This window comes from Elgaria multicarinata, chromosome 1 (genome assembly GCF_023053635.1).
Source record: "Elgaria multicarinata webbii isolate HBS135686 ecotype San Diego chromosome 1, rElgMul1.1.pri, whole genome shotgun sequence".
NCBI lineage: Eukaryota > Metazoa > Chordata > Lepidosauria > Squamata > Anguidae > Elgaria > Elgaria multicarinata.
The window spans coordinates 15,658,604-15,730,692 of record NC_086171.1 but is presented as its reverse complement, the minus strand read 5'-3'; the positions used below and the strand labels follow the sequence as shown (position 1 = coordinate 15,730,692).

At 42.7% G+C, this 72,089-nt stretch overlaps 3 protein-coding genes across 3 annotated transcripts in view; 2 read left to right on the top strand and 1 right to left on the bottom strand.

Annotated features, from left to right (window-relative positions):
- AGR3 (anterior gradient 3, protein disulphide isomerase family member) overlaps window positions 1-7,625 on the top strand; it is a 10,518-nt gene extending 2,893 nt beyond the window's left edge. The window contains exons 4-7 of the mRNA XM_063118770.1: window positions 2,744-2,820; window positions 2,932-2,995; window positions 4,254-4,337; window positions 7,576-7,625. Of these exons, the coding sequence (XP_062974840.1) occupies window positions 2,744-2,820; window positions 2,932-2,995; window positions 4,254-4,337; window positions 7,576-7,625 (275 nt within the window). The remainder of the gene's footprint in view (window positions 1-2,743; window positions 2,821-2,931; window positions 2,996-4,253; window positions 4,338-7,575) is intronic.
- A 32,018-nt stretch (window positions 7,626-39,643) lies between these two features.
- Window positions 39,644-48,846, top strand: AGR2 (anterior gradient 2, protein disulphide isomerase family member). The gene is made up of 7 exons (XM_063118657.1): window positions 39,644-39,794; window positions 40,597-40,660; window positions 40,825-40,877; window positions 42,930-43,003; window positions 44,002-44,065; window positions 46,755-46,838; window positions 48,797-48,846. Exons 1-7 carry the CDS (start codon window positions 39,644-39,646, stop codon window positions 48,844-48,846), a joined length of 540 nt encoding a protein of 179 aa, XP_062974727.1.
- Window positions 48,847-52,619: 3,773 nt separating this feature from the next.
- Window positions 52,620-71,793, bottom strand: TSPAN13 (tetraspanin 13). Its single transcript, XM_063123633.1, has 6 exons — window positions 71,553-71,793; window positions 64,221-64,388; window positions 60,234-60,314; window positions 57,678-57,791; window positions 56,501-56,611; window positions 52,620-53,864 (listed from the first exon to the last, which is right to left on the bottom strand). Exons 1-6 carry the CDS (start codon window positions 71,613-71,615, stop codon window positions 53,790-53,792), a joined length of 612 nt encoding a protein of 203 aa, XP_062979703.1. The 5' UTR covers window positions 71,616-71,793; the 3' UTR covers window positions 52,620-53,789.
- Between the last annotated feature and the right edge of the window lie 296 nt (window positions 71,794-72,089).

The window sequence follows — 72,089 nt, the reverse complement described above, 5'->3', positions numbered from 1 at the left end:
GTGGTATGAAAGCGGTTTATGATATGTGTCAGTGGGCCCCAACAGTTGTCAGTGCACTTCAATACCACTATCAAGCAGTAGTGTGGCTCCTGCCTTTTATATACTGCTTTCATAGTGCAATATCCTGCTTGGTGTGTAGGTTGCTTTGACTCAGGGCTGTCCAGATCCTAGCCTCAGAACCAGGACTGGAGTCAAAGATAAGCATGGTTGAGCACCTGCTAAGGGACACAGCCCAGCAGGGGCCTATTCATAAGAGCCTTGTGGAGTTGCTCCTCCCCTTCACCACTGCAACCTGCTTGCTTGTCTGCCTCTCTCCATGGCCCAGGCAATGGTGGTGGTGAAAGGAGGAGAAGCAGATGCCACTGCCTGCCTGCTCACTGGCTTTCTGCCTATCAATCAAGCATGTGGTAGCAATGATGAGAAAGAAGATGAGGAGCAATAGCAGCTAGTGACAACGGGTATGAGATGGAGGGAGGGGGTCATTGAGGATGTCTTGCCCAAGTTCCCTCAAATACCTAGAGCCAACATTGCTCAGAACCTTTCTAGAGTTACAACTTCACTTTGGAATATGACAGGTATTATTTAGTGCTGTGCCAAATCCTTCCCCATGGTTTCAGGATTTTTTTCTCTCCGTAAGAAAGAGGCATTGTTTTATTTCTGCCTCTTCTTTCTATTTTGTTTGTTTTTACTTTACAAATGCCTCCAGCTTGAGACTCCTTACAGACAGGCTTCTCCAGCCTGGCAGCACTTCATGAATTCCCATGAGACCATGTGACCTTGCACTCTCCTATATGCATTCAGGAAGAACTCCCAGGTTGCAGAAGCTTCTTTGCAAAGAGTCTTGGGTTACTGCAAACAAGAACAAATGAGGTTTTTGACACTTTAGAAAAACTCTTAACTTGCTTGCTCTGTGTTGTTGCAAGGAAGAACAGAGTTTTTGTAAAGCTTTAAAAGCTCCATTTGCTCTTGCATTGCAAAGAAGCTTCTGCAGCCCAGGAGCGCTTCCTCAATGCCTATAGGAGAAGATCTCATGGGGGTTCAGAAACAGCTGCTGGGTTGGAGAAGCTTTTCTATAAAGAGTCCTGGGCTGCTCAAAGTGCAAGGGCTGTTTTTAAAGTAAAAAAGAAAAATAGAAGACTCCTCAACCACTGCCCACACTAAAATAAGGTAAGCAGAAATCCTGTCCTCCTCCCCAAGGAGAAAGTTATTTGAAATTCTCATCTCTCCAGCCTCTTTCTCCAGAGTTTTCATTTTAACCCTCATCAAAATGCAGAAACTGGAAGAGGCACAGCACTAGTATTATTATTAAAGGGGAAAGGGTCCTTGAACATGAGGGTATTTCAGATAATTAGTAACCACATGGTAGCTGCTTAAAAGAATAATGTATGTCACTCCTAATCAGGTGAAGGCTCATCACCAGTAGCCTCCAGCCACTTAATGTCAATCCTCTGCCATTCACTTTTAAATGTCTCTAGCATAGGTGGTGGCCATTTGAATCTATCTGGAATAATCTAGCAGGAATTAAGGGAAAGGGCTTCAGAGAAGGGATGACGTCCACTTAAACCCAAGCCTTTAAAAATAAATCACTGCTTTTAGGCTGCAATCCTATTCATCCTTAGATGGCAGTAAGCCCCATTGAATATTATGGGATTTACTTCTAAATGTATAGGCCAGCGATCTTAGCATCGCAAAATAAATTTCTCATCCATATTTCCTTTGTTCTCCAAAATCTAGTGTGGCCCAAGGCAGAGTTTATCAAGAAGCATTAATTTGCAACAAGGCCACTGACTGAACACATTTCATATTGTTCTGCTTGTCTAGCCTTGTAACTAGAGACAGAGATGAGCGTGGCTGCCTAGCATTGATCTCTGAAGAATTTACTAGGAATAATAATACCCCTTTGTCAGGCTGTGCCTCGAAACTCATCAAAAGGTCATCAGGAAGAGGGCTTGCATTTAGAGCTGAAGACGTCTGTCTTGACTTGGGATGGATCCTAAACAGCTCAGCCAGTAAAGGATATGTGTATGGAGTGGACTTGTTTGGGTCTTCAGGCTGGATAGTGACAAAGCATCAAACAGCATGCTGTGCATTGCATATGCCCTGGACTGGATATCGTCATCTAACAAGCAGAACTGTGTCCTGAATTTCCATTCGTGTGTTAGAGATGGAACATGCAGTGTCAAATAAATAAAAACATATCAAAACTAGGAGGGTGGAATGGCATGGACAAAAAGGGCCATTAGCTAGACAGTGATTGGATTGGATCCAGACTCAGGCATGCTTGAAGAAGACCCACTGAAGTCAATGGACCTACATTAATCATTTTAAGTCTCATTGAATTCAATGGATCTGTTCTGAGTATGACTCAGGCCTTAGCTAGACCTAAGGTTTATCCTGGGATCATCCTGGGGTCATCCCTGTTCATGTAAATGACACACAGGGGATCCCTGGAGCAGGCAGGGATAACCCTAGGACAACCCCGGGATAAACCTTAGGTCTAGCTAAGGCCTAAGACTAGCTCTAACCCACTGAAATTTACTATTGGTATAGGTCAGGGATACCGCTGTTGTTTATTGCTTTTGTCGCGTTAGTATAAGCTAAAGTCTACTATGTACCTGTCTGACTATTGTTATGTTTGGGGAAAGGAAAATAAATATTAAGAAAGAAAAAGCGAGCAAGCAAAAGACTCACTTGACTTGCTTCTTCTGCATTTGAAATGACAATATTCTTCCACTGTCTCCAGCACTGAAGAAGGTTTTTGCTGAAAATCAAGAAATACAAGAAATGTGTCAGAACAACTTCATCATGCTCAACCTTATGGTACACACACATTTAATACATGCATTGGGGAGTGGGGTTCACAGTCCTAATACAAAAGTAGCTGATTTAGTGATAATTATTCATACATGATTTGATTTTTTTTCCTGCCAGCATGAAACAGCGGACAAGAACTTGTCACCTGATGGACAGTATGTGCCTCGAATCATGTTTGTAGGTATGTCTCAGATATAACTGTGTCTATGAAGTAGAACCTCATCTCAATGATAATTATTACTAGCAGAGGCCAGTCAAGTATTCCATTGGTGGGAGCTGCTGGCTAGTTCTATAGGGCAGACTTCCCCAATGTGGGGTCTTCCAGCTGTGTTGTTCTATAACTACCATCATACCCAGGTAGCATGGCCAACACAACTGGAGGGCACCACGTTAGAGAAGGCTATTGTAGGATGATCAAGGGGTGGTGAAGCAAATGTCTATATTTCAGAAAAGTGCATACAAAAACACTATCTCATGGAGAAATCGGTTGTTAAAAAAATGCATCTATGTGTACCAAAATGCATGTATTTTGAGAAATTTGCATGAAAATACTATGAATTTTTGATGCTCATTTTTTAAAAATGCAAACTGATACGAAAATGAAACAAAACAAGCATAATGTTGAAAAATGAGACACTTGACTGATTTTTTCCTACAAGGAATCACTTCCCAGCCCCTGTTGACTATTACAGAAAAGATATGCTTCAAGGATATGGAATTAACATATTATTTTGTTAATTCAGTTAGATTTATCAGCTGGCACATTAAAATACATGAAGCAGAAATCTGCAAAGACGCCTGGAAGTAGTAATGTAAACTTAAAATAAACGTATGCCTAATAATATTACAGCAGTATTTCTGTACAAATGCACTGGTTCTATAAAACCACTCTGGGTTTTATAGCGGAGATACTGGATTTTCACCACCCTCTAATTTGTATATTCCCAGCAGCACTCCAAAGTGAGATTTATCTCATCAGCTATGGGAATCTCAGTCTGTCAAGGGTTACAGAATCTGCTAACCGCTATTACAATCTTGTCTGGATGCAGAGTCATCTGACTCCTACGTACATCCAAGCGTAGGATGATTGGTGTTTCCAAACCTAATGCCAAGCCATGGTGTAGCACTCTAGGAGTGATGGGACCTTACATACACAGTCCCTCCTCTGCCTGCTTCCTTCCTTCAAGTGCTCTACTTTATTAGTAACTTCCTGGTTTTCAGATAGCCACGGCTTGCCATCATATTCATACCAGAATACTATCGTTTGCCCTTGCCTTGCAAACTAGAACAGCAAATGAGGATGAAGCCCTAGACTGAGCCACATGACTTCATTCAGCCGCAGAATAGCTTGCCTTGAAATTCAAATTCCATAAATTGCATACTAGAAAGAAACACGAGTAAGATGCTGCCACGTTTTAATATTTTGCTTCCTTTTCCAGATCCTTCCCTCACCGTGAGAGCTGACATCACTGGAAGATACTCTAACCGGCTCTACACTTACGAGCCTCAAGACCTCCCAGTGTGTAAGTTGTTTCCCATAAGGGCCTGCATTTGTGCTGCCCATATTAGGGCAGCTCATGCAAACACTTCCACAAATATAGACAATGCATGAAGGGTGATGTGGGTCTCCATTCATAGAGTTCAAGCCAGTTGTGTGGGTGCAATGCCAATATGTGAACGAGTCATACTGGACTCAATAGATGACCCCTTCCTGCCAATGCGAGTGCTCAGGCATGCACACAGGCAACACATGGTGACATTGCAAGGATTGTGAGGTTCACATATACCTCTCATATCTCCTCATCCCTCTCTCTCTCTCTCTCTCTCTCTCTCTCTCTCTCTCTCTCTCTCTCTCTCTCTCTCTCTCTCTGTGCATGCTCTCAGGAGCATGATTCATTTCCATGGTGCAGAAAAGAAGGCTTTGATTGGGGTCATGAGTAGACATGCATATATTCATGACAGTGGTCCCTTGTGCTGCCTGTGTGCTCTCATGGAGCTGAGGGAGAACAAACAGGGCTTTGTTGTACCTAGCAGGATTTGTTTGCTTGTGTATATTGTGCCTGCACTTGACTGGATTGAGCTCAAAGGGGGATTTTTTTGGTTCTTTTGTTTCACTCGACAAGTGCAAGGGAAATCCCAGATGTTGCTTCTAAAGGTCAGTAAAGCTGCGTTGGAAAAGAAAAGTAAGTCTGGGTGGAAGATATGGTTTCATTCAGTCACTCATACAAATCATCCCATCAGCACTGAGCAGTAAGTGATTAAAAAACTGCACGACAAAGTGCCTTGCAAGTGTTAATGGCTGTGTCTTAGCTCCTTATTGAAGCATCTGGGGATGCAACCCCTATGTACATTGACCGGGGAGTAAGTTTAATTGGACTAAATGGGACCTAGTGCACAAGTACAGGATTGTTATGTAAATGATTTTTAACTACTTGAATCTGGAGTTACAAAAGAGCAATACATTAACCGGCAATTCAGTATCCAACATTTCAAACAAAAATAACGTTTTTTACCTTCTCTTTCTTTAAATAACCAATTGGAACAGTAAGTGGGTTCATTAAATATCCTGATTTAATGTTTTAAATATTATTACTGTTTAAGAATTATTTGATACTTGTATTGTTGTTATTATTATTATTATTATTATTATTATTATTATTGTATTCCAGTGGAATTTTAGAATGTTTTTAGGATGTTTTAAGGATGTTTTAATCATGTATACTATGTTTTTAATCAGTTTTTATGTGTTTTATATTCGCTGTTGTTCTCCGCCTCAATCCAAGTGGAGAGGTGGGTAAGAAATATTATTATTATTATTATTATTATTATTATTTATAGTTATTTTGTTGTTTTTTGGTTTTATGATTGTAAATTGCCCCGAAGGCATTTGCCAGTAGGACAGTATACAAATTGAATTATTATTGTTATTAGGTTATATCCAGTGCTTGTCAGAGTAGACCCATTGAAATGAATGGGACATCAGTAAGGCAGGATCCACACTACTGCTTTCAAACTGTTTATAACGGTTTTGACAACTGTTAAGGCCTGTGACACACTCCGTACAGTTTCCAAACCATTTTCAAAGTGTTATATCCTGCTTCGTGTATATCGTCTTAGACTAACGTTGGATACAACCCCGTGTTTCAAGATGGCAACAAAAATGAGAGAAAGTGAGAGAGATTAATTCCTTTATTTGCATCAGCCACAACCCTTGGCATTTGAATTGAAATGTCTAAAAAATAAAAGCAAGATTATACTTGACTAAAGTTACCCAAACTGCATTCTAAAAATTTACATTAAATGCAAATGCCAAGATTAATACACAGTCCTTTACACATAAAATAAAAATAAATAAATAAAACAAATAATCTTCTGTTCAGTCGTAGGAACTGTGAGAAATTAAGACTCTGATAAAATGGCAGATCTTATTTTGATAGCACCTGCTAAAAATTTTGCAGGTTTTGCTGTCACCTGCTTATTTTGGTCTGCAAGTCGAAAAGACATGGAAGCGATAACTGACCTCCCTGGAATAGATAACAGTACTGGAGTGATCACCTATTTCCTCAAGTTTCTGTAAAAAGTACTAAATGAGTGACTCTTTCGATACACTGCCATCTCCATATGGGCATATGCGGTTTTCCAATGGGATTCTTTTAATCAACCCTCGGGTACAGTTGATGGCAGTATCTTCAGTCTTGCATAAGTGAAAGCTCATCTGTATTTTAAAACAGTTAAGTTTTGCAAATAAGATGCCAATGTGTCAAAAAGACTATATGAAAAGTAGTCATACCGTGGACAGAATTTTCTTATAGTGGACAAATTGTTCTGTTGTAGGCACTGTCTAATTAGATCTTTTACTTCACTAAACCCCAGAGTTAATAACTGTTGTGGTGATAAACCAGAGGAGTACAGCTTTAAAGTGGTGGTCTTCATCCAAACACTCTCATGGGGATCCTGCAAAACCAAAGGGAGTAAACCAATGGGACATAAGTTCATCCTAAGCCAATAATTAAATGTCCTGCGCCAGGCCTGTAAACTAATAGAGGATTAGCCTTCAAACGCAAGGAGGCATTTGGAACACAGCATGAGACAGAAAAAAAGTGTTAAAAGGTTAGACTGAACAACTTCCACAGGTCTAGAATATGCATCCACCCAAATCTGAGCCCCATATAGTAACTGTGTGCTAAAGGTTTAGCTTTAAAAACTTCAACTGCTGAGGGTGTATGGTTGCCACCTTTTGTGTAAAAGAAGCGTGACAAAATTTTAGCGCTCTGAGATGCTTTTTGCACCTTCTCATTGGATCCAGAGAGTATCTGCTCAGCCATTTCTGTACGCAGAGGGTTCAAAAGATTCTGTAAAGGGATTGCAAACTCTTTAGGAGGAAGAAAATAATTATCCAGGTTGCTCTACTTAAGATTTAAAGACTCCACATCACCATCCTTATCAGGACACCTAGGTCTTTTCATTCTTCTCATTCCTACTGTTCTTCGGCTGCTATCTAAACTCTACCTGTTTTAAGGAGCAAGTCAATTTCTACATATTCTGTTTTCTGCTTTCTGTTGTTTTTAGTCTTATTGCATTCTTTCCTCCCTAATTGTCTTATGTTGGTTTACCCATCTTTAAAGTGTTTTTCAAATATTTAACAAATAAAATTAATACACAGAGAAGAAAGGCAGTTAGATTACATTTCTTTTTCTCCACATTTTTCTAGAATTATGATACTAACTCACTGACATTCATTTTCCTATCTTCTTCTTTCAGTAATAGAAAATATGAAGAAAGCATTACGTCTCATTCAGACTGAACTATAAATGATATCTGCAACATCATCACCCCCAAGAGAACAATGTGAATCAAGAGGAGTTGTCTGCTATGGGTGTTTAACCCACCCAGTCCTCTTCTCCCTCCCCTCTCTCTGGAATGTCGTACCCTACCTGCCACTATCTCTGTCAAAGGCCCATCATGCCTCTTTTGAAAGAGGCAGTAGTGACTGCAATATCAAACCTTAGCTAGTGAGAAGGAAGGCCAAATTTACCTCAGGTGCTCTCCATCCTTGTAACTTCATATCCCTCCCCAGAAGAACTTACTGTTTGAGAATCTAAGACTTAAGCTAAGGCCATGGCATCATCATGGTTTCTATCTAGAGGCAAACTTAGCTTTTATCTAGAGGAACCATTTCAGCACACCCTAGCCCCAGTCTCAGTCCATTGAGGATGAATAAGGGCCACCACAGTCTGTATAGCTGCTAGTTGGTTCCAGCACAGGTGTGTCTAAGGAAAAAAGGTATCTCTCCTTTCCAGATGTTTCTCACAGTCACGGTTACATATATGGAAATCTGCCACATGCTCTTTACCAAATTCACAGGCTATGTGGATTGTGTTTCAACATACTCATTTCATTCCATGGAGGCCCAAAGAGAACAGGAGGGCTACTCTGTAGGAACATTAGGATGCATATGTTTATTAATTTACACTGCAGTCACAGTAGTTAGTTTCCAGTCTTACAATGCTGTGTAGAAAAGAACTTCTGTCTAGCACTATCTTATGAATTTAACATAAATCTTTATTTGCTGGAATGCAAAAGCAAATTAATTCAGTGGAATTGACTCACTAGCAAGTTGCTTGTGATTGCAGCCTTAATTATTTTGCAAATGTCTGGCTGTATTATCTATACAAACTACCCCAATTTTTTGCATGGTATGTGAAACTAGTAAACAAAAATATTAATAAAAACTGCAGCCAAATCCTTCAGAACTATGTTGGTTTTGTTGGCTTGTTCAATAATTTTCACTCACCATTTCCAACTTTTGTCAAAAGCATTTTCAATCACGTGTAGGACTACAAAACTGTAAATGGCAGGCATAATGTTTAAAAATTTCTTATCTTGGACAGTACCAAGATTTCTTTCTTCAGTAAAGCTTTTGAAATTTATAATAACTATGGATTGGATACAGATTAAATTAGTTGAACTATGGTTCCATTTAAATCAATGGGACAATACATCATTATTTTTATGGATCTTCCTACCGCTTAACATATTTAAAAATATCTCTAAGCGGTTCACAAAATATGTGATAATATACATTAAAATATATTTAAATGCATAAAAATGGTTTAAACATTAATAAAAACATTAAAATGAACTGAAATCAATTAAAACAACACCATGATTACACATAAACAAATTGGACATACATTCCTCAGGGAAGCCCTGGGTAAAGTTAGTCATGACTTAAGCCCCATTTATTTCAATGGGAACCAACAGTGTGAATCTATGCATGTCTACTCAGAAGTAAATCCTACAGAATTCAGTGGCACTTACTTCCAAGTAAGTGTGTATCATATTGCAGCTTAAGTGCAACTTAGGGTGCAATCCTATGCATGTTTAAACAAAGGAAAGTCCTACAACTCCCAGGGAGTTGTAGGCCTTTTCCCTGTCTCAACACATATAGGATTGTGCCCTAACTAAATCTGATCCCAATCTATCTATTTTCATGTAGCCATGAGACTTTTTTTTTAACTTACAGAAAGATGTTCAGTGGAATGTGACCAGTTAGGATAATGTTATATGCTTAGGGTGACCATATGAAAAGGAGGACAGGGCTCCTGTATCTTTAACAGTTGCATAGAAAAGGGAATTTCAGCAGGTGTCGTTTGTATATATATGGAGAACCTGGTGAAATTCCCTCTTCATCACAGCAGTTAAAGCTGCAGGAGCTATACTAGAGTGACCAGATTTAAAAGAGGGCAGGCCACCTGCAGCTTTAACTGTTGTGATGAAGAGGAAATTTCACCAGGTTCCCCATATATACAAATGACACCTGCTGAAATTCCCTTTTCTATACAACTGTTAAAGATACAGGAGCCCTGTCCTCCTTTTCTTATGGTCACCCTATATATGTGATTATACACTCTTCTATTTTACAATTTCTTATCCAGGAACGGCACAGATGATGTGCAGTTCCCCATCAGCACCACAGAGCGGCACTGTACCTACGCTAAGAATTCCCAAGCAGAGATCACGTTGAAAGAGGCACCTTCCACAACTCTGCTTTCTAGACCCATTAAACACACCTACTTATTAAGCCACTTTCCTCTCCTAAATCCTTCTATTTATTTAAAAGGCGTAGAGGCATGGGCCTACAAATTCATAGCAGTACAAATAATTAAGAAGCAACCCAGTTGTGCTCAGAATTAGTACATTCCCCAACCACACACTGCCAAGATGCTTCACATCCTGGTATCTTTTTAAAAACCTGTGAAATGGGTTATTACTTAGGCATTTTTCATTACAGGCACCATCAGTTACAATGCCAGTAACACCCTAAGTCAAAACTACTGTTATTCCTTATAATAATTAACAGCATTACCACTCCAGGGCAGGATCTACACTACTGTTTTAAAATGGTTTTTAACCATAGTGACAACTGTTGGTGTGTAGGACATACTCCATATACAGTTTTTAAACCGTTTTCAAAGTGTCATATTCTGCTTGGTGTAGATCTGGCCTAGTTATCCTACCACACATTGTAAACTCTTCCTTAACCCTCAATCTGATGGGATTATCTACCTGATAAAAAGGCAGTTAGCAGAGAAGAACAAAAGGCAGAACAGAATGAGCATTTACCAGTCCCACCTGCACACAAAGGCTGAGAAAAAGAAATCACACTCTTCTTTTAGTGAACAAAAGGTAAAATGGTTGACTCACAGGTTCTTGCATAAAAATGCAGATACAACTTTTACTTTCAGACAAAATTTGTTCAGTCAAGTTCTTTGTGGACTATAAAACACTGGGATGAGAGAGAGCAAATACCTGTGCTCCCACCAATGGAGCAGATCAGAGAGAGAGAAAGAAGGGGAGGAAAAGGAAACAACACAGTAGGCTATAGAGATCCTAAGGCTCGCTATGCCCCAAATTCCCATGTGTTAACTAACTGCCCCCTTCCAGCAACTTGCAGATGAGGTTGCAACATTCACCACCTTCAGATCCTAGTGATTTGGGGCCTTGCTAGATGACGGGTGAGCCCGGTGCAAGCCCTGGGCCCACCCCTGTGCATCCAGATGACGCACAGGGGATCCCGGGCTCAGGCAGGGGTAACCCTCCCTTGGCCCAGGGTAACTGGCACTGCTTGTGGCCCGGTATTTCCTGCAGCCTCAGGCTGAGCCTGAGAGAACAGGCATGTAGACCGGTCCGCCGCTTTTCCCGGCTACTGCAATTACTCACGAGTAGCCGGGAAAAGTGGCAGATGGGGCACAGCGCTGGGCCCATCAGGGCAGGGGGAGCGATTGGGGGAAAGCAGATATCACGGGGGGACGGAGATCGCAGGGGGGAAGCAGGAATTGCAGGGGAGGACCGGAGATCGCAGGGGGAAGCGGGGATCGCGAGGGGGGGATCGCGGCCAGGGTGGGAAAATCGGGGTGGGGGGAGTGGGGAACCCTTTTTTAAAAAAACCACTTACCATTGCCAGTGGTGCGCTCCTGTGCACCCGGCCCTTTAAGTCTAAAACAAAATGGTGGACGCGATGGGGCTTTCCTGTAGCTCGTCGCATCTGACATGTGGATAGGAGCGACAGCCTGCACTACTTGTAGCGTGGACTGGCCCCTCCACACACCCAGATTTTCAGGTAGGTCTAGCAAGGCCCATAGAGTGATGAAAAATAGTGATGAAAAATTAATATTCCCAACACAATCACCAAAAGTGGTTGCATCCATCTAAAGCAGGGATGTGGGTTTTTCTTTTTCTTTTCAGGAATGAACTGACCCACTCCTGCGTTCTGAAGCAGACTATTGATGCTAAACAAACATTTTGATTTCCCCCCTTCTTTATATTAGAGATTTTACTTGAGAATTTTGTTGCATGCATACATAGATAAGAAATGCGTATATATGAATATACAACTTTCTAGCAATTATACATAAGTTTCAACAAAAGGAGACCAGATATCAAAGTAAATTTCAAGGTAATTCTATTAGAGCTGTGCACAATCACGGGCCGAATGCAGAATAGTACCGGGTCGGCCTGAGGTGCCCCAAGGCTGAGGCAGACCAGCACTGAAGCCTTGGGGGTGCCTCAGTGCTGGGACCTTTCCCCCCCACCTGCCCACCCATCTGGGAAAGCCGGTGCAAGGCCAGGCATGAGTCCAGGTGAGTCCATTGGACTCACCAGACTCACTTCCCTTCCCTTCCCCATCCTCCCACTGCAGCCACAGAGATTTACGTGAAACTTATCCTCCTCCTAAGAGTCAAGGCCTGTGATTTAAAGTTATTGTGGGGGTCTCTGTTTTTAATATATCTATGTCCGCAAACTATGGTGCCAGTAAAGGGGAATTGGCTCTTTATGGCCACTGTAGTTGCGGCCATAGATATGCTACAAATAGAGAGCCCAGCAATAACTTTAAATCGAGGCCTGGGTTTCAGAAGGAGGACATGTTCCCAGGTAAGTCCTGGTGGCGGGAGATCTAGGTTGGGGTGGGGTGAAGGGGTGGGCAAGAAGGAGCAGCAAGTCCATTGGACTCTGGTCAGCCTTGGCAACGGCTTTCCTGGGTGCCAGCCACACGGCCAGCATCCAGAAATCTGCAAGGCCAACCAACTTTGAGGAGGCAAATCTCACTTTGGCTTCAGTGCCAAGGCAAGGCAGGCACCTCCTGAAGCACCCTGAGTCGAATCAGGACCATTTGGGGGGCTCCGAAACACCTTTGAAGCGAGTCGGGGGGAAAGGGCAAATATCTATGATGTGCTGAGTTTTCATTCTGCAATACAGGTGAGGCCTTGTTTCAAAATGAAAAGAGTTGGTAGCCTTTACCTGGTGCCCTTCAGATACCCATATTAACTGTGGGTGATGGAGTTTGTAGTCTGACACCTCTGGAAGGCACTCGGTTGAGGAAGGCTGCTTTTACACCATTCCAAACCCATCCATGCGCAGCACATTCCTTCCTGCACTTATCAGCAGGTAATCTGAACAGGAAGCAAACAAACCCTAGCTTTGTAACTGCACACAACGGGAATCCAGAAACAAGAAAACTGACGGAACAGGTCCTTGGCCTGCATCCGTCTCCTACCAGGAGGGCGGTGGCTGCCCTGAGCAGATGGCAGGTGCATGAATGCATGGGGCTGAACATTTCCCACTGAACAAATATTTGCTGGGTGAGCCGTAACAAAGGGGGGGAAATATTTGCCATGGAGACCAAAGGCTTTGGAACACCTCAGTGTTTAAGTGACAGAAACAACGTGAAGCTGGATGAATGAGCTTAGATCCTGATATACATTTCATTGTTTCAATAGTTACACCTCCTTGTAAGCCTCTAAAAGGAGCCCGCAAGAGGAAATTTCCAAATGCTGATGTGTCTTAACTTGGGGACCGGTCAAATCAAGACACATTGCACTCCTTTATGTGGGTTTAGCAGCTTGCTATGAGCCTTCAAAAAGAAGTCCTGAATGCCGACTCTAAGAAAATTCCAGTAACCCAATGCTAGCTATTACATCCCCTTGGAGAAAGTCCTGTTGATTTCATTGGATTAATCTCCATGGAAGCATTGTTAGGAATTCAACCTGAGACAATAGTTCTAGGAGAAACTCCAACTAATTCTGATATGAGGATGGCTATTTTCCAGGGAGTTTCAATTGATATAGTTACTGAAAATCCGTATTTTCTTTCACTGAAAGAAATGTGAAACACTCTTTGAAAGATAAATCATATGCAAAATTCTGAACTGCATAATTCGGCATTCGTATTTATTATATTTATACGAATGCCTTATCTGCTAAAAAGCCATCGAAGCGGTGTCCAACAAATTGAAGCATAAAGCCTTCAAACAATAAAAATAAGAATGCTAACAATATCAAAACATTAAAACTAAGGATGTCTAATGCTTCTTGGGTCTTGAAGGATTTCCCGGAAGCCCCCAGCTTGGCTTGCATTCACAAGCCGGGCTGCGGACTCCCTGCCAAAGCTTGTTAACCATGCAGTGTGGCTTATTATCCACCCTGAACAACCCAACAACCAACCATGAGTTCTCAAGGTGGCTTGTTTAAGAAAATGTAATAAACCACCCTGCAGAAAACATGCTGCAGTTAGACAGCAGGATAACCCAGGTTCAACCACAACCCACACTCAACCACAGAGTGTGTGTGAGCATGTTGTGTGAACCCAGTCATTGTTTATCAGAGGGGGGTGGGCAATATTCTGGTGTTCAGGGGCCAATTCTGCCCTCCCTGCTACAGCCCTGTTTCCCTCTGCTGCTACCCTGCCACATTTTTGTTTTTAAAGAAAAATTGGCTACTTTTTGCTGCTGCACCACTGAATTTCAGTGGCAGAGCACAGCTTGTTTCATAGAAAATAAGGGGAAATTGACTCTGTCTTGCTGCCACTCCACCGAATTTCAGCGACAGCAAAAAAGGGATGGTGGGAGCCTCAAAACAGGGGCAATGTGTTGGGCCCTCCTGGGCCAGGACCGGATCTACACTACTGCTTTAAAGCACTTTATAACAGTTATAAAGCGCTTTAACTGCTTAAAGTGCTATAAAACTGTTATAAAGTGCTTTAAAGCAATAGTGTAGAGCCGGCCCAGGATACGCTGCTTTGAAAATGGCTTGAAAACTATCTATACAGGCCATGGCTAGACCAGCCTATATCCCAGGATTGTCCCGGGATCATCCTTGTGCATCCTAATGACACACAGGGGATTCCGGGAGCAGGCAGGGACGACCCCTCCATTTGCCTGGGATAATCCTTAGGTCTAGCTAAGGCCACAGTGTGTCCTGGGCCCCAACAGCTGTCACTACAGTTATAAACCATTTGAAAACAGTAGTGTAGATCCTGCCCTGGTTTATCACTTTTATTATTATATTATTATTATTATTTATTTATATAGCACCATCAATGTGCATGGTGCTGTACAGAGTAAAACAGTAAATAGCAAGACCCTGCCGCATAGGCTTACATTCTAATAAAATCATAGTAAAGCAATAAGGAGGGGAAGAGAATGCAAACAGGCACTGGGTAGGGTAAACAGGCACAGGGTAGGGTAAAACTAACAGTATAGAGTCCAAACAACATCAGGTTTTAAAAGCTTTAGGAAAAAGAAAAGTTTTTTAGCTGAGCTTTAAAAGCTGCGATTGAACTTGTGGATCTCAGATGTTCTGGAAGAGCGTTCCAGCTGTGAACTGCATGCTGAATTGCAGTTGGTAAAGATGCGGGACGGAGGGGAGCTGTGATAATGGTTAAATTTTACATGCTTAGACCAGCCCTCAACTTTCAGGTTTATATTACAAATTGATGGTGGTTAAGAATGTACAATACCCCACCCTCTGACCAATTGGCTCATTCATCAAACCAGTTTTACTGGAGTTTTAACTTGCATTGTCAGACCATTCTTTCTGTTAATGTGTTTTAAGTCTCTTCTCCTTTGGTGCTGATAGGGAAAGAGACAGGCTAGACCTAAATGCCAACAATAAATGCTCTCTCGATTTCTCTATACATTAAGTTCATGGTGAAGAAGCAGAGGGAGATCCTAACAATTCCATTTGCTGTGTCAACTCACTGCTCCACAATTCAGCCAGTCTTACTCCAGGGGCTCAGGCTGAGTAATTGGTGATTGAACCTTTCATGGAAACCTGCATGTGAGAAGCAAAGAAAAGCCGTGGCCACTGGGAGCCTCTCATCTCACTCAACGGGACCTGGATGGGGCATGAGCACACAAGCTTGGTGTTATTAGTTTCTACCAGTTGAAGTTTCCAGACTATCTTTAAAGGCAGCCCCACATAATCTAATCTGGATGTAATTAAATCAGGTTGTAGCACATAATCCTGCAGTGTGAAATGGCATGCTCAGTAGAACTAGAGATTATACAGAGTAGGTGGTTTAAGAAATCCCAGCCACTTGCTTTCTCACATAGCATCCCAAAGAAGATCATTGCGTGTATTTAACAGAAATTCCAAATCCACCAATGTAAGATCCACCCAGAACACAAGGAAGTTCAATTTGTTCCCTCGCCTGTTAGAACTGAGTTAACATACAATTCTGAAGTAAATGACAATACACAAGTGTAAAAATGATAAATGTGTCCAGACAATTTTTTTTAAAGTTAATATTGCTATATATACGGTGGATGAAGGTACATTTGAAACACACATACTCAACTGGTCAGATTGCCTTGAGTGAGTTTCTAAACCACTTAAGAGTTTATATAAAATAGATGGGATAAAATATTAAAAATAAATAAAAGTTCACACTTTTATTATAGTTCATTTTTTACCAATGCAATAATGATGATGATGGGTTGGATCCCAACTTAGTCATGCTTAAAGTTTACCCTTTGAAATCAACAGTGCAAGTAAGTCAAGACTAACTTAAATCCAATTAATTTGAGTGGGTATATTGTAAGCATTAGGGGTGTGCATGGACCCCCCGCTCCGCTTCACTTGCAGATCCGCCATTTTTTGGATCGGGCCGCTCCGCCCTGCCCCCGCTCCGCCCACTTCCGCTCCACTCCGCTCGGAGCTCCGGATCCGGATCCGGAGCTCTGTTTTTGCCCCCCATAGGGTTGCATTGAAAGCTAAAAAAGTATACAACTTTTTTTCTGTTCAAGTTAGAAACCTCACGTTTGGCACCATGACACCTCATGGGGGTATACACACGCACGCCAAGTTTCAAAGCAATCCCATCATCCCCTGATTTTTGGGGAATTTATGAAAATCCAACACCCCTTTCCATAGCTCCGTCAATTTTGCACGTTAAAAAAAAACCTCTAACTCACCACCATGACAGCTTATCCAGGGATACATATGCACGCCGAGACTCAAGGCAGTCCCATCATCCCCTGATTTTTGGCGCGGCTCTAACCTCTAACGCACCACCCATAACCCTAATTCACACCCCTTTCGATAGCTCCGTCAATTTGCATGTTAGAAACCTCAAACTTGGCACCATGATAGCTTATCCACGTGTCCACATGGACGCCAAGTTTCAAGCAAATCCCATCATCCCCTGATTTTTGGGGATTTTTTGAAAATCGGGCACCTCATTCACACCCCTTGGGATAGCTCCGTCAATTTGCATGTTAGAAACCTCAAACTCGGCACCATGAAAGCTTATCCATGTGTCCACATGGCCGCCCAGACTCAAGGCAATCCCATCATCCCCTGATTTTTGGCGCGGCTTAGCTCACCCCAAATTGTCCCATTCTACAACTATGTCAATTTGCATGTTAGAAACCTCAAACTCAGCACCATGATAGCTTATCCACGTGTCCACATGGACGCCAAGTTTCAAGGCAATCCCATCATCCCCTGATTTTTGGGGAATTTATGAAAATCGGGCACCCCATTCACACCCCTTGGGATAGCTCCGTCAATTTGCATGTTAGAAACCTCAAACTCGGCACCATGATAGCTTATCCATGTGTCCACATGGACGCCCAGACTCAAGGCAATCCCATCATCCCCTGATTTTTGGGGATTTTTTGAAAATCGGGCACCTCATTCACACCCCTTGGGATAGCTCCGTCAATTTGCATGTTAGAAACCTCAAACTCGGCACCATGAAAGCTTATCCATGTGTCCACATGGCCGCCTAGACTCAAGGCAATCCCATCATCCCCTGATTTTTGGCGCGGCTTAGCTCACCCCAAATTGTCCCATTCTACAACTACGTCAATTTGCATGTTAGAAACCTCAAACTCAGCACCATGATAGCTTATCCACGTGTCCACATGGACGCCAAGTTTCAAGGCAATCCCATCATCCCCTGATTTTTGGGGAATTTATGAAAATCGGGCACCCCATTCACACCCCTTGGGATAGCTCCGTCAATTTGCATGTTAGAAACCTCAAACTCGGCACCATGATAGCTTATCCATGTGTCCACATGGACGCCCAGACTCAAGGCAATCCCATCATCCCCTGATTTTTGGCGCGGCTTAAACTTTTTAACTCACCCCAAATCAAGTCCCATTCTACAACTACGTCAATTTGCACGTCAGAAACCTATCCTTTGGTCCCATGACAGCTTACCCATGTGTCCCCATGGACACCAAGTTTCAAGGCAATCCCATCATCCCCTGATGTTAGGGGAACTTTTGAAAATCGGGCACTCTAGTATGTCAGGGATTTAAAGTTGCAATGCAGACAGCTCAATGGGGCCAGTTCCAAGGAAATCCCAACATGCCACGAGATAACCCTAAATCTTCTGGCACATTTGAAAAAGGGATTATTGAACTTGATAAAGTCTAAGTGAGCGCAGGAAGGACTTCTCCCCTGAGTCAAAGCAAGACACATACACCATCCCTGCAAGGCGGGAAGGGGAGAAGGGAGGGAAGGCAGGCAGGCAGGCAGGCAGCATGCATTGTAGTGCCGCAAGGATGGCTTGAGCACTAACGCATAGCAAACCAACCCGTAAGCGGGCACAAGGAGCAAGTGAGGCAAAGATGGCTGGTTCTTTCTTTCTAAGCCAGCAGTTACGCCTTGAGGGGCACAGAGGAGGACGATTGGGAGCAAACCAGGCACCAGGCGGGCAGAGAGGCAGGCAGAGTAGGCGAGGAGTCAGTCCTGGCAGATGCCCCACCACAGCAGCACCCCGGGGGAGGCGGGCAGACAGGCAGGCAGGCATGGGTTGGCGGGCCCAGAAAAGCTGGTACCTTGCACAAGTAAGCCATAGATCTGCGGGGGAGTCAGTCCCAGTAGATCCAGCTACCTCACAAGGACGGCTCCCAGGCAGGCGGGCAGGTGCCTCCACTGTAGTGGCTGTGCTCAACTTGGCGGGTGCACTACAAGACGAGTTGAAGTGAGAGCTCACTTCTCAGGAAACGTAGTGGCTGTGCTACGGGAGATCGGTCGACTGCTGGAGCTTAGCTTTTTCTCTGAGGGGAAGTCCATGAGTTGAAGTGACAGCTTGCTTCTCAAAGACAGGGTTACAGCGGAAGAGGGGTGGGACGAGACCGGGGAGAGAAGCTGGACCAGCTTCTGCGACTAATCCTCACCCACATCCTGGAGGACCACAGCATCCCACACAAAGTGGCTGTGGTGAAGTCAATGGCTGTCATGAGTTGAAGTGAGTGCTCACTTCTCAGAAAAATTAAATTGTCCGTACACACTAAGTGGCTATGCTATGGGCGATCGGTCGACTGCTGGAGCTTGGCTCGCGCACATAGGGGAGAGGAGCTCGACCAGCTGCTGCTACACATCCTGGCAAACCAGAGCATCCACAGGAGTGGCTGTGGTGAAGTCAATGACTCTCATGAGTTGAAGTGAGAGCTCACTTCTCAGAAAACTTTGCTCCATATGAGACTGGGGAGAGAAGCTCGACCAGCTGCTGCGACTAATCCTCCTCACCCACATCCTGGAGGACCAGAGCATCCACCGGAGTGGATGTGCTCAACTCGGCGCACTACAAAACGAGAAGTGGCTGTGGTGAAGTCAATGGCTGTCATGAGTCGAAGTGAAAGCTCACTTCTCAGGAGGAAACTTAAACTGTCCCTATGCAGTCAGTGGTTGGGGAGAGAGGCACGGCCAGCTGTGCCTCCACCGTAGGGGCTGTGCTCAAGTGTCTGAACTTGAAGTTGAAGTGAGAGCTCACTTCTCAGATACCTTTAATTGCTCCATATGAGACTGGGGAGAGAAGCTCGACCAGCTGCTGCGACTAATCCTCCTCACCCACATCCTGGAGGAACACAGCATCCAACACGAAGTGGCTGTGGTGAAGTCAATGGCTGTCATGAGTCGAAGTGAGAGCTCACTTCTCAGGAAACTTAAACTGTCCCTATGCACTAAGTGGCTGTGCTATGGGAGTTCGGTGGACTGCTGGAGTACCAGCCGCAATTGGGGAAGTCCATGAGTTGAAGTGACAGCTTGCTTCTCAAAAAATCACCAGACTGGATCACGAATAGTGCATCTGATCCCTGAGCTCTCCAAAGGGCGACCCGTGGACTGCTGGATTTAACCTCCCTCAATTGGGGAGTGACGGGCAGGCGGGCATGGGCAGGCAGGCAGGCAGGCAGGCGGGCAAAAAGGAGCTACTAGTTATTGAAGCAGTTACTTTGAGTATGGAAGATTTGTGTGCATGCTTGGAGGATTAATGTTGCTGCTGAGCCCTCCAAAGGGCAACCCTTGGACTGCTGGCCTTTACCTCCCTCAGTTGGGGAAGTGAATGATGAGTTTAAGTGAAAGCTTGCTTCTCAAAGAGGGGTTACAGCAGAAGGGGAAGAGGAAGAGGGGTTGGATGAGACTGAGGAGAGAGAGAGAAGAGAGCATCCACTGTAGTGGCTTTGCTAGTGGCTGTGCTATGGGCGATCGGTGGACTGCTGGAGTACCTCCCGCACATAGGGGAAGTCCATGAGTTGAAGTGAAAAGTTGCCTCTCAAAATCAGCAGACTGGTCGAGTAGTCCACTTGATCCCTGAGCTTTCCAAAGGGCGACCCGTGGACTGCTGGAGTTTAACCTCCCTCACCCTCAATTGGGGAAGTGAATGAGTTTCAGTGAAAGGTTGCTTCTCAAAATCAGCACACTGATCGAGTCACCCAGAGGACCACAGCCTCTACGTAGTGGCTGTGCTGAAGTCAATGACTTCCATGTGTTAAAGTGAAAGGTTGCTTCTCAAAGGCGAGGACTTGCCTGTTTCATTTTCGCAGCGAGACAGGCAGCTGCAGTAACACTCACAACCACACACACAATGACAGCTTTTGCACAGAGGCTCATGAGTTCAAGTGACAGCTTACTTCTCAAAACCATACTTCTGGATCAGGGAGTACGTCTTCCACTCCCAGGGCACTCCAAAGGGCGACCCGTGGACTGCTGGAGAGAGGCAGCCTGGCTAGTGGTGGTGGTGCCAGGCATTGCCTTGCCCCCTGCTTGCACCTCACCTAAACACGTGCAGTCAATCATGGAGTCTTTTGGAACTGGGTGGAAAACTATCCGGATAAGTTGACTAAGCTGTACCGGACGCCACAGAAATGAAATGAACTCAAGTGCGGTGCTTTGCCCTCACAGTCAGTCACACACACGCACGGTGACAAACTCTGCCTAGTGCCTACAGAGACGAATGTAATGATTCAGAGTTGATGTTGTGAACTGTAACACAGCCACTAAATAATAATAATAATAATAATAATAAGAAGAAGAAGAAGAAGAAGAAGAAGAAGAAAAATATAATAAAAATAATAATAAAAAGAAAAAAACCAGCCTGCCTGAACTGTAGTGTGCCTGCCAACCAAAGGAGGGGTGGAATTAAAGGGAGGGGAGCCTGCCTGTCACTCCCACGAGGGCTTGAGGGTGGGGTATCCCAGCAGGGGGAGATTGCCCTTCAGAAAGACCAGCTGCTCCACCAAGTCCGGCTCCAAGCGAGAGCGGTGAGGGGTCACTATGTCGCCTGCCATAGAGAACACCCTCTCGCTTGGAACACTGGTGGGTGGGCAGCTGAGTCGATCCATGGCCACCCGCGACAGGTCCGGCCAAATCTGAAAGTGGGATGACCAGTAGGCCAGGGGATCCATGGAGCAGTCCTCCATGGGCTCTGACAGGTAACGCTGCACGGTGTTTGCAGCGTCATCCTGGCCGGTGGCTGGGGAGGGTCTCTGCCCAACCACGGCGTGCAGAGCCTCTTCCCAATACCCCTCGCCTGTGCTGCTGCTGGGAGGGATGCAGGTGAGGCTGCTGCTGGTGCTGCTGCTGCTGCTGCGGGGAGGGGTGGCCTGCTCCTCTGCCTCACTCTGCCCCACCCTCTTGGCCCATGCCGCCCACACTTCGCCCACCAGCGTTTCCACCCAGTGCTGCCTGCTATTTGGCCCACAAAGCCCATCCTTCACACGAGGGTCGCACATGGCTGCCAACATGTGGACCCTGTCGGTTTGGATGGGCTCCAGCCTCCCGTCAGGCCGTCCCTCAGCCTAGTCACCGCTTCGCGGACCTCGGGCTCGAAGCGCCTGCCGGTGACGGGATCCCTGTACTCCAGAAAGTCGCCCATCTGTTTCTGGAGATGCCTGCATACAGGGATCACCTGGCTGAGGAGGGCAGAGCTTTTGCTCAGGGTCTCGGTGGCGTTCAGGAACGGCTTGAGGACCGCCACCAGCTGGGACATGGCGTCCCACTGCTGCTTGCCCATGTGGTGGACGCCCATGTCCCTGACCCTGAACAAGTCGTGGATGGCACGCTGTTGCTCCACCATCCGCTCCAGCATCAGGTAGGTGGAGTTCCAGCGTGTCACCACATCCTGCACTAGCCTGTGCTGCGGGAGATTCAACTCCTCCTGCTTCTCCCGCAGCAAGCGACTGCCCTTGACGCTGTGGTGGAAATGGCCTGCCACCTTTCTGCAGCTCTCCAGGAGGTTACGGATCCCGGACAGGGGACCGAGGTTGGGCTTGCTGCTGCCCATCCCAAGGCCATCCCTCACCACCAGGTTCAAGACGTGCGCGATGCAGCGGACGCCCTCGAATCCGCCGTCGCGCACCGCCTTCACCATGTTGGCTCCCCCGTCCGTGACCATGTAACCGTGGGTGACCTTCTGCCCAGCTAGCCACCCATCCACCATGCGGTTCATGGCCTCCGTAATCTCCACTGCCATGTGGGACTGGTCCATCACTTGCGTGTGGAGGAGGGCCCAGCAGTAGCCCTCCTTGCCAGTCCCTGTAGTGCTGGAACCTTCCTGCCCCACGGCTGCCCACCAGTGTGCCGTTAGGGACAGGTAAGCGTGCACTCCGCCCTCGCTGGACCAAATGTCCGAGGTGAAGTGCACCATCCGTGCCTCTGCCTGGCACAGACGACCCAGCACTAACTCCCTGCAGGAACGGTACAGGGAAGGCACCACCCGCCTGCTCAGGGTGGTGCGACACGGCAGCTTATAGTATGGCACCACAAGCGCCATCAGCCTCTTGAAGCCTGCGTTGTCGACGAGGCTGAATGGCTGGTCGTCCAACGCCACCATCTCACCGATTGACGTGGTGATCTGGGAGGGCGTTGGAAAACGCCATCTTGTGGTTCCATACTTCCCCCACCCCATTTCTGGCAGGGTTGCCTGCCTAACCCTTGTGGGGATGGGAGATGGAGAGCTGAGACTGGAAGTGCCAGCAGCAGCAGCAGCAGCAGCAGCAGCCTTCGGCTTTCCCCTGGAACCAGTCGCCTTGCCCGCCTCTTTCCCCAGCAAGATCGCCTGGTGCTGCCTATGAAGATGCATCTTCATGCTGCTGGTTCCATAATGCCCTGTCGATGAACCCCTGCTTAGGCTGAGTTTGCAGTGGCGACAGACAGCAAAGCGGGGATCCGCTCCCAACTCAAAGTGGTCCCACACGATGCTTGTCTTTCGTTTCCGTGGTGACACCACCAATTGCCCGCCTGAGCTCTCTGGTGTTGCCACAGAAACAGGGGTGTGGGATGAGACTGGGGAGAGAGCCTCGGCCTGCTGCTGCTGCTCCTCCTCCTCAGCCCCCACATCCTGGAGGCCCACCGCCTCCGCCTCCTCCCCCTCGTCTAGGTCCATCAGCGGGCTCGTGGGCTGAAAGGATAATGAAGGTGTTGGGGATACTCCTCCTCCTCTAATGCCACCTGCCTCTTGTAAAGGGGCACTTTTCCCATTCCCACCCTCAAAAAGAGAACGCCGGGCACAAGTTGCAGAAGAGAGTGGCTCTGCCTGCTGCTTGTCCTGCTTCTGTTTTGGAGCAGTCAGCCAAGGAGTTGCCCGTTTGATTTTCACAGGAGGAGAGGCAGCCTGCTTACTGCTGCCAGCCTGAGCCTTGCTGCTTTCAGCACGCCTGCTCCCTCTTTTCATGATGACTAATAAAATATTAATACTACTAATAATATGTATAAGGTACTACTAAGAATATGTATAAGAAGAATATATGTTTAAATGTAGGGAAATGGGACAAGAAGTGTGTATGCTGTATAAAAAGAATAAAATATTATACTACTAAGAATATACTAATATATATACTACTAAGAATATCTAATAATATGTTTAAGAATATTACTAATAAATGTAGGGAAATGGGACAAGAAGTGTGTGTATGCTTTCAAAAGAAAGCTTTCACAAAAGCAGAACAGTCAGGGGGGGGCAACCAACCCAACCCACCAAACACACACTCCAAAATTTAAAAATAAAGTTTATATTAAATCAAAGTAAGGGAAAAACACAGGGCAAACTAAGCTATAAGTCAGAAAGAAGCAAACAAACACACACACACGCGCCAAACTAAATCTATCCTAATCTATCTCCAAAGTCCAAAGCAGGAGCACTAACTAACTAAGTGTTCCCTCCACGAACGCCAACCCACAAAGAGACACAAAACAGAAAGTTCTCAGGGTGGGTCTGCCTTAGTCCCCCCTCCAACGCTGGGATTGGAGGATGATGCTTTCTGAGGAGATCAATTCTCATCAGGATTGGGAGTTGAATGTGCCTGTCATCACTTCCAAAAAAAACCAAAAAACCCCAAACCCCGATTTTTTAAAAAATATTGCACAAGAACCACAGGACGCAGAAAGTTGAGAGTAGTCTCAAAATGACCCCCATCCACGACTCTCTGTGCACAAGAATTTTCAGAACGATAGCTTAAACCCCCCCCCCAGTTATCCCCGATTCTTTCCCTCAATGCAATCCTATGGGCGAAAAGCCGAAAACGCCGTTTGAGCCGCGCGGTTGACCCGATTTTCAAAAAAATATAGCATGCGACCCGCACAACGCAGAGAGGTGAGAGTGGTCTCAAAATGACCCCCATCCACGACTCTCTGAGCACAAGAATTTCCAGAATGATAGCTTCAAAAAGAACGTAGTTATCCGCGATTATTTGCCGCAATGCAATCCTATTGCGAAATGTTTTCAAGATGGCGACCGGAGCGCTCCGCCTGAACTAGGAGCTCCGAAAAATGGCCGCTTCTCTTCGCCTTGCTTCTAGGGGTCCGCGGTCCGCTCCTACTCCGCCTCTGGGTAAGGCGGAGCAGGCCAATCCGCTACTGCTTCTACGCTCCTAATTGGAGCGGATCACACCCCTAGTAAGCATGACTAAGGCCTTAGCTAGACTTACCTCATAGTCCGCGACGGAGGAGGGAAGATCTCACGTAGTGATTAACGCGAGATCCCTCCTTCATTTACACATGAGGCGTGACCACCTCAGGAAGAGAGGTGTCACACCCGCCATTTTTTATTTTTAAGGAAGACGGAGCGGACAAATGCTCGTGCGCTAAAGGTAAGTTTTTTAAAAAATTAACTTAATTTCCCAGCTCCTCCCACCCTACCCCCAATGGGCGCAGCTCCCTGCTCCGTGGCAATGGGCCACACATTCCACGGTCTCAGGCTCAGCCTGGGACCATGGAAAAAGTGGGCCCAAAGGGGAGGGCGAGATCCCGGGACAAGGGACAATCCCGGGGTTCACCCAGGGATTTCGCCCAGTCTAGCTAAGGCCTAAGTCTGAATACAGTGTAGTTATTATTAATGTTATCTGACTGCCCTTGTTCACCTGCTAATACTATACACAGAGATTGTAAAGATATGGCAGTCATTTCAGTACAGCCAAAATGCCAGGCCAGGTTACAGAATCAAAGAGGTTTTTGCCAATCAGTTTTGTAAGTAAGCAACAAGCAGGAACTGAGTGTAATGACGTTCCTGGAAATTTGTACCAGGATCTTGTTCACAGGCACACTCCATCGCTTAGACAAGTTTCTCATGTGTTTTTTTCCCTTTCTTTTCTTTTTTAAAGTTAATAATTTATTCAATCTTGTGAATGTGGAAAAGGAAGCCAAAGTTAGTCTCAAAGATCAGAACATCTGATCAAAGTAGATTATACCACTGGTTACCTTGCCTTCAAAAGTGGTTGTTGGTACATTCCTTCCTCCAATGACTTATATGCCCATTCCCTAGTTTGAACCTTTCTAGGTTGTTAGGGGAGAACACATGAAACTGCCCTAGACCAAGTTAGAACATTGGTCCATCTAACTCAGCATTCTCTACATTGATTGGCAGTGGCTCTTAGAAGTCTTTAAACCAAACTACATGCTACGTTAATGGTGTGTAGCTGAGGGCTAGCTTTTTATTTACTCTAGTGCAAGCGCACGCAGCCCCAAATTTGGAATGCACACCTAGAGGAGAGGCGTAAACCTCACCCTCCCCACCACATACACTGTGTTTTCCTGAAATCCCCTACTGGGATTAGTTCTTAAAGCTCTGTCAGACAAGCGTTTTATTGCACGCTCTCTACTGGGCACTCACGGATTTTCTAGCTTACTTCGCACCACAAAAAAAAACACCCCAGTAAGTCCAACTTACTTTTAAGGATGGAAGTTGCCACTGTCTCCTGCTGTGTGCAGGAGAAGCAGCAGGATCAAACAGCCCACTGAATCAGCCATGTGCACGTTGTTTACTTCCTCTTTCAAAAGAGGAAGTAATGAAGGACAAACGCGACGGCGGAGAAGCGACAATAAGCAAATGCGATTTTTCCCCATGTGATGATGCTCTTATTCGAATTCTGTGATTGAGACCTGTTGCTCTCACTTGAATATATTATAGTGACATACAAATACACATCACCACTCCTGGTAGAACATCACTCCTAAACATGCCCACTTCCTTACAGGAATTCTGGTGCACCATCATAGACATGACCTTTTCACAACAGTTAATGTTCCCAGTTTTTTTAATTTTTTGTCAGTTTTCTGGCATAGCCGTTCTTAGGATAAAACCAGAATTTGTGTCTAAGTATGGTTTTGACTTTCATTGAAAAGTCCTATATACATTTTTAATATAAATAATAATAATTTATTTTACTTATATACCACCCTTCCTCCGAAGGAAGCCCAGGGCAGTAAAGAGCACAATAAAAATACATAATTAAACATAATTAAAACCTCCACACATAACTGAAACAGCAAGATAACAAAACACGCACAGTCTCAAACCCTAAAGTCCAAGGGGCAGATGGCATCTCAAAAGACACGTTTCAATTGTAACCTAAAACTCCACCATGTGGGGGGCAATTGCAATTCCCCAGAAAGGAAATTACATCGCCGGGAATTCCATAACTAATTCCATGATCATAGAAAAGGCCTCGGGATGCAAGGAAACGAGCAGGAACACCCATCCTCCCACACTTGGCACAAACCCACTAGGGCTTTGGATTTCTTGGAGCTCCAACATCAGAACTTCATAAGCACGACAGACACACACACACACAGAGAGGTAAATTGCTTCTTTTGCTCTGTTTGCTGCAACAGACTAGCATAGACCCCACCACCGGAAAGCCTACATTAATCAAATTGTTCTTGAAAACATTACTAAGGCTTTGCATAGCCTAACTCATGAAAAATATGAAAGCGATTGCCCTTCAATAATACCAGTATTCAGGTTAGGCCAGTTCAACCATGTATAAAAGTATCCTCTTACTCCCCCATTACCATTTCTCTGCTGCCACATAAAATCCAAGCAGTAGAGAATTGCTGCTTTTCAGTAGCTATTAAACAAATCCTCTCCTAATTGACAAGTTCTGCAAAAACACACATATCAAAAACCCTGAACAAATAAAAACAACAGCTCACACCGGAACGTGAATTCCGTGAGATGATTTGAAATGGGAAGACCTGAGGTTAATTCCATTTATACACATGTGTCAATGAGATTCTTTATGGTTCATTGAACTTGATGACGTTTCTTTAATACTTCCAAGGATTAATGTACAAGAAGTAGTTATATGGGAAAGAAAGAGAATTTGATAGTGACAGGCCAATGAAAATGCAACAGAAGATCACTTCTATCTCATCCCCTTATTTTAAATATCTTCGAGTGGACCCATTGAAATCAATGGGATTTAAATTAGTCATTGGTAATTTAAAGTGCCATTGATTTTAATAGATCTACACTAAGTATGACCTGTTCCTCTCCCCTCCCAATTTTTTAATTTTTAAAGAGGCACTGGGGCTGTTCCTCTCCCCCTCCCCTCCCCCTCCCCCTTTTTTATTATTTCCCACAGGGAACAGGGCTCTCCTGAGTTCCTGAGGGCCACCCCCCTGTCCAGCCCATGGCTACCAATCAGGGGGCACCATGGGCTGTGACAAGCCTCCACTGCCAAAAAAGTCGAGGTACGTGCCCAACTTTTTTTCAGCGGAGTTTCAGGGTTTGCCCCCAGATGGCTTCGCAATGGCAGCTGCATCATGTAGATATCATGCCACAACTGTGAAGCCACCCTGGGGCAAACCCATCATGTAGACGTGCCCCCATTCTAAACTGCCCACTTTCAAAGACCACCAATCTTTGGTGGAGAAAATACACCCTAGCATCAAAATATAAGTTAAGGCAAGTTCAGAAGTCATCAAGTGGACAGAACCATTTAGGAAGCCTGGAATGATGACTCGGCCTTAACATTTAACGGGGCACTATCACTGTTTGTTTTCAGGGTTGGGTCATCCAGCTGCAGCAGAGGAAGGCTAGTGCATCGTCACTGCTAAGCACAACAGGATTTGCTATAGAAATTATGTCCACATCATCCAGTGAAGTTTCTGGTGTGGCTGAAGCAGGTTTGACACATTCTTGTGTGTTTCTAGAAACTTGTGGCAGTGACATCTATCAACCTCCACTGCTTTAGCACAAGCCAGTACTTGCACTTTGATGGCTGATGCTGCACTGAATGAAAGGAAAATAAAAGTCAGGGCAGTCCTTAGATAAACTCTTATTCTAAATTAAGGGAGTAGTAAAAGATGATACATGGAACCAATATATCTCCATTGCTTCAACACTATACCACAAAACGCCTTTTGACATTCACTGAATGCATGGAGAAAGGGAAATAGGATTACACCCACTGTCCCTGTGCCTGATTGCTATGCATTCAATCAAAGATCTGAATAGAGCCTATGGGCTCATCTACACCAAGGAGGATATTCCACAATGAAAGCAGTATATAAAAGGCAGGAGGCACACTATTGCTTTATAGCAGTATTGAAGTGCACTGCAAGATCTACACTACTGCTTTATAGTGGTATTGAAGTGCACTGACAACTGTTGGGGGCCATGACACATCTGCACCAAGCAGGATATAAATGAGCATAAATGAATTCCTTTATTTGCATCAGCCACAGGCCTTAGCATTTGAAATGAGATGTGCAAAAGAATAAAAGCAAGATTTTACTTGACTAAAATTACCCAAGTTGCATTCTAAAAAATTACATTAAATACAAATTCCAGAATTAATACAAGTCTTTACACATAAAATAGGAATAAGTAAATAAAACAAATAAACTTCTGTTCAGTCAAAGGAGCTGTGAGAAATTAAGACTCTGATAAGATGGTAGATCTTGTTTTGATAGCACCTGCTAAAAATCTTGCAGTTTTTGCTGTCACCTGTTTATTTTGGTCTGCAAGAAGGAAAGACACAGAAGCAATAACTGACCGCCCTGGAATAGATGACGGTAATGGAGTGATCACCTCTTTCCTCAAGTCTCTATAAAAAGTACAAAATAATAATACATGAGCTACTGTTTCGATACTGCCATCTCTACATGGGCAGATATGGTTTTCCAATGGGATTCTTTTAAATCGGCCTTCAAGTACAGCTCAAGCAGGATATAGCACTATGAAAGCGGTATATGGCATCTGTCAATGGGCCCCAGCAGTTGTCAGTGCACTTCAATACCACTATAAAGCAATAGTGTGGCTCCTGCCTTTTATATGCCACTTTCATACCACTTTCAGAGTGGAATATCCTGCTTGGTGTAGATGAGCCCTATGTGTGTTAAAAAGTTGTACGGTTATAAATTGTCTCCATTCAATTGGAACTCAAAAGCTTGGATTCTTCAATCCCATTTACAGATGTACGTCTGTAAGCTTTAGCATCCAATTGAATGTACAGAGGTTGGGGGAAGGACCAACTGGTGTGATCCGAATCCCCACCCCACCATGCATGCACTGAACATAGATATCTCATATGAATAGGGTGATAACGCATCATATAATGTAGGCCAGCAAATGTTAACACAATTCACCTGGCAGAGAAATGTAGAACGTTTCTTTCTTTTTTTTACAACATTGTACAAAAGAAAGGGAGAAAACCTCCCAAGTGCACTGACGTATGTTTATTCCTCCCTGAGTCATTTTGAAAGTGAGGGGTGCAATCCTATGCATCTTTAGGCACAAAACACTCCTACAAACATAGGGCTTTTTTTGGTAGGAGTTTTCCTGTCTAAATATACATAGGACTGTGCCATAAATCCTTCTTCAGGGCAATATAGCAATACATCAGCCTTCTCCAATTTGGTGCCCTCCAGATGTTTTGGACTACAGCTCCCATCAGCCCCAAGCATAGTTATATGACGGATGGTAGGAATTGTAACCCAAAACATCTGGAGGGCATCAGTTTCAGGAAGTCTGCCATAGTGTGTGTGTGTGTGTGTGTGTGTGTGATAGATGTGTATATAAATACATTACATACATACATACGCTTCAGTCTTTGGTTCTTTTTGCAACCCGGTTGATTGTGCTTAAAGGTGATATATATTATAGTTTTTATATTGTGTGGTGTCCCTGAAGAAACATAGGCCTCATCTACACCAAGCAGGATATTGCACTATGAAAGTGGTATAAAAAAGGCAGGAGCCACATCAAGCAGGATATAGTGGTAAGGAAGCTGGATATGGTATATGTCAATGTGCCCCAACAGTTGTCAGCACATTTCAATGCCGCTATAAAGCAGTAGTGTGGCTCCTGCCTTTTATATACTGCTTTTGTACAACTTTCATAGTGCAATATCCTGGTTGGTGTAGATGAGGCCATAGATATTTTAAACACAGGGGCTCTATAAGCATACATCTGTTCAACTGAAAGTTTCCTCCCTTCTCCTGCATTTCATACCTTCCTGGTTTTCTTTCTCTTGTCACCCCATTTTTGCAAACAGCTGTCCATTTTAAGGCATGGACAGCTATTTCCTGTAAAAGTCAAGGAAGGACATGAGAAAGTTTGAATTTATTCAGTGAGTGTATCAGCATGAACACCCTTTTCTCTCTCTCCATAAGAATGACTGAGCATTGCAGCATGTTGCAACTTAGGAAACATGTTTGCTATGGCAGGAAGGCAGGTGAAAACTACAGCTGGGCTTTATGTCCACGTATCTTTACAGCGCTCAGAGTTACACACCCAACAGGTAAAAGATTTGTGGACTCTACTACTTCTGCAGCAATGTATTGGGACTACTCAGGGCCGAAGGACATAGCCCCTCTTGCCAAATGGTAATTCTGGTTCATTAAGGACAATAGATCATTATATTGCAGTATGTTTTGCAAGTGCAGGGCCCCCAATCTGGATTGGGATCACTCCACTTACTTTAGAGTAAAGAAGGGCATTATGTCTTGGAAGTAATATATGCATTGAATTGAGAAATTTCTAGGAAGTCAGGCATCCCTACTAACAGAATAAGCAAGGACCTGTCATATTTCAGCAAGCACAGTTTTGGATCGGACAGTTGATTAACTGAAAACATTCTATGATAAATACAAGACCAACTATGCTACACAAGGCCAAGAGTAACTACAAAGACATTTGTGGCACCTTAAAGACTAATGGATTTATTGTGGCATAAGCTTTTGTGGACTACAGCCAACATCATCATATGCATTATGTACTATCCTCAGCTGGCAGATTATATATCATTGCCTCTGTTTCGATGTTCAAGCTGTGAGTGATGTTGCTTCTATAGTTAAAGCTACCCATGAACGACAAGAAGTATCAAAAGGCATGTAGGAAGCCCCAAGGTTTGCAGAAGTAAGAACAAAGAAAATCTTCAGGTGGGGGGGAACTAACTGGGGAAAGCCCTCCTCCAAAACATCCTAACAGTGGGGGCTGGCAGGTCCGATGTCAGTGAGGTGGTGAATCCACTCTGGGTTCCAGTCAAAACCAATCAGAACTCTAAAGGACCTATCCAAGGTACTGAACCCAATTTGGGTCTAGGGTTCAGCACCTTGAATAGCTCCTCCAGACTTCCGGCTGGTCCTGGCTGAAACCCAGTGGCTTCATCACCCCACTGACATTGGAGCTACCGGCCACCACCGCAGCCTACTGAGGACTGAGCATGCTCAGCGGCCACAGAATGCTGTTTGGCTGCTAGGGAGTGGGTAGAAAACCAGAGGAGGACAAAGGAATGGAGTGGGGTGGCTAGAATAGAGGCCAGGGAGCACTCCACACAGCAACATTTTGTTGCAGTTCCAATTGGTGCACATATCAAAGAAAGGGCAGCAGGGAGAGAGAAACAGGGAGGGAAATGTAAACAGTGGGCCAGAAGGCCTTGAAATGCAAGGAATATTGTTAGGGCTGTAAGATTTCTATGCCTAGCCCAAACGTATGCAAGATAAGAACAGAGTGGCCCCTACAGAGCAGAAAGCTGCAGCCTGATTATGGCAAACTGAAAGACTTGAAATTGATAATAAATTTAAGTTCAGCGATTTCTGTCTGAAGCCTTCCTTTGAACTTTTGCTTTATTTATTTAATTTTATTTATTAAAATATATGTATCCCACCCTGTTGTCACTGGGATCTCGTTCTTGAAGCATGGGAACTTTAATGCCAGAAACAGAGGATCAACTAGATATAAATCTGATATCAAAAGTAGCAATGCTTGGAAACCAGCAGGAGACACTCCCAGGACACTTCACTGCTGATTTGAAAAGCTATGGATGAGAGGATGGGATTAACATCTGCTGGTCCCATCTGAAACCTCCATGCATTGACAATGTCTTGTGAACTGGTCATAGGTTTTGTTCACAAGCCTTGTTCAATGATGGTTGTCTACCAGGGATGGGGCCAGTAAGAGCAATCTTGCTCACCCATCCATGCCTTTGTTGTATGAACAGGGCTAATCCAACACAAAGACTTCAAAGGTATGAAAATGCTGAAGTACAATTTATTACTAAATTCAGTTTTGTTCAGTTCAGATTCGATCAGGATGGTGCTTTTCTTTCCCACTACAGGGGTTAGAGTAACATATTTCTGGAGTTGATCCAGAGGTTGTTTACAAATATCTAATTAAATAAAGGAATAGCAAAGCACAACATAGCTAGAAAGACAGGTAGAATGGCAGCATCATTACACTTCTCTGAGTGGCAAGATGTTCCAGGAGCATAGCACTTATCCCTGTTTGGTTTCCTTCACTAGAGCAGAGTTTTCCAACATTCTGTGGCCCGTGAACACATCTGGAATACTGAGAGGGTGCCATAGGCACACTCAAAGAATGGCTACTCTGGTGGCCGTGGCTGGGCCAAATCCTTAAAAAAAATAAAAATCAGAAGGATCAGCGAGCCTGTTGAGCACCAAGAAAAGTGCCTGAGAGCACATTGACCTTGGAGACCCCAGTACCTAGAGGTACAAAGGTATTTTGTGATGTTTATTTTCAAATATGCAGGCTGAACATAGGTGGAGGTAGGGATGCTTGAGGAATTCATTCTCTTTCCAGTGCAAACTGATCTGATCCATGGATTGCAGACTGATACGTGGATTGGATCATAATTATCCTTTGGATTTATGCACAAATCCTGTAAAAAGGCTTCTTTGGGGGTGGTGCAGGTTCCAGGTGCAATGCACGGAGTACTCCCATCCTCAGTTACTGCATGGTGGCGACAGGGTGCAGCTGACTGCACCTCATCTTAAGCTGTTCCTTTTGTTGACTGCCAAAATACATGTTAAGCTGAATGCATGATGTTTAGTTAAGGGTGCAACCCTATGCATGTTTAGACAGACAAAAGACCTACTACTCCCAGCATTTCCCAGCCAGGGAGCTGCAGGACTTTTTTCTTTCTAAGAGCTCCATCACACCTAGGAAGAAATGCTGGCTACTGTCACTTCCCTGTCGTCGCTCAGTTACTTCCTGTTTGAAAACAGGAAGTAAACAAGGAGCACAAGGCCCTTTCAGTCAGGCGTTGTAATCACGCTGCTTCTCCTACACACAGCAGGAAAGAGCAGCAACCAGACTTTTTCTGGGTTTTCTTGCAGTGCAAGGAAGGCTAGAAGGGGCGGAAGGCATGAGAGAGGCAGACAACGTCATGTGAGTGAGGGACCTCCAAGAAATCTGTGAGTGCCCAGTAACAAGTGTGCAATAAAACGCTCATCGGATGACGCTCATAAAGTGCATAGGATTGTGCTCTAAGTGTCTTCTTCTTCTTCTTCTTCTTCTTCTTCTTCTTCCATTAACTACTGGCACACAGTGGGGTAGGGAATTCCCACTGCGAATGCATTACACAGAAAACAGATGCTTACCTCTTTACTATGCAGCTGCAATTAAAATCACCCACCACCACCTCAAAATCGTGTGGATAGGAAGGTGGGGGGAAATTCCCATTGCACCTCTTTCTCCCTCCCTCTCTAGTCATCAATTATAGCAGAGGTCCACATTCGAAGGCCGGGGGGTGGGGGAAGCAAATCTGGCTCACTTGAGATACCAATCTGGGGCCCTAGGTTCTCCAGTTGTTCCACCCCCCTTTCTTCTGGCTATCAAACATTTCATAGTTTTCTAGCTTCTGTGCGGTTGTTCCCCGCCACCTATTTTGAAAGGGGGAAATGGCTCTCCCAAACTTAGTTACTAGCAGTAAAAGTTTTAAGCTAAAAAGATACTGGTATTTTTGGTGAGTTTGGCCCCAACCTTTTACCTTCAGACCCTAACCATCACTGGACCCCCACCCTGAAATGGAATTTGGCCAAGGGCGGAACGTGTTTCAACATCCCTGAATTAAAGAAAAGACAGCTAAATGCTATGCATTCACATACCGTGTAGTTTATTCCTGGATGTTTTATTTGCCCATACCCAAATCAGTGCTTGAATTCTGAGGGGGACAGGACATAGGGGACTATTAATGAACTCTACAAGCTCTGACACCTGAATGCACCTCCAGTTTTAGTCAAATTGAGCTACCCTGTAGAATCTTTGTAAAGATAGCTACAGGGGCGGTTACAAAGCCTAATAGAGCTGCAGGGGCTGCCCCTTTTGTAATTTCATCCCTGATCTCCCTTCCCCAAAACTGAATCATTTCCCTCAGTTTTTTGCCTGAACTAAATATATCGGTACAACTCTTTGGGCCGAAAAATTGTGGCAGACGTTTATAATTGAATTGCTACTGGCAGATTGCATATTGCTACAGATTGTCATTGTATAAGGCGCTGTTATTTTCCGCATGTCTATAAGTACACATAAAGTAGGCAATGTAAGGTGTTTACTTCAGCTCTAAAAATGATCCAGTACAATTACAGCAAACAGCACACTTCTCAAGTTGAACCTGTGTACTGTTGTGAAATCCAACGTTTTGGAAACATAGAAAAGCAGAATTAATTTAATGGAGAGTTAATGAACTAGTAGCAAAAGAGCTGTGGCTCAATTCATGTCATCGAACTGATAGGGCCATAGAGTGAATAGATCTGTGCAGCCTTTGGAGCATAATGAGGATGGCATGCCCTCTTTCAACCCTCTGTCAGAAACTTTGTAATGACATAGTAAATGTGGAATGAGTTGTGAACTGTTCATATGGTGAAGCAATCAAAATGTCAGCTTCAACATATGGCAAACTCTGCAGAGACCCCCACTGCATATTCTCGAGATGGCAAGCCTGTCGATTGTTCGCCATATCAAACAGTATGCATGCATGGTAGTTTTGAAAGGATGGATCATCCCTAACATAAAACTTGACTTTGCAATCTATCCAGTTCAACATCTATTAGTCATGTCGCTAAAAAAACACCCCACCAGCCACTATTCCAAGCAATCACTGAATTTTCAACAAACTTAGAGGAATATAGAACTTGTATTTTAAACATGGGCCTTAGCTAGACCTAGGGTTTATCCCGGGATTGTCCCGGGGTCATCCCTGTTCATGTAAATGACACACAGGATATCCCAGGAGCAGGCAGGTTCGACCCCGGCACGATCCCGGGATAAATCTTAGGTCTAGCTAAGGCCATGGTTTCAAAACACTGGAGTGATTTAAAAGTTACTTTTGAAGTTCGATTGCCAGGTTCTATGTTGACCTGGAATTTGCCTTTATCTTTATGGTTATTTTGTGTATCAATGCACTGTGCACAATAGTCATCTAATTAGCCCCTGAATAGAAATCTTAACAATCAATTTCATTTTCCCAAACAAATTACACACCTATGCCTTAGGCTAAAGTTTCTATCCAATCACACAAAGACAAATCAGCCTTTGGGCAAATCAGAACTCTTGATTTAGGCTTACCTGGATTTGGCTTGTTGCCAACATTTTAAAACATATTTTCCCAAACTCTCACATATACCTATAAAGTCTACTTTTCTAAAATCTACTACACTGATATAAGATGATAACATTGATGGCTTAAATATTGACTTGCAAGCATCTTAATTTTTTTTATTTTAACCATGAAAAGGTTGTCCCTATAGCAGTAGTGTTCAAATGCCAAGCTCGTGGGTGGGGATGAGGTGTACCCAGGTGCATAAAAAGGCATTCCACACCTTCCTTGGTCACACTGAAACTTAGAACCCTTCAGCACTTCCTCAAAGAAGAAGGAGCACATAACAGGTAAGGCGATCAGCACTTGTTCAGAGCTTGTGAGTCAGGTTACTTATTAATGATCAGGTAACAAAGGGAACAGAGAAGAATCGAACAGTGAAGGGGCAGTACAGGAGCATTTGCTAAAAAGAGCAGCTAGAGAATGCTAGCCTTTTCTATTTGTTCTGCTAAGGTATGACCACAAAAACATTTTTTAACTTTTATAAATCTATGTGAAGCTTTCAAAAAGACGCAGTATTTACCACCTATTGCTTTCAGTTTTGGATCTGCCAAAAGCCTTTAATTTATCTGCCTTTGATTTCCTGCTTGGCATGGACACTTTCTTCTATTTCTTTTAAAGCTGCATTTTCTCCTGTTATGCTATGACTTCCATGTTACATTTACATCAGAAAGAGCTCAAAACCTTGGCAGGGGATGACTAATTTTACCCTTCCTTTGCACCCTCTCTATACTTTTACTTTTTCTGACCATTCATATTTCTTACCATTTTTCTTATGATGTTGCTACATGTGGTCATTGTCCTGGGCTGTGCTATAAAAAGATACAGTGAGACTCACATGCCAACTTACATAAATGTCCCCAGGGTTTCACAGCTCAGCCCCACGATCCTTGCAGCTTGCATTAAAACAAATGAAAAGCTTTACTTCTCTTCCCAAAATCCCCCATTTAACTTACAAAACTCCCCTATGCAAACATTAGTCTATATATCTCATTAAAACGCAACCCTGTGCATGTTTATTCAGAAGTTCTACTGAGTTCTAGGGGGTTTCTTCTAATGTGAGTGTGTATAACATTAAAGCCTTAAAAAAGAAGCCTGAGGTCAAATCTATCTGGCAATCAGCCCTTTGGACTATCAGCCAAACATATTTACAAGTTAGTAACTTGGGTCAAACTTAGTCATGCATGGAGTAGACCTATTTAAATCAATGGACCAAGTCATGGAATAACAGGTGAAGTCCTATTGATTTCCATGGGTCTAGTCTCAGCATGACTAAGGTTGGATCCAATCTTAATGAGCTTAGAACTAAAGCCCAGAAAGGGCATTTTGTCACCATTGTTTCCAAATGGTCATAGAAGAGCTGATAAGAATATATTATTCACAGATAATTGCTTGAAAACTGCAGTTCCTGACTTGCGGGGGGATAGTACATACGATGACCATATCAGCCATGCTTATCCTAAATGGAACAGTTATTTTGAAGACTTAATCCTGAACTAGATTTGATGGAAACAAACCTACTAAATTGATGTTTGGAAGTCCATTTTATATGCCATTGGGTCAATGTAAAGAGTAAAAGGGGTATGTGGGTGAGGGCTGCTGAACCTTCCTCCCTCTGCCACTTACTTCCTTGCAGCCCCCTTTCCCAGAGACTTTCACCCCAGCTGGGCTCACCTCCAGCATCAGAGTTCTCCTGAGAGGAAATCACCTTGAGGGGCTATGGCTCAGTGGCAGAGCAAAAGGTCCCGGGCTCAATTTTCAGCATCTCCTGGTAAGGCTGGAAATATTCCTGCTTGAAAACACATGGTCTGACTCAGTATAAGGCATCCTTTGTCTCTAAGGTCAGGCGGCAAGGATTAGTGACAGGCAGAGAAAGTGTTTTAGCACCACACCCTTTTGCTTTTTAAATAGATAACTCAGTCCCTGCTGTACCTGTGATTGGGACAGATTCACATCTAAAGTTATGCTGCTGTCACATGTAGTTCGGGTGTACATTGGGATATTTAACCTTTGTTCTACCACTGTTTCAGCCTGAGCTAGTTCAGATGTGTTGTATAATGTGGGTTCCTGTTCGCTTTACCACAAGTACACATCAGGGCCACAATGACCTTGAACACCTGAAAAATTGTGTGGAGCAAAAATGCACCAACGCTCATCTGTGTTCAGGAAGAAGGAAGCATGCAATCACTCCAACAATAACTTCTCCATTAATGAACAAACTATGCACACTACCCCACATTTTATCATGCTAGCCTCGTGTGAATTGGTCCTGAGGCTTGGAGAAAATCCTTTGCTCCTCCCAAATTCACTCTCTGCCAAATGGTGTGAGAGAAGAAGAAGACCTTAGCATTGATGGTCCATATCCCCTATGTGGATATGGCTTCTAAGTCAAGAAGTTGAGATGATCAGCCCTGTAATCAAACTAAAATTATGTTAATCAGATTCATTCAGATTTCAGTTCACTTTCAACTGAGAGAGTGTTGGACAATAACAAATTGCTAGCAGAATTAGTATCTTAAGATATACACATTCACTCTAAAACTATTACACAGCTTTGAAATTGCTCAAAGGCTATGATCCTATGCACACTTAGCTAGGAGTACATCCTTAGGATCAAAATAGAGCTTACTTCTGAATAAACATGGATACAATCAGGCTGTTCTTCTTCAAATGCAAAGTCACATTTGCATAGTACCTGAAGATGTGAAGCATCATCTTAAAACATGTTTATTCTGAAGTGAGTGCCACTGTGGTCAATAGGACTTACCCCCCAGGTGAATGTGAAGAAGATTGGAGTTTTAAGAGTCCTTTAAATGGGCATCACCTCCAGTGCACCAGCCATCTCAACAAGCCCAGGGATGAGAGAAACCAGAGTGCAGCAGGCTATGGGAAGCTGCCTATGTCGTATGGTTCCCTAAAGGTGTTATTGCTACTCCTTGCAGAAGTATTTTTGCTCCTTCAAACACAATGTATTTTTTAAAACGTACTTCAATTTACTTTACATGGCTCCAGTTATTTTAAAAACACCGCTTGGGGATCTACACTACTGCTTTAAAGCGCTTTATAACAGTTTTGACAACTGTTGGGGCCCAGGACACACTCCATATACAGGTTTCAAAACGTTTTCAAAGTGCTTTAAAGTGCTTTAAAAGCAGTAGTGTAGATCCCCCACACCAATGAAGACTATAAAATCAAGATATATTTACTTACTCTCTCTCTCTCTCTCCCTTCTGCTTTTTTGTACTAACAATGACCAAACTTTCACAGAAATCATTCAAGAGAGAGCCTTACAAGTGAAAGCATAATCGTATGCATGTTTACTTGGAAGTAGGTTCCACTAAGTTCAGTAGGACTTAACCCAAGGCTGCAATCTTCTACACACTAGCTGGGCAGGAAGCCCCACTGAAAACAATAAACATCCATCCGGTTGTGTTGTGTTTGGCCCTTGGCATTCAGTTACTATCTCTTTTTTTCACTGTGATCAAGCTGAAAAGAAAGCAGTTTTGTACCAATGCTTATGATTTAGCCAACCAGAGGAGGAAAGTTTGTTGTATGCCACTAATGTTCCTCCCTAGAAGTTTCTTGTTTCAATAAACTGAATAATCCTGATACTTTTTCTCCCCCTAGCTTTTAACCATGGAGAAGAGCTTAGTATCGGTGCTGCTTCTGCTGGTTGCTGTCTCATGTACCTTGGCTAAAGATGATACTACTACTGCTAAGAATGGAAGAAAGGACAAGAAAGAAGCAAAGGATACCCATCCCAAACTACCCCAAACTCTCTCCAGAGGTAAAAATATGGTAGCTGAGCTCTATGGAAAGATCATTCTGTTCAAAAGTTGCTGCCTATTGAGTATTTTTAATTTCCCCTGCCTACAAACCCTTGTACTACTAAATATACATTTTTGAACTTATTTTTACCTTTGTTAAATTATAGTGCCTTTGGCACATCGTATTTTCTTTAAGTAAATTCTGTTATTCATTTGTTTAGCTGGCAAATGGTTGGCTAGTCTTATGGTTGGCTAGGGTTAGTCAGCCTTGCTTCTGGAGTATGCTGATGTGGCCATGGGCAAGGCCCTTGTCATGCAGCTCACTTTTCCCAGACTGTAAAATAGAAATAAAGCTGTCTTAAGGCTTTGGTGATCGCAAACACAATCAAGACTGTAAAGTGCTTTGAAAAAATTTCAGCACTATCCTAAATAAAAGCCCTACTGAGGTCCAAGGGGCTTACTAGAAGGTAAGTAGCCTAAGAGGACGATGTACAGAAGAAGTAGTAGATTAGTACTGCTGTTTCTATGGTAGCAAGGTATTAACTATAAAAGGAGGTTGTGTGTTTTTCCCTCTCCAAGGAGAAATTAGTAGCTAATTATCTAAAATCTACACTGAATCTGAAAAGAATTCCAGAATTCTAAGAAATGTTTGCAGTTAACCAATAATTTTTTTTAAAAAAATAAAATTAATCTATAAATACTTGAGGGGTGGACTATGATACCACAGTATTTTGGTTAGGGGAGCCCTTCCTCAAGACTGAAATTGAGATCTCCTCAACCACCAGATATTTAAACTAAAGTCCACTTGCCATTTTCCTCCAGGCTGGGGTGATCAACTTTTCTGGACACAGACTTATGAAGAGGCTCTCTTTAAAGCCAAAAACAAGTAAGTTCCCACATCTCCATCATCTTATGTGAAGTTTTCTGCTTTGCCACTTTTGGTTTGAAGCAATGAGAAATGTTTCAAAATCCCTTTCCAGCCCTTGAGTTAATACCGATAGCGAAGGCTGATCAATATGAAATTCTAAAATTGAGTCTTTTCTTTTTCAGCAACAAGCCTATAATGGTCATCCACCACTTAGAAGACTGCCCTCATAGTCAAGGTACTGTTCTTGCAAACATACAATGATCTTTGGGTTTCTGTCTAGCAAATTAATTGCCACCCTCTACCCCCAAATCAACTCTTCTTTAAAATTACCTGGAAAAGTAGAGAGCAACCTTTGCTTTCACCTTGTAATTATAGCAAAGGGGTTGGGGGGAAAGAGCCTGTTTATCCATCTAGAAATATTTGATATATATGCAGCTTTGCATTTTAAACTCGCTTAGCTCATACCACCATCATGTTTTCAGGAATAAAATGGAGTTTGCTTCCGCTGATGCTAAACAAAGAAGCAGCATTTTGTTGCAACAAAATAATAATAATAATAATAATAATAATAATAATAATAATAATAATATTTTTAAAGTAAAAATAAAATTAGCATCTGGAACCAAGCATCTGGGCCACTTCCTCACTATAAAATTTTTGTGTGAAAGTCCCACGTGAGTTTTGTGGATTGTGCCGTGTCATTCGTCCCAGAGTCCATTCACAGAAGGATTCAGTTCCTTTTCCCGTTATGCAGAAAAATAATCAAATAATTCCGTAAGAAAGTTCATAACCATTTAATAATTTGTGTTAGTAAATAACATGTTCTGTATTGTCCCCCATTCCATTCAACATTTCCCCATGTATATTTTCCAGCATGGTCTATGGGCTCATTTACACCAAGCAGGATATTCCACTATGAAAGCGGTATGAAAGTGGTATATAAAAGGCAGGAGCCACACTACTGCTTTATAGCAGTATTGAAGTGCACTGACAACTGTTGGGGCCCATAGACACATGCCATATACCGCTTTCATTCCACTTTCATAGTGTTATATCCTGCTTGGTGAAGATGCATCATGGGGCCCAACAGTTGTCAGTGCACTTCAGTATCACTATGAAGTAGTAGTGTAGATCCTGCAGTACACTTCAATACCACTATAAAGCAGTAGTGTGGCTCCTGCCTTTTATATACCACTTTCATACTGTTTTCATAGTGGAATATCCTGCTTGGTGTAGATGAGCCCTATGTCTCAGGAGAAACTTGCTTATTTTCCTGCGAATACATTTTAGTCTGTCTTGAACCTGGTGGGTCCTCTTTGTCACTGCCCCTACCTCCTGCTGCTCTTGGGGTGATGATTTGGGTTTCCCTAGGCTATTGGACTTCATTTCCAAGGTTCACCCCTGATGAAAGTCCAACCCCTAGCCATACACTTTACTTAGTACACGTCCTTTATCTCGACCACAGGCTACTCAACTCACCTGTGAAATTACTAGGCCTTCAACATGTGGCTTATGGGTGGGCCTATGTTTAGGGTGACCATATGAAAAAGAGGACAGGGCTCCTGTATCTTTAACAGTAAAGTGGAAAAGGGAATTTCAGCAGGTGTCAATTGAAGAGGGTGAAATTCCCTCTTCATCACAACAGTTAAAGCTGCAGAAGCCCTGCCCTCTTTTGTATCTGGCCACTCTACTATAGCTAGTGTAGCTTTAACTGTTGTGATGAAGAGGGAATTTCACCCTCTTCAATTGACACCTGCTGAAATTCCCTTTTCCACTTTACTGTTAAAGATACAGGAGCCCTGTCCTCCTTTTCATATGGTCACCCTACCTATGTTCCACCACCTCTCTTCTTAGAAATTAAGCCTTGGTTGGTTGTATCATTCAAACTTGAGTGCCCTGGGTAGATTCACAGGGCAAACACCATAGAAAAGGTATAAGTCTTTTATAAAACTTACTTAGGTCTTATTGACCAATCTGTACCAGTAGAGCTCCCTGACATAGTCTTTGGTTTTTCTTGCAATTTACTTTGCTATGTAAAGAAACCCAAGTTTCAAGACACAAATGCATTGATTGTGATGATCTCTTGTTCTCAGGACTTTTTTTAAAGACTCTCACTTGTTTAGCTTCTATCTTTCATTTTACGATGATTTCTATTAGATGCTAAGAGGGTGTTAATTTTGTTTGGTTTGTATACACAAATCAAACAAACTAGGTATATAGTGTTTTTTCCATGTTTCAGATTCTTTTCTTTTTTCAAATAGCTATTCTAATTTTTATTTCATTCCAGCACTGAAAAAGGCATTTGCTGAACACAAAGAAATACAGAAATTGGCTGAGAAGTTTATTCTCCTCAATCTTGTTGTAAGTTTTCAACATAACATTTGAACAAGTGCTCTATTTTGTAATACTCTGAAGCAATTATTCTTTTGGCCAAGTTTCATGCAATATCCAATGCTACCTCAGAGCTGCCCTACACAGGACATTTTCCCAAAAATGCAGATTGTCTCTGCATATGTTTCATTTTATAAAAGCATTCAAGTGCTTATTTTGCCATGATTTTCTGGTATCAGGAAACTAAGACACTTTCACATTCTTCATATATAAGCATACATCTTTAATATGCAATTTTTCTTATATGAATATTATCTCCGTCAATGATAAAATATTGCTGGTTGGATCCAGGATCAGCCTTCTGTTGGCTCTACTCATAGAAAGTGTCTCCTCCCAATTTTGGGGATTCCCTACACCACTCACTTCATTCAGCAGGATCCCCCAACTCTCTGCATAGCATTTTTAGGGAGCTGGAGGGGCTACCATGGGGAAAAGGAGGGTGGGAAGTCCACCAGACCAGTTGCATGTGCCTATTACATTCAATTCTTTATGTGAAATGTCCTATGACAAAAGGTTGAAGGAACTGAGCAGATTTAGCCTTGAGAAGATGTGTGTGTGTGTGTGTGTGTGTGTATTATGATAGCATCTTACAAGTACCTAAAGAGTTGTCACATAGAAGAAGACCGCAACTTGTTCTCTGGCATCCGAGTCTGTAGGGCACAAATTAACAGGCAAAAGTTACAGGAAGGCAGATTTTTGGTTGAACATCAGGAAAGAAATTCTAATGGGTCAGACAATGGAACAACTGCCTAGGGAGATGGTGAGCTTCCTGCACTGAGCAGGGGGTTGGACTCAATGACTCTATGATTCTATGTGGCGTGTGTGTGCATTACAGTTGCAGTTATAATGCTAACCGTGATTCCCTGCTACTCAATGTGTAAATTCTGTCATGGTTGTCACAGCGGGTTGGGGAGTTCTCCGTGTGATTCAGTACAGTCATTTAGATGTTTTTTATATCGTTATTCTAGTATGAAACCACAGACAAAAATCTCTCACCAGATGGCCAATACGTTCCCAGAATCGTATTTGTAGGTGAGTAGTTTAGGAGTCAAAAATATCTTACTTGAATAAATGGTTACAGACCGAGATTAACGGTAACAAATAAAACAACTGGAATAAAAGTGTTCTTCATATTGTTCAGTGTGATTGTGGATCTTTCAGTTTAACCATGTATATGTGAATATGTTTTACACCAGAACTGTAGACCCTCAGGGCTGGGAGCCAAAGCTGGTCAGGGCAACTTACCCTGGTCCCAGCACATTTCCCCTGTCCACCAATTGTTTGCTGATTTTCTAACTTTTCTGCGTTTCCCTCACCCCAATTCCAAAAGGTTGAAATGCCTCTCCTGAGGTTTAGTCACTGGCAGTAATTTGGTATTTTGGTCCCTCCCCTTTTGCCTTTGGCCCTGCCCACCACCAGAATGCGGCCCCCGAGATCTTTCCCAAAATTGCTTTTGGCTCTTGGCTTGAAAGGACTTTACTCCCCTGCTTTAAAAAAAAGGAAAGGAACCTCTCGTGCAAGCACATGAGTCATTGCTGACTCCTAGAGGGACGCCTGCTTTCGCTGACGTTTTCTTGGCAGACTTTGTAGCGGGGTGGTTTGCCCTTGCCTTCCCCAGTCGCAGTTACCTTTCCCCCAGCTAGCTGGGTACTCATTTTACTGACCTCGGAAGGATGGAAGGCGGAGTTGACCTGAGCCGGCTGCCTGAGAACCAGCTTCCGCTGGGATCGAACTTAGGCCGTGGGGAGAGTTTTGGCTGCAGTAACTGCCGCTTACCACTCTGCGCCACACGAGGCTCTTTCCCCCTGCTTTGCATTATCACTAACTCTTACCCCTCAACATTATTTATATGTCAAAAAGGCAATATTTATCGACAGCCATTTCTACCTATTGAAAGGAGAAATTTAGAGGAGCAGAGACACAGGAAGCGTCTCCATATCCTCCCTGATACCACTATGAGGCAGAGTCAAGCAGCTGCCTCAAGCACCAGATATGTCTTACTATTAAAAGTTAATAAATGGTAATTTAGATTTGGGGTTTATGTCATTGTGCCTGTAGCCACTTCTCTTGGCACCCATCAGGCTCTCTGGCCCTCTTGATTTTCATTTTATTTATTTTTGATTTTTTTAATTTTTATTTCTTAAACTAGGAGACTAGTATGCTACAAAGTGAAGCAGCAATATCCAGAGCTATCTTTATTTCCCATAATGCCCTTAGGCCCCATGTGGATTTCTTGGCTAAGAGACTTGTCTCTAAGCCTCATCAGTTTGCTTTCTGTGAAATAGGTGTTGTAGCAGAAAACTGTGGGGTCAAAACAGTGGTTTTGTGTTCTGGAGCTCAGGTCCCACCTTGTAATTAGGTTATTTTACCCTTCTATGAAATTGGTGTTTTGTGACTGGCCCATAGCTACTGTGGTAGCCATTTTGTGAACACACAATATCTATGGCAGCCATTTTGTGCTCACGACACTCTCAAAATTCCAAATGTGCCCACTGGCACCATAAGGTTGGGGACCACTGACTTATATTGGGCCTGTTCAGACAACATGCTAAGCCATGGTTAGGCCACGAACCTTTTTGCAGAAAGTGATTAGTGAGTGTATTTAAACCAGAATGGTTCACATGACACACAAAGCCATAATATTTAGCTCAAAACACTTAACCAACATGATTTAGCATGATGTCTGAACAAGGCCATTATAATTACCATGGGACAGCATCTGGATTTTCTAATATCGGTACCAAAATATCGACTATCTCTATCAAGTAGTGCATGATATAATGATACCCTTTAACCACTCCGCTTGCAGAAATGAAAGGAGAAGTTCGTTTTTAAAAGTGCAATCGAGATCATTGGGGGTAGTTTGTAGGGCAAGTTAAATACGCATTTCTCTTTTCTCCAGGTTGTATCTTCAACATGGAAAAATCAGGTTTTGCAAACATTCAAACACTAGAATGTGATTGCTGGCAAAACCTGAATCTCTTGTACTGCTGGTTCTGTGAGTGCTCTAGTCAAAGACAAGCTTGACTTGTTATATGACTCTCATGGGCACTTATGGAATAGGTCTTTAACAGCACACTTGACAACTGGTCCCTCCCCCATGTCCACAGTTTGCACAATTTAATTTTGGGGCAGTGGAATCAATAAAAGCCCCAAAATGCAAACCTTTAAAATGAAAAATAAATAAAATCCTGTCTGCCAAACTATATTTTGAAATTTGTGTACTAGAGCATACACTCCCCCATTTTAAAGAAAAAAAGGAGCATGAAAGTTTCTGCGCAAGCTCAAAGAGGTTATATTCTAAGATAGCTAAGGCTAACATATGTTGCTCATACTTTTTACATCCCTAATTTGCACTCAGTTCATTTACTATTTTGAATTTTCCAGGTTATATCCAGTGGTTGCTGGTGCTAGTGGAAAATCCTTCCATTTGAGCAGCTCAGTGCACCCCAATTTACTGTAGCCTCTCATGCCATATCTCATACTGCCCCAGAGCGTCCCCAGGGCCCTCTTGGTAAGATATGGTTGCCTGCAGTGAAAATTGGTTGCTCCACCTTGCGTGAGTAGAAACTTTCTGCTAGTGCACAGCCACCATTGAATACAACCCTCTGTATTTAAACACATTCTGCATTCTGTGATCAAGCACAGTAGATGCCATTTTCATTTACCTTGTAGTCTGCTGCTAATGGAAAGTAAACCCTTCCCCCTTTCCTTTCTCCAGATCCTTCACTGACAGTCAGAGCAGATATTACAGGAAGATATGCCAACCGCCTCTACGCATATGAACCTAACGATATTCCATTATGTAAGTATCTACTTCTTCCTTCTAGCACAGATTTGGAACATAGGAAGCTCCCTCATTCTGCAATAGGAGCTCCTTCCCAACTGGACAGTTACAATGGGAATCCACCATTAGAGTTCTGCAGCATTAACAACACAGTTCATTTAAGCACCCTTCTTCATACTGTGTTACAAACAGACAGCTGGTTTACTGGCTAAGGTTGCAATCCAACACCTCCTTACCTGGCAGTAAGTCTCACTGAAGTCAATGGAGCTTACTTCTAAGTACACATGGGTAGAATTACACTGTATGAGCTGTCGGTCCCCAGTCCAGATCTCACTTTAGCACAAAATCACATGGTAGCATAAGGCAAGGCATGATCGCCTAGGCTTAGCCCTCTATCTATACATGGGTATAAAAACATGGGCCTACTTTACAGGTTGGGCGTTTTGTAAGAATTACTAGGAAAATAAGCTGAGGACTTGGGAAATGTGTTCTATAAATATTAATTGAGCTCTCTCTAAATATCTATTAATTTGTTGACCCTCAACCCTACTTTCAAATATACCAAACTATTTGTCCATGTAAACATGCTCTGATTGCACTTCAACAACATATTGTATTACATAAATTGCTACATTATATTGCTACATTCCCCAACTGTGGAATGAGCTCCCTAGAGAGGTTCGCCTGGCACCTACATTATACTCTTTTCAACGCCAGGTGAAGACCTTCTTATTCTCCCAGTATTTTAACAGTTTATCATTGTAGCCTTTTAATCTTGCTATTTTAAATCTGTATTTTAAATCTGTATAAATCTCTCCATCGCTGCTCTGTTTTACCCTGGTTGTGCTTTTATATATTATTCATATTATGTTTTTATTGTTTTGATTTGTGTCTGATGGCTTTAACTTTTGTGAACCACCCAGAGAGCTTTGGCTATTGGGTGGTATAAAAATACAATAAATAAAGAAATATAGAAAATGTTGGCAATGACCCTGTTCAGACGACACGCTAAGCCACGGTGGTTAAACATTTTGAGCTAAACATTATGGCTTAGCGTGTCGTGTGAATCATTCCTAACCATAGTGGCTATATAACCATGATTTAAACACGCTCACTAACCATTTACTGCAAAAGGTTTGTGGCCTAACCACGGTTTAGGGTGTTGTCTGAACAGGCCCATGTTATTATACATGGACAGTTGAAAGCGATTTTTTCCTATAGCTCACCCCACACCCTTCTATAGATGAGGAGAACATCATTGGGCTGCTTCACATCAGGAAACATCAGAGGTCATGGCCACACAACATGATGGGGGGGACATGCGGGCCCCCATCCTCAGTTCCCCTCCCGATTAAAGCCCATATTACTAAGTACATTTACTAAGGAGTAGGCCCTTTTGACATCACTTCTGAGCTCACACACATAGGATTGCACGGGGGGGGGGGGGCGTGAAATGGAATCCGATTCATAAATGAGACTAGGGGGCTGCTGTTTACTGTGTGCTGCCATGCCCCCACCTGGTAATCCATCACTGTTGCAAAATCTTTACATGAACCAACATGGCAAACATGGGATTGCCTGACATGATGCAGGTTATGTTCATGCCACTACCAAAATATTCTTAGAGGAAGCTTTTGCATCAGAAATAAACCACATGCAGCTGAATGGCCCATTGGATAAAATAATCTCAGGTAGTCTTTACCTGCAAGCTTTAGCATGAGTAGCATCCTTAAATCAGACAAAATCAATGACCTAATTTAATTGAGCTATGAATCTGGTATTCTACAATAAGTACATAGATCTTTAAAAGCAATTATTATTTTTCTGCCACTATAAGTGCTGGGGAATAAATACAATATCTTTATTTCTCACTGTTTGCTTGATTTAGGGGGTACAAACTGACATTTGTAAAATTGATTTGAAATGTGGGCTACTTTTTGTACAAATATTTCTGACTTCTGGTTATTTATTTCTAGTGCATTCAAATATGCAGAAAGCTCAGAAGCTGTTGAAGACTGAATTGTGAAGAAAGAAAACAGATACTTTCTGAAGTCTTCCACCTCTAGCTTAGCCTTAAATAATTCTGTTCTCGCCAGAGAGAATATATAAGCTGGCGTTGGATATGCATACCAAGAACACATTCTAAGCCAAACTTCAAACAGGAAAACTGTGTTATAAATACTCATTTGTAACTGTTGCATTACGTACTGATTGCTTTTATAAAAAACAAAAAACACTGTATGTTCTTTTCTATTAATCAAGATTAAAATAAATAAATAAATCTACTTTATGGTGTTTACAAAAGTGCAGCCTGGCTTATTTAATGATCTTGTATAGGACCGTCCATAGGATTTCCAAGAGCAAAAGTAACATAGAAAATGCTGTGGCAGAGAGGTGGTGAAAAATAGAAGCAACAAATTGTATGAAACGTAATTGCACACAGACTAAAACTTGTCAGATGATTCCCAGAGGACATTTTCAGTCGATAATTCAGATGAGAGCCACAAGAAACCCCCAGGTTTTGGCAATTCCATCTCATACACTAGAGTAAAATGGCTGCTTGAAAAACAGCAGCTTATAAACTAAAGACAAATGAGAAAAATAAGGTAGTTTATTCAACCAGTAATGACAAATTCATGGAGGAGAAGTGGCTACTAGTCCTGATGACTGTACTGCCTGCAGTATCAGAGGGGGTATGCTTGTGTATAGCAGTTGCTGGGGAACATGGGCAGGGAAATGCTGTTGCATTCATATCCTGCTTGTGGGTTTCCTGTGGGCAGCTTGTTGGCCACTGTGTGAACAGAATGCTGGACTAGATGGAACCTTGGTCTGATCCAGCAGGGCTCTTATGTTCTTAAGACAAAACTAGAATTCTCATTCCTAACACTCAGCCTCATTTTGGCTCAAACTATTCCTGCCAAAGTAATGACTCCCAGCAGGATGTAGAAGCCACTCCTGTTATGAGAAGGAAAGGAAGGCATTTAAATGAGTGGACTGAAGGAGTGTTTTCCATGAGCCAGTAGGCCAGCGAAGGCTCCATTACTTACAGGTCTTAATTTACATTAAATCTGTTAAATAGTTAATGTTTGGTTCACCTGCTCATTATGTTACACATTCTACATCAGAACATGTAAACGAATAACTTGTAACCGAAGTATGGTCATCTATTATATATCGGTATTGCAGCTGTTTAAGTGTTAATGCTGTATATTAGCTTAGCAGGAACATGGAAAGCAGGCAGAAAAGAACAGACTTACAGCCATTTCACAGTTGAATTTTCTCAAATAAACCTGTTACCCTGCACCCCACAAGTTGCTCACACAAATACCTGGTTCAGGTAAGTACCTAAACCAGGCTTCCCCAACCATTAGCCATGCTGGCTGGGAAAGATAGTCCAACTCATTTGCAGGGTATCGGGTTGGGGGAAGCCGACCTAATCCACATTCACAGTGATGGATTGCAGAACTAGAATAAGGTGTGTTGCTCGTTGAGACAAGATGAGGCCCCCATTCCCTGTAGAGAAGCTGACCTAAGTGGCAGGGAAAAAAATCTTAATTCAATGCTAGTGATGGGACACAAACTTCACTGCACCTGAGGGCAGAGAACTAGATAAGGGGGTATGGTTAGGACACATAGCTCTGTTCTACAACTAGGGAATCAAAGAGATTCTTTTGGTTTGCATTTCTACATGGACTTACCTAATGTTGGACTTTCGTTCCAATAAGCAAAATGAAACACAGTCCTTTGAATGAGCGATTCTCAGAATTTTGCAAGGGAATTTTCCAATAAAAAAATATCTACAAAAATATATACGTTAGGGAAAAGAGCACACAAAATGGCATACATTTCTGAAAATAAGGTTGAAAATGCATAATATCAGGAAAATTGCTTACAAAAATGTGTGTGATATGCTACATTACATATAAAAATGCATGTATTAGGCAAAATGTACACAAAAATGTATACAAATTTTACTTTTAAGCTTAAAAAAGAATCCCAGTGCTTGGGAGGAACTGAAGTTAAGATTGTGAAAATAAGGGAATGAGAGAAATCGGAACTGTCAGATTCGCCCATCCCTACCTACAAATACCTCACTGCTGCTACACCTGGTGCCTTCTTGCTGCCCACTCAAGTGCTGAAATCCACCAATGTCCATCATTGCGCTAAGGAATTCCTGCTGGAGAGAAAGGCCTGAACTGGCTACCTTTTGCCTGCTTGCTTGGTCAAGAGCAAATACCTTGGTGTGGTTCAGACATAACAATAAGCCAAGGTTCCAGGAGAACCTTGGCTTATTGTTTTTGAGCACCAACAGCTCTGCTGCAAGCGGGAGGAGCTAAGCAAACCAGTGACCTTCTTTTAGTGTTATGTACAAACCAGGAGATCCAGATTGCCTCTCCCCCAACAAGCTAGAGTTGTAAGACAAACAACAAACCATGGCTTATGACTCTGGTTTGTCAGGGGGAGTCAAGCCAGAGTTCCCAGCTCTCATGTAACCCTAAAGAAACCACAGATAGGTTTGTCTAGCCACCCCTGCTTGCAACAGGAGTGATCAGGCAGCTTACAGGCATGGAACCGTGGCATACTGTTACAGGCAAAGTGGGCCATTGGGAAAAGGCAACTAGGTGAGAGTGCCAGCCAGGCAAGAAGTAAGCTAGCATTGCTGCGGCGGGCTCAAGAGGATGTAAACAATTGGTAGAGATAGCTCAAGGCGAATTGCCTAGGGACAGCATCTGCCAGCGGGCTGTCTTAGGCCGGATCTACACTATTGCTTTAAAGTGCTTTATAACAGTTTTATAGTGCTTTAAAGGAGTTAAAGCGCTTTATAACTGTTATAAAGCGCTTTAAAGCAGTAGTGTAGATCCAACCCTACTCTGCCTAATGGTTCAGGAGGGCTGCCACCACTGCCTAACGTCAGCCACCTGAGACAATCACTTCAATCTGCCCAAGTGTAGAGCCAACCCCACTGACTCAAGACAATGGGATGCTAACGGAAGTTGCGCATGGGATGCACGTGGCTTAAGACTGCTACTTTTCAGTCAGAAATTTTCATGAATTGCTTTTTAAACTGCAGCTTGGCACTCAGAAAGAACAGTTTGAGGAGAAGGGAAAGCTTCCCACTAAACATTGGTGCATGCACACTGATATGTATGCCACTGGGCTGTGGCTGGTATAGCCCACAGTCTTTTGAAATACTCTTGTTAAATATATTAATTGTGCAATCCTATGCCTGACTGCTCAGAATTCAACCCTGCTGAATTCAATGGGCCCTCCCAAGTTAGTGGGTCTAGGATTGCAACCTAAGACTGCAATGTTATACCCGTGTAGCTTGGAGTATAGCTTCGGCTATGGGGCGGTATATAAATGTAATAAATAAATAAATATTACAATGGGGCTCCACATGTTGCATAGTTTCTTTAGAGTTCTGGATGAAAGCAGGAGTGGATTCACTGCTCCACTGACTTCAGAGCCACCAGCCTCCAGTACTATGCTTAGGATTGGCCTGGAAGGACGGCCTCTTCAATGAAGACACACCATAGTCCATTCCTTATAATACATTTACACAGCTACTCCTTCTTTTCTTGTGTCTCATTTTTGGTCATGCTTCTTGAGTTGCGAGCTGCCTGACCCCTAAAGAATTCACCCAGCTCTTGTTTTATAAGAAAGCATGGCTACCATATCCTAATTGTTTACAGATACACACACACACACACACACACGATAGCAGCTAAAGTGCTTTAGCTCCCCTCTGTTACACAATGCATGTTTACACCTGGGTTTTAAACATACTTCATCCAAAGTTTTATTTTATTTTTTAAATAAACTAGTGAAGCATACAAAGATATAACTTACAATATTCTAGTTCACATTTATGATTAAATATCTTAGATACCAATGAATGCACATAATTAGTTAAAGCTAATGACTGATATCAGTGTCACAGGTTATTTACTATGTTAAATTTCATCAACCTATTGCAAATAAAATATTTATGAGATCTCTGGCCATTAAGACCGGTTTCTTACTGTGACAAGCTAACTAAACACGACCGTCTCTTATGCCACTTTAAACTACACAGTCCATTCAAATAAAATTTATCAGGTATACAGTGAAAAATCACACCCCGTTTATCCTCACTTGTTTCTAGTGTCCCTATACACGATGCAGATACCCCCTATCCTCTATAATCAAGGGCAAATCTAATGTGAAATTTAATGTTTTTGAATGACCACCAGTCAACCCAATCCAGTGCGTTCATGTATGTACAGAGCTGCAGCAAATGGGAAAGCTTACTGAAAGTCCATCAGGGCTCGGCAATGGAATCATGACACTTGCATGGCAATTCTGAAATTAACGGGCAACACTAAACAGCACACTTAAGTTTTCACATATTAATGTTTACAGAAATTGGGGGAGGAGCAGAGAGAGAAACAGAACAAGAGGTGGAAAGTCAGTTTCTATCTCTTTAGACTTTTTTTCACCCAAGATAATACCAAAGTTGGAAGCAGCAGCACAATACTGGACAGTAGATTTCAATTGAAATACGCAGCATTAGGCATTATTCAAGCCAACAAAATATTCTTTCAGGGAAGAGGGAAAAAGATGAATGAATGAATTTCTGGCAGATGAAATCTATCAAATATATTCTCCCCCCCCCCCCCCATTTAAATCAAAGGCAACAGCAACCCACGGACAGAAGATTGGAATGATGACAGAAGATTGCAGTAGTTCTTCTGAATTCCTAGAGTATTCAAATCCGGTTTATTTACACAATTGACAAAAGCATTTCAAACCAGTCAGTCCAAGGGGAACACAACAACAGCAAAAAAACAAAATGCGAGGCAGTTCTAGGAATGTCGTCTTGACTCAAGTGCACAAATTCCAATTAACATGGAAAGCAGCCAACCAGTAGAGAATTCATTTTTAAAAAACACAAGAAAAGATATTCAGTCCCTTGAGAACATTTCCATGTCAAAGAAATGCACTAGGATTTGCACGAGGGTCCTTTTGATTCCTGTATCTGTAGGTGAGCCATACGCCTAAGATCTGAAGCGTGAGAAGAAAAAAAGAGGAGGGGGAGGGAAGAGAAATCAACCATTTGCGAAAACATGATACTGCAGTTTCAACTTTCAGTACATCACCACTTCCTTCACCCAACCAGTCTGTAGCACAGTGGTCTTCAACTGGTCCAGACCTGAGACCCACCTTGGACTCCCAACCTACAATATGGGACTCACTATCACAATTGCCCAACATGGCGGCAACAGCTTTGCCGCAACCCATTTGGACTAATTTCACATCCCATATCCACAAGCTGAAGACCACTGCTGTAGCATACACAAAACCTGTGGCTAATCATTTTATCTGAATTTGTGGAATGCAATGTACATGTGGGTGTAAGTACTCCAACCCAGTCGTCTCCTTAAGAACATAAGAAGTGCCATGCTGGATCAGACCAAGGGTCCATCTAGTCCAGCACTCTACTCACACAGTGGCCAATCAACCATCGGCCAGGGATGAAAAGCAGGACATGGTGCAACAGCACCCTCCCACCCAAGTTCCCTAGTAACTGGTGCACACAGGCTTATTGCCTTGAATACTGGAGATAAAATACAACCATCATCACCACATCCTGAGTTCCATAACTTAACTATGCAATGTGTGAAGAAGTACTACCTTTTATTTGACCTGGATCTCCCACCAATCAGTTTCATGGGATGACCCCATTGGGTTCTAGTATTTTGCGAGAGGGAGGAAAATGTCTCCCTATCCACATAATTTTGTATACCTCTATCATGTCTCCCCTTAGCCTCCTTTTTTCCAAGCTAAACAATCCCAGTTGATGTAACCTTCCCTTGTAGGGGAGATACTCCAGCCCCTTAATCATTTTAGTTACCCTTTTCTGCACTTTTTCCAGCTCTATAATATCCTTTTTAGTGTGGTTATCCTTTGAAGATCAGCCTGCAAAGGAAGGCTTTTACGTTTTCCCCTTCCAGCTCCGAGTACCACTACATACAAAGTGAAATGAGATAGGGCTTTGTGCAAAGACTTCTTCTTGATGACACCCATCATGCCTCAACTTTTTATGTTGGGGTGGGCAACTTGTAGCCCTCAAGATGTTGGTGGACTGCATCTCTCATCAGCCCTAGACAATGTAGCTAATTATGAGTGATGATGGGAGTTGCAGTTTATCCACAGCCACAAGTTGCCTGACCCTGCTTTATGTCTTTCATGATTATTTTTAATAATACAACTATTATTGTATTATTATTTATTTTTAATATACAACTAAACAACTGTTATTTTTAATTCAGAAAAAGGCTCTTTAGTAGTGTCCAAGGTTATCTACTGTACTGCTGCACTAGTTGTGTTCTGGAGGTTGCTACTGCTTTTTTTTTTAAATGTTTATTGGGTTTATCTTTTTAACTTTTGGCTATTTTTAAGGAAAGAGGACTAGATCATTTTACAAAGAAATGCATGTTGACTTAGATGCTGCTTCTCAGCACCTATGGAGCAAGGGAGCTATGGCTCAGAGAAAAGCTTACAATTTTGGCCACATGCATCTCCGGTTCAGGGACAATGTGCTAGGGAAGGCAGTGAATCTTGACAAGTACGTTTTTCCAAAGATACTCCTGACATTAAAGAGACTTATATCATAACTGAAAAACTGCTCAGCAAGCCATTCTAACACAATTTTCTCAGTGATAATTGAACAGATATTGTAAACCATCTCTGCTCAGGAGTTTGGGATGGGTGGGTGGGTGGAGGAAGAGGAACCAATTCAAGGCATTAGTGAGGGGATTTATTTTCTGCACAATTCCTTCAATGCACTAGTATATAAATTCTCTAGGGAATAGACCCAAGAAAGCCAAAAGCAATTGTATTAGTGGACTTGTGCATGTGGAGCACTAGATTCGTATTGATGATATACACCATATCTTGTGACAATATTTTCCTTTCTATTATTCATTATTTTCTCCATCTTCCTTTCTCACCATTTTTCCCTCTCTTTATTCCCCCCCTCACTTAAGGATTGGATTTAAACATGAAAACATATCAATATTAAATTAGGCTACATCAGTTCTAAAGATGTAAATTCAGAAAACAGACCTGGAAGACTATTTACCAAGTGGTAACTGACCCTGCAATGTGTCTACTCTGAAGAAAACCCCACTGAATTCAATTGGAAGTACTCCCAGGTAAGTACCTATAGGATTGCAACCTAACCTGGTAACCTCTTGGTAAGCTAAGCTTATGCTCTAAGTATGCCTCCTCCGTAGTGCCTCACAAAGTTCGGGAGGCAGAAAATCTGTAATCATTTAAATGCCTCCTGAAAACATACTTGTTCACTCAGATTTTCCCTGGTTGGAAGTAAATTAATTACGCTGCTCCATTTTACTTCGCCTTGATTTTTTTACCTAGTTGGAAGTGTATTTAATGCTGTGTTTTAATGTGGTGTTTTTAATATTGTATTTTATTATTGTGAATTGCTGAGAGAATTTACTATACTCAGTGGTCTATAGATGCCACAAATAATAAATAAATAAATGATATATTTTTATGATCACAGAAACTGAGAATAGTGCTTGTTCAAGAGACGAACTTGCAATTGTTTTCCATTACACATCTAGCACTGAAGACTTTCCCCCAGAAACTATTTGCTTATCTTAAATTGCACTTACCTCTGTGAAACTAAAGAAGAGTCCAATGCCACCTACAAATCTCAACACCATCCCAGAGAATTCCTTTATTATTGGTGCACAGGGTTGGCATGACTGCAATTTAAAACACTCCTGTAATCAAGCAAGATTTACACACAATTAAGAGGTTATCTATCCGTACATATCTAGGTAGCCAGACTATTGGATCCCAGCTTTCCAGACAGGTCTAGAAATAGGGGCATACTAATTTATTTATTTATTTATTTTATTACATTTATATACCGCCCCACAGCCGAAGCTCTCTGGGTGGTTTACAACAATTAAAAATAGTAAACATTAAAAGTATACAATTTTTTAAAACAACAACAACATAAAAACAGTATAAAAACAACAGTATCCATTTAAAAACAACAATTCTGGGGTCCATTAAAAACAAACTTAACGTTGTTTTTATGGATCATTGATTTAGCAACTGTACCTGAAGTTTCTCTGGATCTTAGGCTAGGCCTTATTCAGCAAAAAAGCTTGTTTTGGGTTTACTGGATTCCACAACACCTTTTTAATAAGGGCTTGTCTAAGTAGTATAACTGTTGGAGATGTAATGTACCAAATACTTCTTTTGTTCATATGTTTTGGCAATGCCCAATAGTCGTCTCCTTTTGGGAGGAGGATGTAATATGGATAAACTTCATTTTGGAACAGTCTTCAATATCGAGTGATGTGCATGTCCTCCTAAACTATTTAATGGTTTCTTGGAAGTTAACGTAAGGTCAGCGCAAATGGACTTTCCGAGCCCTCATGACAGCCAAAAGATTGATATTACAATGTTGGAAGGATAAATATTCACCTCCCATAATGCACTGGACTGAGGACCTAAAAATACTAACAACATTTGAACAGGTGGTATATAAGCGTCACTCGTGAGTGGAGAAATATATGGATATTGGGTCTGCTTTTCTTGAAATGTATGCATAATCTCTCCCCACCCCGTTTTTAAAGAATATTGTACTTGAAGAAATATTCCTATTTCTGTGCATGCAATTCTTTTTTCATGTTTTCTTTTCAATGCCAATAAAAATGGAAATACCCAGCATACAAGAAACTGCTTTGAAAGAGAGACAACAGTCCATGCTCCATATATATGAGCTAATCCGCCTTTCAGGCTTTGGAACGGAACACCACCAGGCTGTCTACTTACAGCATCACATGTGATCTCTTCACTGACATTGTGGAATCCGCAACAGTCTAGATTCCGCTCAATATCCTGCTTTGCATTGTTTGTGTTGTTCCACCCAACTTCTAGAAGCTTGCTCTAGGAGACACAATGAGATTATTTGGCATCCGGTACCCATTCCGTTACTATTTGTTAGAGGTGATTGGTTGCATAACGGTATGTATATACATTGTCACAGATTGCTCCAGACTGGTTATTTTATCTGAACCACCAACCAAAAGAAACCTAAGTTTTCTGTCCTTTATTTTCCTTCACCTTCACATGCCTTTGACTGTCCGAAACATGACACTTACCCCACTTCAGTGGATACCATTTTTTTCTTTTAAAGATGTGAATAATTTCCCCACCACCACCCACATACAACTAATAATTTTATCACCCCTTTCCCCAAGCTTTCCATAACCTTTATTCTAAGTCTCAAAACTATGGAAGGTCACTTCCCAGATCAATGGATTTGCCTGATTTTGTTACTGTTCCCACTGTTTTTGAGCTGGAGTAAGCAGCCACACTTCAGTGTGGGATTTAGTCATGACTATCATAAGCTTCCACGCTGCAACTTAGGCTGCATATAACCCTTCAAATGCACATTGGACCTTTATATAGCAGCATTGAGATAGAAATCTTTTCCCCCCAGCTCATAACCAGACAATTCCTAGTATTGGACCTGCCTTCTTTGCCTGCTATAGTACACTCATGATATTTTCAGTGAGCTTTTTACTATAACAACAAAATGTCTTTCATGAGTAGTTTCGGCCATTCCAGAACCAACAGAATAAGTGTGCCTGTAGCAACCACTTCAGCTCTGCGTGATATCTCTGGAGATATTAGGCTACTGGGATTTCAACTCATCATGGAGCTAAGGTTTACCCATCTGAATCCTTGGGCTAAGATTTGCCCATTCTATTCCTTGTTTAGGAAAGTTACTCTAGAAGTGGAAAAATCCAAAATATTTAGACACGCAAGGAATACTAAATTACCACTCCTCTTGAGACAATATTAGCTAACAGTTCCTTTATTGGCAGGCATGGTTTGATCAAGTCAGCATTTTGAGTCTACAGGTTGAGGACCCATGAGGACTCATGGGTGGGGAGGGGGAAAATGATTGGGATGTTCCCCAACCCAGTAAAAGCACAAGCCTACTGAGCTCCAGGATGAGATGAGCCACTTCCTAATCATTAAGCCCTGAACCGCATCAGCCTAGTGCTGGAGTTCAATTGCTCAATAGTGCTGACTGAGGACTTTCAGAGCCAAGTGAGCAGCTCATCTAGGTCCAAACTCAAGTAAGTAATACAGGGCAGGGAAGAGAGTATTTCTACCTTTGCCTTCTTGTGATCTATGAGAATGTTAGAGGGGATTCCATTCCAAGATATGTTAAGCTGCTGGGAGTTCTGCCCCTTCACAGCTGAACGATTGGTTGAGAATCAGTCTGGACTGGAGAAAGTGTGCTCCTCCCCTGGGATAAACCCCTGCTGGACTCCTTTAGCTTCAAAAGGATCAGAGTCCTTAAGAGCTTAGGTCTGCCTTCCCCACCCTAGTGCCCTACTGATGTTTTGGCCTTCAGCTCCCATCAGCCCCAGGCAGCATGGCCAATGGACAGGAATGGTGGGGCTTGCAGTCCAAAACACCCAGAGGACTCCAGGTTGGGGAAGGCTGGCCTTACAGCATTTTGGATTGAAGAAGGAAATTAGGATCGAGGGATACACACTTCATGGTGCATATCCTGTGACCAGTTTCAGCAGGCCAATCCCCTCTTCCCTTCCCATTTCAGCTGACACTCAGCTGCCTTCAATATTATGCAACTCTTTGGGGACAATGACCTGTCCTCAGCAGGATATTTTCGGCTGCTGGGTTTTCCCTCAGTTTCTGACCCAGTTTTATTTTATCCAGCTCTGGTTTATGTATTTTAACAACTGATAAATAATACCCTACTGACATTGTTTTAATGATTTAATGAATTTGAAATGGAATATAATAGCAGTATTGAAATGAACAGTTTAATTGCATTGCTAAATTGTGCTTTCAAATGAACCAGCCCTATGGAATTCCCTGCCTCTGGAGGTCAGGCAGACGCCAACGTTGTATTCCTTTCGGTGCCTCCTGAAAACGTTGTTGTTCCAGGAAGCCTTCCCTTGATGACCAGCCACAGTTCACTTTGCATTTTCCTTGTTTTAAAAATCCATTTTAATGTGTTTTTATTTTATTTTATCTTGTACACCACTCTGAAATTTTGAATGGGGAGCGTTATATAAATATTGTAAACAAATAAATATTGTTTATCATAATGATGCTTTGATATGTATTCCTCAATCATACATTTTTACAACACAGATCAGTAAAAACATCCATGAACAACAGTATTTAAAAATATATATCACATCAAAAGCTATTCAGAGCAATATCTATTCTTGCATTGCAATTCTTGTGTTGTGAACTACTTTGGGCACATCTGTGTGGGAAAGTGCCATATAAATTAATTATAAAAATATATATGCAGTTTTAGAAAAAGAAGACGTTTCTTACCTGCTGTTCCTTGTTCAATGTTAGACAGGCACAAGAGACTGAAAACTGTATAACAAACACCAGCAATAGAATAATCATATACTGAATTCACTTAGTTAAGGTTACCAAGATTGTATTTCAAAAGTGATCTGCACAACACGTACACAATGTTAACTGCATGCACAAAACAGGCTTTCTCCCACCTGCTACCCTCAGCAGGCTATTCTGGTTTGGACCAGAGGAAGCCCTACTGGGTTGCAAGGTGAGGCAGTCGCCATGGGTGGACGATATTTTGGGATGATATTGAGAATGACAACGCAGGAGACAATTTCCATTGCAAAGGGGTGCAATCCACTGGGAAGCTTTTCTGCAGGCTCCCCACCAACATAAATGGGGGATGCATGAGAGTATGGTTTAATCATTGCACAAGTCCCATCCATTTCAATGAAGTTTGTGCAGAAGAATTTTTCAGTTGAGGGTGCCTCACCGGTCAGACATATGCCCATTAATGAACGGGAGAGAAATGCCACCTGAACTTTCTACCTCAGCACAGGAATGTCTTTGGCATACCTTGGATTGGATAGTCAATAAAATAAGCATTTTCCATAAGCAATTTATTTAAACAAGGGCAGTTTATTCATCATAATTTGCATTCGTCGTTGTTCTATATGCAATATTGCTGATTTTTAGACTGTCACCTTACTTGAATTCGCAGTATTACCATGACTCGACACTTTCCTATGAGGAAAGGTTACAGCATTTGGAGCCTTTTAATTTAAAAAAGGCATGTAAGAACATGATAGAGGAGTATAATTTTTTTTACTATTTATTTATTTATTTATTTATTGCATTTTTATACCGCCCAATAGCCGAAGCTCTCTGGGCGGTGATGATGTTGTGGCATGGAGAAAGTGGATGGAGTTAAGTTTTTCTCCATCTCTCATAATATTAAAATCTGGGTCCCATGAAGCTGAATGATGGGAGATTCAGGACAGACAAAAGGAAGTACTTCTTTACACAGCACATTGTTAAACTATGGAATTAGTTACTACATATGTAGTGCTGGCCACCAACTGGGGTGATTTTAAGAGGGGGTTAAACAAATTCACAGAGGATAAGGCTATCAATAGCTGCTAGTCATGAGGATTATATACTACCTTCAGTATCAGAGGCAGTATGCTTCTTAATACTAATCGTGGGGGACACGAATGGAGGGATGTTATTGCACTCGCAGCCTTCTGTGGGCTTCCCATAAGAATCTGGTTGGCCACTGTGGCAAACAATATGCTGAACTATTTGGGCCTTTGGTCTGATCCAGCAGAACTCTTCTTATGCAGGGACCGAATATTTAATATACACAGCCCTAGCTTTAACCTGCAAAATTAAAAGCAATTCTGTTCTCTGCAATACAGGCTGCAATCCTATACACAATTACTTGAGAGTAAGCCCTGTTGACCTCAAAGGGACTTACTTATGAGTCCAGGGATTTAGGATTGTGCTGTGAGACACCTTAAATTGCCTCACTGAGCTCAAATGCATTGTTCGAGAGATTTCATTTATAACTTCATCACTACAGAAGCCCTATGGTGGTACCTTCACTACCAAGTACCTGCACATAGTAATTGCAGTTTATTGTGAAATGGAGCAAACAGTTCTATGTTTAACTCTGATACATCAGGAGCTGCTTTTAATACCCAGGGTTTGGATTAATATTTAACAGAGTGAAACTGAATCCATGGAAACAACATGTGGTCCTTTTGGAGGCCAGAGGTTTTATGGAAGCAATCTTAATACTACCAATCACTTTAGAATGTTGACACCGACACTTCCCTCCAAAACAGCAAGCTAAATTCAAACGTTTAGAGCCTTAAGGGAAGATGGCTGTGGATTAGCATTGCTAAGGCTTCAACAACACTAGTGAATATCCTCTATGGGCATTCAGCAGCAACTATTCAGAACTACACATACGATATTCACTGAGCAGTTGTTTGCTTAGATACGTCTGCTAACAAGCTATTCATATTCTGCATAATTAGCAAGTGTCCCCTTCGTCCCAAGACTGCACCAAGTTTATTCACCCCAGATCATTTTACCAGTCCCATTCCAAAGCAGGCGCAAGATCCCATCAGAAGAACACATACATGAACACGCCTGCATGCTAGAGTTGTCTACTCTTACGAATAGTAAGCTGGTCAAATCACAAATTCCCATGCTTTTACGAAAAGCATAAACATACTAATTTAGGCTTTTAGATTATACACGTGGGCCCTGCAACAAAATGTTGCAGCAGGGAGTGTTCCTGTTCATGGTTCCAGACATATACCTATGGCCTCATCTCATTCCCATTCCCCCACCCCCGAAATGTCAACCAGCATGGTCAAGTCCTTATTAGTCTGGGTTTACCCCCTTCTTCTTAGCATTATTAACCTAAATAACCCCCCAGTCTTGATTTACTCCAAGCAGATGCTGGAAGATTGGAAGAAAGCTGTGTGCCACATGGCCTGCCCTGTGACCCCAAGCCGGCCTACTGCTTTCGGGAGAGGTGAAAGATGCTGTCTCATTACCAGTATTAAACAAAGATTCAACTGCCAGTTCAGTCAGTCTTTGTTCCTGAAATGGGAGGGAGGTGCCATCTTGTTCTTTGGCCCAGCCAGCAAAATGACATACAACTATATCAACTGCAAATATAGTTTGCCTATAACACCAGGAGATACTAACAAGGGAGTTACTCCCATAACAAGGGAGTGTTGCCGTTATTATTTGCTAAAGCATGAAGCAGTTTACTTGCAATGCAATATTAGTAAGTAGCCAGCACCCTCTATTCAAATATTCTGTTCTGTGCTTTCACTGGCTTCACATAAGAAGGAACCTGAATTAGCATAAGATGGGAGTCTGGATGAATTATTCAGCTTTATTTCCATTGTCCCAAAGTGTTCAGGACGTCACTTTGATTCTAAATACAAATGCGTTAAAGGACATTTAAAAGACTGGCTTTGGCACTTCACTTTTCAATGTTTCTGCTATGCAGAAATACCAGACAGTAACATGGCATCTCACCACTGGATCACTTCTTCAACAGCCTTCCTAAAATGTTTGGGCTTTATGAATAAATACTGCTGGATTTACTTATAACCACCACTTTTATTGACTGTTACTGCATTGTATTGTTTCATCTTGTATGTTGTCTTAGGCTCTACCCTTAAAGGCATCTGGAAAATAATTTTAAATAAATCTAAATAAAATTACTTCATTATAGCAAAATGCCTGCCACTGTATTTATTCATTGTAATTACTTGGATTGGCTTCCACATAGAAAAATGGAAACATGAGCTGCAGTGGAGGAAATGGACCATATAGAATCAACCTGCCACCAAGTAAACTGGTGTCTGTTATATAGGCCAGATCATGCCATAACCTGTGTGTGTGTGTATCTGTCCGTCTGTCTCCCCCGCCCCACACCACTGAAGCTCCTTTTGTTTCTCCCATACAATCAGTGGGAAGGAAATAGGTGAGAAATTCAAGGGAGGCCTTTGAGCAGCGGGGAAAGAGTTCAATGGGTCTGTGCACACAAGAGGATCCTATTCGTGCTGGATTTCTGGTACATTAAACACACACCCTGCAGGCTTGTGCATAACACTATAAGCCCTGATTTCTAGCAGAGATCCGTATTACTAGAGTAAGAAGAACACAGCTAACTACTTCAGAAAGCTACTATGTGTACAGGAAAGAAGCCAACAATCCATACCCATGACTTGTAGCAATTTCATGGAAACCTGTTACACCACCAGAGTCTTGTGACCTATTACAGATGGAGAGATGTTTGCTCTTCCATGCAGCTTTTAACGATGTCATAACTGAGTCAGAGGCCAACTGTGTAAAAGAAAAGAAAACACACACACCATACCTTATACTTTACTCAGGCAGGTGAAAACGAGACTGGGGCTTTGTCCAGATTCGTTCTAGGGGAAAGGGTTTAATGCATTAGAAAGCTTCCAAGTCAAAGGATACAAAGAAGAGCAACACCTGATGGTGCTTGATAGCTCCGATCAATCCCACCAAAGCAATCAGGAACAGAAAAATCCCCACTGCAACCGCTACTCCGACGACCCGGAAACTGGAGATGAGGCCAAAGCCTATGCCCCATGCTGCAATTCCAATCAGCAACAGGCTGACCAGCTGGAGGAAAGCAAAAGACAAAGGGATTATGGATATTTCTTAAAATGGAATGATAAATACTTTTTTAAAAAGGCAGGACACAAAGCAGAAGTAAATACAGAAGGCTACAATCCAATGTGCACTTACTTCAGACTATGTTCCATCGAACACAGCGGAACTCCCTTCCAAGTAATCAAGAAGAGCACTTGGTAGAACAGCTCTCATTCAGAAACTTTATAGTATAGCCGAGTTCTAATTTTTTAAGAAGTTAAAAATAATAATGAAAGGGTGGTCAACTTGTTCCTCCGGGTGTTTTGGTCTAACTCTTCCATCAGTCCTAGCCAGCATAGTCAATGGTGAGGGCTCATGGGAGCTATAGGCCAAAAATATAGAGAGCCACAAGTTGACCACCCCTGTAATAAGAACTGAAAATAATTGAGGGTGGGGAGGGGAGAGAAAGGCTTCATTTCTACTTTCCTGTTAAAAATTTATGAAACTCTTCTGAACTACCATTTACTTGCCACAGGCAACCAGGTGAAGATCGCAAAGAGGAAAGATCTTTGTTAAATGGAATAGGGTTATTTCTCTTTCATACCATTAGGGTGCCACAAATAACAGGCTGAGGGGTGGGGTGGGAGTTCATGCTGGTGCAGGCAGGCCTACACCTAACTTTTGTGTGGGCCAGTACACCTTGTGCAAATCAGTGCTTTAAATTCATGATGATAAAGCCATATAGGAAATTCGTTTGGCTATTCAGCTGCACAAATGTCTGAGAAATCTCTCATCGTAGAGGCACACTGCAGATGGTGCTACCAATGTGTCACCATTCTCTATATTGCTGACAACGGGGCAGAGAGACGACGCCTTGACATAAAGATATGCCATTTATTAGAACTGCTTGTCAAGATAGGAAGACAATTTTTACTTCCACCAAACCCTCCTGTCTGAACTTGATCAAAGTAAGTTTGAAAACTTTGGGCAAAGAGCTGCCTTTCCTGTCCAAGTTGACATTTTGAAGAGGGGACATTTGGCTCAGCTAGGTGTCTATAAAGTCATGTTTTATATACAGGAAACTCCAGCCTTTCCTGTGATTCTCTAAAAGCAAGGTCACATGCCTAGGCATAGTACAACTCAGCTACTTTGGTCTGTACTAGAATACAGGAGGAAGGGAAGCCAAACTTAACTAAAAAGAGCAAAAATGGATCTTGTTGGAATCTTAACGCTTGAAACTGGATCTAGGAAACACATTGGAATGTACTGCAATTTATCTACGTAGGAGATCAGAACTAGCTAAGGTAGAAAGTTTTTATTTTTAAGAGAACCTCTACCATATACAGGAATACTTGCTCCTAATACTGAAAGGGAAACTGAAACAATGGTTAATGTAAATGCATTTGGATTCCACAAACACAGACAACTTATATATGCTGACTTTCAGAATAAATCAGAAACTAGGGCTATGCATAACTTCAGGCCTGAATCCCGAATCTGAGTCGAAGCAGGCTGATTTGGTCTGCGGGCCAAATCCAGAGTGGTCCAAGGTGGTCCAAAGCACTTCAGGCCACCTTGGCCTGACTCAGCTGTTGGTGAGATGCTGCCTCCACCAAACCCACCCACGAGACTTACCTGAACCACCTGGCAGCTGCCCAGCCTCAATGAGAGCCACCATTTTCAACAAAGATGGGGGCTCTGGCATTTCCTAAGTATAAGGTCTCAGACTACATGGCTAAAAAAATGGTGATTCCCACTGAGGACAGGTAAGTCTCATGGGTGGGGTCAGTGGCTCCAGGTTTGAGGGAGTTCGGTGGGTGCCTTGGAACCTGCAACAGCCAACCCACTTGGGATGTCCGGATCTTGCTTCGAATCCAGATCTGAAACAAGTTGGCCCAAACCTGAAGCACCCAAGTTAAATCAAAGCTGATTTAGAACTCTGAATTGACCTCCAGAGCAAATCAGGGGTTCATGCACAGCTCTACCAAAAACCATACTCCCATTCTATTTTTCTTGAAAGACTGGCATCTTTTTGTTTCCAGTTTCGCCCCCCCCCCATTTTTTAAATTGTAAATATTAACAAAACAGAACAAAAAATAAATCATGAAAAAGGAAAACAAAGAAACATTACATATATAGGAAAATCATCACTCCCCACCCCCCATCAGATATAATGTTCATTTTTTAAAAAAGAAAAGTTTCAAGAAAAGCAGACCAAATATCCATGTACTTATCTACTCGGAAGTCACACCTATATAACACCCATTCAAATGTTGATAAGAGTTGTTAAGTCCTCAGTCCACTGCATTATGGGAGGTGAGCATTTATCCTTCCAACATGATAATTTAAGTCTTTTAGCTGTCATAAGGCCCTTGCACCCAAAGGTACAGTACATCTTAGTTCTATCCACTGATACCAACTGATCCTCCTTCCTGCACCTGGTAGTAAGCTGCATGATTACATTTACAACATGGTGTCAGATTGCTAGGAGAAATGGGTATGCAGGGCCTCATTTAAGCTGTGCTGCCGATGAGTCAACTATATCAGAAAGGCTTTATACTAAGGAACCAGAACCAGCAGGATGTACAGGCACCCTAAGCAGCTGCTTGGAATCCCAATGTTTCTAAGGGTGCCAATGAAGGAGTGCTTTGAGAGGTCCGTTCTAGGATCACTTGGGACGAAAGCAACCCTTCGCTTTCCCCAACCTGGTTTTAGACATCAACTCCCATCAGCACCAACTAGCACGGCTAATGGCCAGGAATGTTGGAAGTTGTAGTTGAAAACATCTGGATTGGGGAAGGTTGTCTTAGATCATGCACACCCAGCTCAAATATGAAACTCACAGGATTGCCTTCTGCTAGCCTTCCCCAACGTTGTGCCCTCCAGATGTTTTTAACTACAACTCCCATAAACCCTAACCAGCATGGCCAATGGTTGGGGTAATGGGCATTGAAGTCCAAAATATATGGAGGGTAGATAATTGTGGATTTAGCTATAAGAACACTTTGAGATCCAAATGGCTTGGGATTCAAACACATGAAGTGACACTCCTGTGACTTGAGATCTTCCAGGCAGGCAATGACACTGCACTCTGATCTGCATGGATTTTGTTGTTTTTATGCTTTTGATGGTTTTAAATTTTTATACTCGTTTTTTTTAATGTTCACTGTTTTTAACTTTTGTAAACTGCTCAGAGAGCTTCAACTATTGGGCAGTATATAAATGTAATAAATAAATAAATAAATACAATAAATCATATCAAAATGTTTTCCTTTCATCAGTGGGGTTGGCCAATCCTTTCTGTTTTACCTGTCTTTCAACTGATTATTTATTCATCTTTTAAATTTATAAGACACTTTCATCCACAAGGGTTTCCTGGGCAGTGTTCAGACTATGAGGATGGTGTTGACTATTTTATTGTATTTTTTTTTGGTAGGACTAGTTTTGATCATATTTATTTTACAACCACTTAATATCCATAAATATGAAGGGAAGGTTACACACACACACACACACTTTTATTATTCTTCAAAAGTCAAACATACATAAAACAAGAAAACAAGTGGAATACTGGCCATTTCGATCAGTATCTGCCAATATAAGGGGAAATGCCATCAAAAAGGCTCACAGATGTTATCACCTTTAATTTTAAGTCACATTTACAATATTATGTTTCCAAAATGCTCATGAGAAACTTGCACATACTTCCACCTGTGGTGGGAATGTGAAATAGCTAAATCATTTTTGACAGATGTATTTACTTAATATAGGAAAACAATTAATTGCAATTTACGTCATCCAGAAAAATAGCACTTTTGCCCAGCTTCAGCAGACCAAATGAAGACATACCACATCGGGAAGTTAGGATTATTCTGCTTGTTGCAGCAAGGCAGATTATAGTTAAAAATTGGATACATTTGCAATGAAGACACTAGTGTCAGAATTTGCTTTTCTCCTTCACTCTTTTAGACTGTAAGCCTGTAGGCAGGTATTACTTCCTATCTTAGCAAGCTGTCTTAGGAACCTTTTTGGCTAAAGGTCAGAATTAAAAATGTGTGAAAAAAAATAAATTAATAGTTAAGCTATTTGTCCATCTGCTGAATATTGTCTACTCAGACTGGAACTGTTCTCTAGGATTCCAGGCAAAGGACTTCTCCATCAAGTGTCACCTGATATGTATATGTATATTCTCATGGTGATGCCAAGGATGGAACCTGGGACCCTCAGGATTTGACATGATCCCTGACTCATAGTCAGTATATCTGAACTTAATCTAGTAGACAAAGTTGTTGTGAAGAAGTTAAGACACCTTCTGCGAAGTTAAGAAACGTTGTGAGAAGAAGGATCAGAGATGCATTTTCTCCAACTCTAGCCGACGCTGTGCCCAAGATCTGCTGGGAAGGCTCTTCTTTGTGTCCCAGTGATGGCTAATACACAACTGGCTGGTCCTAGGAGACCAAGATTATGAGGTCCTACCTTGGAATCTCTTCCAGCAGGGTTATAATCTGATTACATTGAGTATTTCTTAGTGGATTTCCCACCCACTCCAGCTTTTATATTGAGATACATACAGCTGATAAGACCATTTGGTTGCCCTCTTTTTTAAAATGTCATTGGCAAGGGGTTGGGTATGTCAAAGGCTACAGCACTGGAGGCTCCCAAAGGGCATGCAGGATTGCCTTGCCCATTACTCTTCAGTACGAAGCATCACTCAGACACTTTGTTTACCTGCCTACCTGCTCTTGTTTCCCATCTACTACAGTTCCCTGTTCCAAGAACATAAAGACAAGCAATCAAACTGACCTGTGTAACATACACCTCAGGTAATTAAATACCCAGCAGATGGTAAATTATTCAGTCTCAGAGATGCTTCACACATTCTCTAGCAAGAAAGACATGTTTTTTTCACTGGTACGTCCTTGCCCATGTGCCTGAAATGCACACAATATTAGCTATGCGCATCTATGACGTTTTTACATGGATGTGTTATTATGATGTAATGTGTCCTGTGGCTTTCAATGTATTACAAAGAACATTCTTGGAAGGGATGACATAATAGCATAACTAGTTTTTTCCTCTTTTTTATCAGCAGAATGTATTGCAAAAATTAAGCCTGACTATTTTGGACATTATTGAAAAGTAACACTACAACTTTGCATGATGTGTCTAAAAAAGCTAAATGTCAACTCCGAAGACGGGGATGATGACACACACCATAGGAAGCGTGCTCAAGGCTGGATCAGGTAAATTCTGGGGCAGCCTGTGAGATGTTAGAATACAATAAGCTAGACCACATGGAAGTGGTAATGAACGTAAGAGCACTCTGGAATAGACCAAAGGCCTATTCAGTCCAACATTCTGTTCCCGTAATGGCTAACTAGATGCCACTGTGGAAACCCACAAGCAAGACATGAGTGCAATGGAACACTCCCACTCACAGTCCCCAGGCACGTTGCCTCAAAACATGGAAGCAGAACATAGACATCATGACTACTAGCCACTGATGACCTTATGTTCCATGAATTTGTCCGACCCCCTTTTAGGGCCATTTAAGCTAGTAACCATCATAACTTGTGACAGTGATTTCCAAAGGTCAATTTTGCACTTTGTGAAGAACTCAAAGACCCACTTATGCTCCTAAACTCAGTTAGCTGGAAGTTTGTTCCATTGATTTCAGTGAAGCTTGTTTTCTAATACTCCTGTCGAGGATCTGTCCAACTCATCTAACAAACAGTGACAGTCAAAACACATGGAGGAATACAAGTGGCTTAAACAGATCGTGGAATTTACCCTGGGCACAGCAGTGAAACAAACAAGATTGTAGTCACATGACCATAGGAGCATTTCCTAATCCTAAACCACCATGTTTAACTTGGAGAAAAATATTACTCTTTTCTTGTTTTAAGGTGAAAAGAATTGAATAACGAAAAGATCTCTCAGACTAATTTAAAAAAGAAATGAATAATGAAAAGACCACTCAGACTAAATTAAAAAAGAAATGAATAATGAAAAGTTCACTTAAACTATATTTAAAAAAAACAAAAAAACATTTTCCAGAAACATACCAGAACTTCCTCCTGTAAGGGAAAAGGCAAACAACTTTCAGAGGGGTAAGTTGCCATGTTAGTTTTTTGCAGCAAAACAAGACAGGCAGTACAATCCTAGGCTTACCTACTCAAAAGCAAGTTCCCCCAGGTTCAATGGAATTTTCTCCCAGGTAGATGTGCCCAGGAGAGCAGCCACAGTCTTGCAACATTTTGAAGACTAACAAAATGCATTACCACATAAGCTTCAGGAGTTCACATCACCCAATGCATGGCGTTATCTTCAGTTAGCAAGAACATATAGGCATGGGTATACAGAAAGAGTGAACCCTGGATTCAAAAGGAAAGACATTGGATATTGACCTTATGGGTTGGATGTTGCTTACAGTTCTTTTATGCAACGTCATGGAAGATTTCCCAGCAAAATATTACCATTATTATTACCAACAGCAATAACTGGTCCCTTCTTTTTTCTTTCAGGCGACAAGACACCTGTCCCTTTAACAAAGGCATAACAGGCAGAAGTTCAACAAGTGAAGGTTTCCCCTATTGTTGTTATCTCTATGTCGGGGGTGGGAATAAGGAGAGGGGGAAATGTCCGGTGTGCAGCTGTTAGAGGCCACGTCAGGGGAAGAAACAGAAAACGTGGCCATCCCTAGGTAAGACGCAATATGACGCTACATAGGGAATTTATTGAGCCCCCTACATTGCACCTGGCTTCAAATCCCAGCGCGTATTCTCCGCTGTCAGCGGTCCAGCGTCCGATCTAGCCAGAGCCGCTTTTCCAGCAGATTCCAGGCTCCTGCAGCCACCACGTAAGTTCATTTCCCCCGCCCCTTCTCCGCAGGTGCATCGGCACTGCGCTACGCCGGAGCACCAAAGGCCTTTTTCGGTTAAGGTGGGGTCGCCCATGGCCCGGTTCTCGCCCGGCCAGCTCGCAAGGCTCCCCGGCTTCTCTCCCCCATCCATCCACCCACCGACCCACCCTTGGCCGGCTCAGGCCTAAGGAGGTGTTTTTTCGAGCCCCCAAGAAGTAAGAACAAGTCACCTCGCGGTGGGGCCCGCGGAAGCACACAAAGGCGCCCCCCCCCCAAGGAGGTGTCTTTCCCGTCCAGCTGGATCCGAAGCCCGGGCTGCCGGCTGTACTCACCGTATAGAGCAGGTTGAGGGCGCAGAGCCAGTTCTTGGAACAGGAGAAGCCGCCGCAAACCATCGCGCCCCTGCGATTGCGCGGCAGCCGCGCCTCCTGCTCTGGCAAAGGTCGCTTGGGCGTAAAGGAGGGATCGGGGCGCGCCTCTCTTCCCTTCCCCGCGGGGCCTGCTCCTCGGGAGCGTCCCCTTCCTCGCGGGGGATCTGGAGCAAGGCGAACGAGCGCAGCGACCACGAACCGCCCCGTCCCCCAGAGCGCACGGGGAGCCGACTCGCCTGCGCCAGCAATCGAACCTCGAGGGGGCCGAGCCAGGCGGAGGCGCGCTCGCTCATTGGCCGCTCTTTGGAGACAAAGGTAAAAATATGCAAATGCACCCAGGCTGGTGACCCAGTGATGGCCGAGATCCGGGAAGGGAGGGGCACAGGCCGATCTTGCCAAGGAGACAGGAGAGAGAACCAGCTGCCCAGACCCTGAAAGCCAACCATTCACACGCACACCTTGCGGGTTGCTGAAACTTGAAGGGCGCGGCAAAAGCTT

Bases quoted from the DNA above. Each gene is read 5' to 3' on its own strand.
- AGR2 (XM_063118657.1), top strand. From the start codon at position 39,644: ATGGAGAAGAGCTTAGTATCGGTGCTGCTTCTGCTGGTTGCTGTCTCA. The intron at 40,878-42,929 runs GTACTGTTCTTG...ATTTCATTCCAG, and splicing joins AGACTGCCCTCATAGTCAAG to CACTGAAAAAGGCATTTGCT. The intron at 46,839-48,796 runs GTAAGTATCTAC...ATTTATTTCTAG, and splicing joins ACCTAACGATATTCCATTAT to TGCATTCAAATATGCAGAAA.
- TSPAN13 (XM_063123633.1), bottom strand. From the start codon at position 71,615: ATGGTTTGCGGCGGCTTCTCCTGTTCCAAGAACTGGCTCTGCGCCCTC. The intron at 64,389-71,552 runs GTGAGTACAGCC...GCTTTCCTCCAG, and splicing joins CCCTCAACCTGCTCTATACG to CTGGTCAGCCTGTTGCTGAT. The intron at 56,612-57,677 runs GTAAGTAGACAG...GCTTGATTACAG, and splicing joins AAGAGATCACATGTGATGCT to GAGTGTTTTAAATTGCAGTC.